At 36.6% G+C, this 72,089-nt stretch overlaps 3 protein-coding genes across 4 annotated transcripts; all 3 read left to right on the top strand.

Moving 5' to 3' along the window:
- Positions 1–5,947: 5,947 nt before the first annotated feature.
- On the top strand, positions 5,948–18,715 carry LOC126718511 (protein BONZAI 3-like). Of its 2 annotated transcripts, XM_050420742.1 has the most exons (16): positions 5,948–6,473; positions 9,326–9,373; positions 10,623–10,771; positions 10,891–10,939; positions 11,967–12,023; positions 13,356–13,535; positions 13,630–13,764; positions 13,880–13,941; positions 14,064–14,160; positions 14,256–14,370; positions 14,504–14,580; positions 15,222–15,359; positions 16,094–16,258; positions 16,447–16,560; positions 17,131–17,227; positions 17,837–18,715. In XM_050420742.1, the coding sequence occupies exons 1-16, from the start codon at positions 6,306–6,308 to the stop codon at positions 17,953–17,955; spliced, it is 1,770 nt and encodes a 589-aa protein (XP_050276699.1). In that variant the 5' UTR covers positions 5,948–6,305; the 3' UTR covers positions 17,956–18,715. The 2 variants fall into 2 exon arrangements, with proteins under 2 accessions (XP_050276699.1, XP_050276700.1); XM_050420743.1 differs by lacking the exon at positions 9,326–9,373.
- A 6,457-nt stretch (positions 18,716–25,172) lies between these two features.
- On the top strand, positions 25,173–27,046 carry LOC126718512 (uncharacterized). The gene is made up of 2 exons (XM_050420745.1): positions 25,173–26,481; positions 26,760–27,046. Exons 1-2 carry the CDS (start codon positions 25,437–25,439, stop codon positions 26,795–26,797), a joined length of 1,083 nt encoding a protein of 360 aa, XP_050276702.1. The 5' UTR covers positions 25,173–25,436; the 3' UTR covers positions 26,798–27,046.
- Positions 27,047–41,592: 14,546 nt separating this feature from the next.
- Positions 41,593–53,940, top strand: LOC126718513 (protein BONZAI 3-like). The gene is made up of 16 exons (XM_050420746.1): positions 41,593–42,043; positions 44,936–44,983; positions 46,147–46,295; positions 46,414–46,462; positions 47,468–47,524; positions 47,850–48,029; positions 48,127–48,261; positions 48,366–48,427; positions 48,554–48,651; positions 48,754–48,867; positions 49,003–49,079; positions 49,722–49,859; positions 50,431–50,595; positions 52,364–52,477; positions 52,626–52,722; positions 53,424–53,940. Exons 1-16 carry the CDS (start codon positions 41,891–41,893, stop codon positions 53,540–53,542), a joined length of 1,755 nt encoding a protein of 584 aa, XP_050276703.1. The 5' UTR covers positions 41,593–41,890; the 3' UTR covers positions 53,543–53,940.
- The last annotated feature ends 18,149 nt before the right edge of the window (positions 53,941–72,089 follow it).

The raw sequence follows: 72,089 nt of genomic DNA, 5'->3' as shown, positions 1-72,089 counted from the left end.
GCTTTGGGGAAAGGTCCGACTATATCAAGGCCCCATTGTGCGAATGGCCATGGACTAGAGAGGGGGTTGAGAACCCCTTCGGGTTAGTGGATATTCGGGCGAATCTTTGGCACTGGTCGCACTTCTTAGCGTATTCTTGGGCCTCTCTCTGCATGTTCGGCCACCAGTACCCTTGGGTGAGTGCCCTGTGCGCCAACGATCTTCCTCCGGTGTGGCTTCCGCAAATCCCCTCGTGTAACTCCTCAAGTAAAGACTCGGACTCTTCTGGATGTACGCAGAGTAGGTACGGCCCAGAGTAAGAGCGTCGATATAGTTTGTGGTCTTCTGATAGCCAGAACCGAGGAGCATTCCTGCGTATCTTTTCGGCTTCCAGTTTTTCCTCCGGTAAGATGTCGCTTTGGAGGAAGCTCTTTATGGGGTCCATCCAGCTAGGACTTTTTCTGATCTGATGGACTTGGGCCGGGTTTCTGCAGATGGGACTTGCCTATGATAGATCTTCAACAAGGATCAGTCGCGGCAGATTATGCGCCGAGGACGTGGCGAGAGTGGCCAGCGAGTCTGCATGGGTGTTCACGCTCCTGGAAATGTGCGTCAGACTGAAGGATTCAAAACTCGTCTGTAGCCGTTTGACTTGTCCCAGATACTCTTGCATCCTAGTATCTCGAGCTTCAAGCTCGCCCATCACTTGTCCGACCACTAATTTGGAGTCCGAGAATGCTTCTATTATTCTTCCACCCAATTTTTGAACCATTGCCATCCCTTGAAGTAAGGCTTCGTACTCGGCTTCGTTGTTCGTAGCCGAGAATCCGAGTCTTAACGATTTTTCAATGGCTGCGCCGTCCGGCGGTATTAGAACTATCCCAACTCCTGATCCTCTCTGGTTGGCCGCGCCATCCACGTAGACCTTCCAATGCATGGTCCCTCCTGCTGAAATTGCTCCAACCAATTTTCCACCCAGGTCTTTCTTCTCGGTCATCGTTTCTATAGAGGGCTCAGCAAACTCCGCTACCAAGTCTGCGAGGACCTGTCCTTTGACGGAGGGTCTGGGCATATATTTAATATCAAAGGCCCCCAAAAGAGCACTCCACATGGCGATCCTTCCTGTGTAGTCAGTGCTTCGAAGAACGGCTCGAAGGGGAAGCTGAGTCAGAACGATGACCGTATGCGCCTGAAAGTAATGAGGAAGCTTCCAGGTTGCATGCACTATCGCCAGAATTGCCTTTTCTAAAGGTAGGTATCGCACCTCGGCCTCATGTAGTGATTTGCTCACATAGTACACCGGCCGCTGCACCCCATTATCATCCCGTATTAGTACTAGGCTTACAGCGTGGGGAGCTACGGCGATGTAGGCAAACAGCACCTCATCTGCCTCAGGACTGGACATGATGGGCAGTCGGGACAGGTAGTCCTTAAGCTGCTGGAAAGCCTGAACGCAATCCTCCGACCATTCGAACTCTTTCCACTTGTTTATCATAAGGTAAAAAGGCCGACATCGATCCGCCGATCGTGATATGAACCGGTTTAATGCCGCAATCATGCTAGTGAGCTTCTGCACCTCCTTCGGGTTCCGAGGAGTCTGTAGGCTGTTAATGGCTTTGATTTGGTCGGGACTTACTTCTATTCCCCTGTGGGTGACCATGTACCCTAGGAATTTCCCAGACCCGACCCCGAATGAACATTTGGAGGCATTCAGCCGCAACCGGTGCTCCCTTAAGATAGCGAAGACTATTCCGAGGTCTTTCACGTGCTCGGACACCCTTTTACTCTTCACAACCATATCGTCTATATAAACCTCAATGATCTTGCCTAGCTGTGGCTCGAACATCCGAGTCATCATCCTTTGGTAGGTTGAGCCCGCGTTCTTTAGTCCGAATGGCATCACCTTATAATGGTAATTTCCGATGGGCGTCATGAAAGCCGTTTTCTCTTGGTCCTCTAGCGCAAGGGGTATCTGATGATAGCCCTGGAAGACGTCCAGGAAACTCATTCGAAGGTGCCCACGGTTGCATCCACCAATCGATCGATTTTGGGTAGGGGGAATGGGTCCTTGGGGCACGCCTTGTTCAGGTCCGTGAAGTCCACGCAGACCCTCCACTTCCCCGTCTTCTTCCTTACCACCACTGTGTTCGCCAACCACTCGGGATAAAAGACTTCTTTGATAGCCCCTGCTCTTTTCAATTTTGTCACTTCGTCTCTTACGGCACTAGCGTGTTCCTTTGAAGGGCGTCGGGGTGGCTGCTTCCTCGGAATGGAAGAGGGGTTGACGTTCAGGTGGTGACAGATGAGGCTAGGATCAACTCCCGGGGCATCGTAGGCGTCCCATGCGAATACGTCGACATTTTCTCTGAGAAATCTGACCAGTTCCTCCTTTTCTTGAGAGGGCAATTCAGAGCCGACCTGAAAGAACTTCTTCGGGTCATCTTTGACAGCAATCTTATCTAAACCTTCACACCTTATCTCCTCGGCCAGCCCATCGTCTTGTCTTGCCGAGGAGGCTGGCTGCTATAAGCTCTCTGGGGCCGAGGACTCGACTAAGGGCCGATGTAAGATGGCGGCCACCATACACTTCCTAGCCACGGCCTGATCTCCTCGGATCTCTTCCACTTGTCCTTTGGATGGGTATTTTACTTTTTGATGAAGTGTGGAGGTCACGGCCCCTAGGGAATGGATCCATGGCCTTGCAACTATCGCGGTGTAGGGTGAATAAGCGTCGACCACGATAAAATTCACCTCCACCACTTCCACCCCAGTCTGTACGGGCAGTCGGATTTGCCCCTTTGGCGTAACAATCCTTCCCTCGAAGCTGAGAAGGGGGGAGTCATAAGCTGTCAAATCTTCCGGCTTCAAGTTCAGCCCCTTGTATAGGTCAGGGTACATTATCTCCACCGCACTTCCCGAGTCTACTAACACCCTTTTCACATCGAAGCCCCCAATCCGCAATGTGACCACCAAGGCATCATCGTGAGGTTGAATAGTTCCTCTCTTATCCTCATCCGAGAATCCCAGTATCAAGGAGCTTCCCTTTTTTGGCCTTTTGGGCTCCCTTTGCCTGCCCTCGGAGGGGAGCCGATCAACAGCTAATACCCTGGGGATGGGTGGCCCTGTTCTTCCTGGTGCAGCGAGGATGACATGTATCGTCCCGGTGGGGGGTCTTAAAGACACGTCCCTTCGAGGTTCTTGTGCTGCTTGGCCGGGATGGCCGCTCGATGGGTGCAGCAGGTGACGTAACTTTCCTTCTCAGACCAATTGGTCTAGGTGATTCCACAGATTCCTGCAGTCCTCAGTAGTATGCCCATGGTCCTGATGATAGTGGCAGTACAGGTTCTGGTTACGTTTGGAAGGGTCTCCAGCCATCTTTCCCGGCCACCTGAAATAGGGTTCATCCCTTACTTTCTCCAGTACCTGTTGTACTGGCTCTCTGAACACGGCGTTCACTGTTTGCGGGTTGCTCTGCCCAGCCTGTCGCGGAAAGTCTCTCCTCGGCTGACCATGATTGTGACGTTCCGACCTGACATCATTTGCTTTGGGGTGGATAACCTTCTCCTTTTCCCCTCCCTTGCAGCTGATCTTCCTCTACTCTTTTGTACTTGTCGATCCTATCCATTAACTGTTGGACGTCAGCAACTGGTTTTCCGGTGAGGGATTTTCTTAAGCCATGCTCGGTGGGGAGACCGCTTTTGAACGTGCTGATAGCAACATTATCATGGTTGTCATCTAAATCATTATACACCTCCCAATACCTATCCGAGTATGCTTTCAGGGTTTCCCCTTCGTGCATGGATAAGGATAGTAGCGAACTGAGAGGTCGAGGGACTCTGGTGTTGGTAATAAAACGGGAGCAAAAAGCTTGAGTGAGCTGCTTGTAGGAGCCTACAGAGTTTGTCTTCAGGCTGTTGAACCACCTCATTGCCATCGATCCCAAGCTGGATGGGAAGATTTTGCACATTAGGGCTTCGTTTTGCGAATAGATCGTCATTTTTTGGTTAAACTGACTCACGTGCTCTACCGGGTCTGTTCTGCCGGTATAGATGGCGAACACCGGTTGGTTGAAGCGTCTTGGCAGCTTAGCCCATTCGATTCTATTCGTGAAGGGTGACCTCGAGACCTGATCCAGCGCCTTCTTCATGGCGTCGTTCCCCGAACCTTTGCTGGATGGGCTCTCATACTTCCGTATTGGGCGTGGTTCCTTTTCGTAAGAAAAGGTTTCACTTGGGGGGGTCCTTGACCTTTGTCTATAACTCACGTCCTCCGCATTAGAAGACTCGCCTGAGTCAGAGGGAGATCATCTTCGCTGTACACGTCGTAACTTCCTTTTTAAGTCATCTATCTCTCGCTGCATGGCCTGGTGACTATTTCGCCTCTGAGACACGTGACTTCCTGTCTGAGTGTGACTCTGGCTCGTCCGGATAGTATGCACACTTCCCTCACGATTCCCCCTACCGCCTGGGTTGGTTGGGTTATTTTGCCTTTGGGACTCGGCGGGTTGTGTTCGTTGGGAGTTAGCTTGGTGAGGATCCTCCTGGTGCGGGCCTAGCTCTGCCATGCTCGACCGTTGTACTAGCTGATGCCTTAGTTCTCCCCACAGACGGCGCCAATTGTAGTTGCACGATTTTCCTGGCCCAACTTCTGTTGATTAGGCCTTAGCCCAAAGCACAACCCACAATAAATATTTGTAGAGGATGGGTCAAAGAACTTAGCCTCAGTAAACCTATCCGGTCTAATGCATGGACAGTATTGTTTGCAAAAAGAAATAAAAACACAAGAATGGATCCTTTTCCTCTGATTCTATTTCCTTAGTTCCTTACACAGTTTTTTTTTTCGTCCCCTTCTTTGAGGGACTCCACTACATTATATAGTTCTCTTCCTCTCATCTCAACCTTACACCTGTTGTTCATCTAAGCATCTACTTGAGCACCTGTCCCATCAGACGCCCTCATCAGTCCCTTTGTGAGTTGCAGAGGGCAAGGCGGTACTGTTCAGGTGTCTTTTCCTCATTAATGCGGCCAAGGGGGTGGTTGGGGCGCAATTAATGTGGTGGTAGCTTTCCATGAGATATTTTGGATTTTATTCATTTTATATGTTGGGAGGATGAACTGAAGTAGCTGGAGAGAGTTCCTCATCTGGGATTCGTGATGTCCGAGGAGGAGTTACTCCTCGGACAGGTTTCCTTGGCGTTATTGGGATTGAGTAGTGCCTCATATGTGGTTTCCCTTCGGACAGGACGCTCCTCGGACGGGCCTGAATTTGGAATAGCCCATTATTTTTGGGCCGGGCCCCACAATTGTGATAACAATAAGTATTGTAACATTTTCTCAAAACATTTATTTTCAATTGTGGTTGGTCACAGTCTGATTTTTTTTTTTTTTTTTAAATTTCGATTTGTAGGAAATTGATACCTCAATTATTGTGAAAATATTGTGAAATTTGTTGTGTCAGTATAACAATATATATGCTAGTTTATATAAATATTTAAAAGAAAAAAAACACAAACTGATTACTGGTAAAAAAAAAAACTTTAAGCACTGTAGAAATTAATGTTAAAATGTTGTGGACTTAACATTTTTTTTATTTGATATATAAGAAACTGAGATCTCAAAAATTGTAAAAATATTATGATAACAATAAGTGTTATAATATTTTTTTTAAATATTTATTTTTGGTTGTGATTGATTACAGTCTCATATTTTATTATTTTATTTCAACTTGTAAGAAATTAATACATCAATAATTTTAAAAATATTATGAAATTTATTGTACCATAATAACAATATAAATATTAGCTTAAATCAATATTTAAAAAAAAAAAAACACAAACCGATTACTAAAAGCGTGAGTGTGACAGCTAAAAGCGTGTTTGGTTGGATCCTGCTTTACAAGTTCTCCTTCTTTCCTCATACTGGAAAAGAAAAAAAAAAAAAAAAAAAAAATTCTCCTCTTCAAGTTCCCCCTGTATTGGGAAACACGCGTGGAATGGAATTGATAAGTTCATGGTTCGGATCTTAAGACCATTTGAATTCAACAGAAAAGAAACTTCGAAGCTTCAATCCATTTTGGCTTTGGCAACGAAACTCCTTGTTGTATTCCCTCCAAAGTTTCTGATCAAAACAAGAGAAAAACACGGTTCTTCCCTATACTCTCTCTCTATATATATCGAGATTGCATAACAATCCACAATTCACAGTCGGGGTCGGAGAAACTTCATCAAATCACGTTTTATCTGTTACGTCTGTTACATCCAAACGCGTAATAAGATTTCTTAATTTCAGTCAGTTTCAGAGAGAGAGAGAGAAAGAAAGTAAGAAAGAATGGGGAACTGCTTTTCCGATGTGGAGGGAGGCAAGCAAGCAGTGGGTGGGGCCCAACAGAGGCCCAACAGTATTGCCACCACCAACAACAACAATGGCGGACACAACGACGCCGTTGAGTTCTTCTTCAGGTCTCGTGGCATTCAGCCTCTCTTCACTCAAATCGAGGTAATATATGTCAGATGCAAAGTACAAAAAAGACAAAGCCAGAAACTTTTTCAATATTTCGTTATGCTTTTATATGTATAACTATATCAAAATTTTCCATTACATAAACACACAAAACCATATTTTGTATGTGTACGGGTTGTGTTACTCTTTATTCTGTACCCCAATTTGGGTCAAAAGTCAGTCCAATTCGGTCAATTCCTATAGTCATTCAAAGTTTTGGGTCTTTTTTTTAGTTTTGTTTTGTATGTAAACTGTGTCAATTTTAATGTTCACTCCGAAAATACTTAGCTGGTCCGGTCTCATCCATGATGAACCTTGATATAAATTTAATGATTGGACCTTATCATAATTGTGAGAGAAAGGAGCATCATTCACCGCTCGAGTATCAAAGAAAAACTCGTGTTTTCCTAATCCCCACATTGGGTCAAACTCCCACAATTTTTATTTTTTTTTAAAGATTTTAGTGTGCCTTATGTTTGTAACTTTGTCGATTTTTATGTTTACTGTATTAGTGCTTGCTGGTACTACTTTTATATATATGAATTTATTGCTTTGTTGATTTGGGCATTATCTATTCCTCTTTTTCAAATACATTTTTTACATATATGGCTTATTATAATTATTTTTTAAGATTCCTTATTGTTCTGTTTGTTTGTTGAGAAAAAGTTCTGGATGTGAAGATTACAATTGTACTTCTTTTTAAGAAAAAGAAACCAATGGGACCAATTATTATAGTATGATGTTATAATTATTTTTTATGGGAATTGCTATTATAGCTTGGACTTTGGATGCTGAAAAAAAAATTACAGGGGTTGAGATTGTTTATAATTTCCTACAAATTGTAGGTGGACTGAAATTTTGATATACTATACAGTCTATACTTTTGATACAATTATCTTTTTTATTTTTTGATAAGTTAATAACTTCATTGAAAAATAAGTGAGGAAATACAATGAATAAAACAAGGCACACAAGTAGAACTTTAGACACAAGTATCTTGAATAATGGTTAATTCCACAGTGAATTGGAGCATGAGACATTGCTTTGGCATGTCCTGAAAGATGCATCCTGGGGATTACTTAGGATGAAAGTCTCATACTTAAAAGAGTGTGACAATTCTTTGGGAGAAACTACATGGGATTCTAGCTCTAGATCTTGGTCTCTGATTTCATGACAAGAGTTATTTGATTGAGGAATTATATATATATATATATATATATGTATATATATATACACACACACGTTACCTGATTATTACAATCGATGTTTCTTTGAAAACAATAGTAGTGAGAACAATAATAACATAAATATGGTTAATCTTTATTTTAAGTAAAATATTTATTGTTCAGGAAAAGTTCACTAGTGATGCTACTTTTGTTGCTATAGTTTTTGCTTAAATAAATCCAAGGATTTAACTTGATCTTAAAAGATTTTTGGAATCTCCGTTGTTGGACTTAAAACAAAATGACAGTTTTTTTTTATTCATTTGACTGTTTTGTGTACAAAGACATATTTGATAAATTAATTATCACTGCATAGTGGAGGAGATTTGTACTATTTCAATGGTGTTAAAAGTTTCATTTCCCTTAGTTCTTTTCAAGCTCTTAGTTTATCTTAATAAGTGGACCATGTAGGACATGCAGGGCAATGTTGACTTTGTATTTTGTTCTTAATATGGTGATCAATATGTAGCGCACTGTTTGGCCAATGAAGAATTTCTCAGAATTTGAGAATTGATTGTGTAGTAGGGCTTCCACCAAGTTCCAATGTTTCACAGCAAGGAACCTTTTCTCTATGAATGTTAGGTTTTTTGAAAATGTAGGTGTTTGCATGCTTTGTATGGTTAGTAACTTGTTGCCACCAAGGTCCACATCAATGAGCCCACCTAACCTCCTCCTAAAAGTTGCACTACAAAATGATCCCCCAAGGGGAACACTAGCAAGATTCCCATTTGTTGGTTCCAATTTAACAATGGAACATTAGACAAAACTATTGATTCAAAATTCTTTTTATGGTGGTGTAGAAAAATGTATATCTATATTCATTTGCTTATATTTAGGACCACTAGATGCTTTTATTTGATTTTTCTTATTGATGTGTACTTTGTTGCAAGTCCTATTGGGGTCAACAGTTTGGAATTTTCCTCGTATATATAATTATCATGTCAAAATTGCTAGCCAATTCATGAAACCTAAAAGCGACTTGTGATGGTCTTTTAATTATCTACTTCAATTAGTTACTAACTTCATAAATTTGATGTTGTGATGCAAATTGCTAATCAAGCTATATATTTATGAAATATTAGTAAACTTGGACACTGAAGAAGCTCTGTGAAGCAACTATTTTGCATTTTAACATACAAGAGTAAAAGTATTAATCTCATTTTAGTCCAATGAGTTTTGGCTCAAATGGCATTTCCTTCTTTCATAAGAATGGGATAGAGGATAAGGTTGTCAGTTTAGGACCAATTGGGTGCGTGTAACTTGTCAATCAAAAGAAATTTTATCTTAATTTAGGTTTATGTAATTGAAGTGCCTCTATTTTCGAAAAGGATGAGTTGTCCTACCTATTTTCATCTCTAACAGATGGGTATTGTGGAGTTCGTTGGTTCACCCTTTCACTATATATGGGTGGCATTTTATAAAGCTCCAAAGCAGTAATACTGTCTTATATAATATAACTCAAGATAGGACATTAGTCTTGTGTACATTACCATTGGAATTGTTATTCAATCTACATTAATGGCTCTTCTGTTTTTCATGACTTTTCATATTATTCTATGTGGTTTGCCCGTTTTTGGTTTCTCATTATGTATTCATGCATTCTTGTGTTTCAATTTTATGCTGCAGTTATCTCTATCTGCATCTAACTTGCTTGACCGTGACATCACCTCAAAGGTATTCCTCTCTATACATATAACCACATTTGATAGTGAGTTTATTAAGGGTATACTATAATTTTCCAATTTGCTAATATTTTGGTAATTTACTATGGCTTTGTTTGTTTTAGCTTAAAATTCTAGCTTATTTTTAAACAGAAATATGCCAATGAAAATATCATCCAAACACTATCCAACCTCCTTTTGTTTTAGTATGAAATTTGAGTTTCTTTGTTTTCATCTTCCCTACAAATTTCTAATATGTGACAGTTTGGGAAGTTATTATCTAAATGAGATTTCTTGTTGGGGTAGATTTGTCAGAATAATAAATTTTGCACTTAGGAAGAAAGTATCTTATCAAGTACTTCATAATAAGTCTCACCACACTCAAGCAAAATACACAATGGAGTTCTCAATGAAAGAGGAGTTTTATTGATAATTAAAATAGTACATATCCTTTGCTACACACACCGCATCACTCTTCACTTCTACTCTTGCTTATTATTTCACTTGCATTTTCATACTCCTGCAATCAATGCCAAGCCTTAGATAGTATACATGAAAGACTAAAATTACACACTACATTCTAAAACAAAACGAGACAAGCAATAATAGCCTATTACCTAAAAGTAAAAGAAAGACACATTACATACTTGTTTCGAGCTAAACTTGTTACACCTTTTGATAGTCAAGGACAACAACTTACCTACTAAAGTGAGAAATTTTCTCTTTCATATTTTTAGTTTACCAATCAAACTAAGCTAGTAAGGATATGCAAGCTTAATAAATAACACATGCAAAATGCTTTAAAACAAATCATCGGCCTATTGCTAGGGTGGGAGTATAGTGTTGGGTACAACTACCTATCACTAAATAACAGATGTAAACTTACTAGCATTCATGGGTTTGAGTCAGGGAATCGACCTCTCCAAAAAAATGGGGATAAGGCTACCTACCAATCACCTCTCTCAAACCCTGTAAAAATGGGTGAGTTGTGCTATAGGTATGACTTGTAGTCCTTGGTTCCTACTTGGGATATGTCAAAATTACACGTGCCATAAGTAGTGTTTATGTCAGACAAGCACTTCTTTGTATACTCTTGGATATGTAACAAGCTGAACTGTTATGTTGGCTGTTTCTGATAATGATTCTCATATATTTGAGGGTCTTGAATTTGTCAATCCACAGTAGTTTGTTTATGTGCATGCATGTCATGATCAGGCTTGTCTTACTATGCTTTTTGCTAAAATATACTTTATTTCATTCAGAGTGATCCAATGGCTGTGGTGTATGCAAAGAAAAGAGATGGAAAACTAGAGGAGTTAGGTCGCACTGAGGTTGTATTGAATAGTTTGAATCCTGCATGGATAGAAAAAGTTACAGTTGCATTCCAGTTCGAGATTGTGCAGCCATTGGTGTAAGCTTTACAAATTTCTTTAACTACTTATCTTTGTGTAGATAAATCCTGTTTTACTATAAGTGATTTTCTAATTTAAGTGGATGGCTTGTGTTTGCCTTTATTTTTCTTGGCGCCAGATTTCATGTATATGATGTGGATTCAAAATATCATAATGTACCTGTGAAGGTATATATCAGTTTTAGCTCTTTTAAGTATTTATTATTTTAATTCATGTTTTGTAGCTTATGTTCAATTATTTGCATTGTTAATAAATTACACACAAAAAAGTGTACATGCTTAGTGTTCTTGTTGCATTTCTGCCAATCTTTAAGTTCTAAATATTGCACTTTGCAAGATAAAACTCTTATCAACATTTGTAATATGTGAAATGTGTATTGATTTGACTAGATCACACTATAAATTGTAGGTATACTAAGCACTAAATTTGTCAATACAAGGTGAAAAACATTGAAGTGGAAACAAAAGTAATTAGTGAACAATTATAAACAAATGTTTGATGCCAATTGTGTGATATGTCTCAGATAATCTCAGGAAAAAATTATTTTGATAGTAGCTATACATGTGACTATGCATGGTGTAATTGTATGGGAAATCACTTGCTGGAAATTATTATGAAACTTTTTTTTTATGTGTTGCATTTAGCTCTTTCAAAAATAATTAAACTGGATTTGTTGCTTCTGTCAATTTGGCCATGATACAGGAAAAAAGTAATATAACAAATAAGAAATGAAAGTAAAGGGCAATTTAGTTTAAAACTCTAAAGCCCTCCATGTAATATTGGTGATGTTTATAATTTTCTTAATAATCTTTTACTCCATGGTTGTAATTTTGGTAACTGTACAAAGCATGGAATGCAAATTTTTTTGACAAAAAACCAAATTTGATTGGTTAACCATATCAATTATGAATTAATTGATACTTTTGAAAGATTGTGACAATTTAAACCATATTCAGATGTGAGCAAAGAAGGTAACTTATAAGGATTATATTTTTTGATTTGTTATCATTTCATCTAGAATAATCTAACAAATTTAGTTGATGAAAGATTGTGACAATTTAAACCATATTCAGATGTGAGCAAAGAAGGTAACTTATAAGGATTATATTTTTGATTTGTTCATCTAGAATAATCTAACAAATTTAGTTGATGATGAAGTCTTTATTTTAAAAGTTTATTTCTGTTGCCTTGCAGACGCTAAAATTGAATGATCAAGAATTTCTTGGTGAGGCTATTTGTGTTCTATCTGAGGTATATCGCCTTGGGTTCAGTTGGGCTCATTGAAATTATATAAAGCATATATATCATGCTGGTGCAATTTGAGTAAAAGTTTGTGTTAATTTTCAGTGTTTTATTCTTAGAAATTTCAAGGGTAGAAAGACAAATGTGAGAGCCACTTCACTATAATGTTATTTTAAGATTTTGTGTATCATAGTTTAGATTACCACTGATGTAGTTAAAAATTAGGGGAAATTACACTTTGCCCAACTATGGTTTGCCTGAAAAACACTTTGCTTACCTGTGGTTTAAAAATTGGCACTTTATCTACCTGAGATTAGCTTCGTTTGTCTCTTGTCACCCACCTCAGTTAAAAACAAGGGTAAATTTTTATTTTTGTTACCCTTTTATTTCTCTCTCTTCTCAAAACATTAAAAAACTAAAAAATCAAGGGAAAATGAGATCTAAAAGCTAGGTTTTGTAAAAATTAAAATCTAAATTTTACATCTGTTTTTCATGTATCAACTTTTAAGTCTTCTATTTTAACAAAAATGTATTGTATTACTTAATTTTACGGAATACTAAAAAAAATGTCTTGGAGAGGGAGAGTGTATTTTATAGTATTAATGGTGATAGAAAATTATAGGACTTTTATTTAATTTATTAAGCTGGGAAAAAAAAGGGGAGTGAAAGATAGAGAAGGCACTCAAGGCAGCAAAGAATGAAACAGTAGCACTTGGTATAAAATTGTTCAATTCAAAGTGCATTAGAGTATTGACCTTTGAGAGATGTAAAATTGGAAGTAGCTCCATAGCTCCACATGTTACCAACTCATAGTCACACTGACAAGGACAAGAAGCTGGTTCTCAGCAGTCATTGGACGAATTTAGACATCAGAAGGAATTGTCCACTCAGTCGAGGCTATTTGGAGGGGATGGTGGTCAGCAATTTTCTGAAGACATTGAGCTCTTGGGCTTTGGGAATGCAGATTCTGAAGAAAGATTAAGTGATATTTTTTATGGTGTCTTTCAATGGGAACAGAAACTGATGGCTCAACATCTAGTGTTGTGGAGTACACTCTTTTCCAAAAATTGTTCAATTCAATTTTTAATGTGTTAAAATAGAAATAGTGGGTAACGGGAACAAACGGAGCTAACTTCAGGTGGGTAAAGTGCCAATTTTTAAACCACAGATAGGCAAAGTGTTTTTCGGGCAAACTACAGGTGGGCAAAGTGTAATTTCCCCTAAAAATTATGTTTCAAATGTAACTAGTGGCTTAAATTCTTTTAGAATGATTTGGTCAACAGGTACTAAACTTTGGTGTTTGTTTTTCATCCATTTTCTCTCTTTCTATTTTCATGGCAGATAGTGGCTAAACAAACTCGGAGTTTAACCCTAAATCTCAATAACAAAAATGGGCATACGAGCTTAAGGAACTTAGGGGCACTCACTATCCATGCAGAGGAAACAGTTTCTTCGAGGAGTTGTGTTGAGATGGTAGTCCATTGTTCCCACTTGGATAACAAGGACCTATTCTCTAAAAGTGTATGTATTCACAAAGCAGATACCTTAAAATTTCATGTTTAAGCATACATATTCTTGATTGTGTTTGTTTCTTATGTTTCTTCATTTATTTTAGGATCCTTTCTTAAGAATATCTAGAATTGTTGAGAGTGGAGGCTCTGTTCCAATATGCAAAACTGAAGTGGTGAAGGACAATTTGAATCCAATTTGGAAACCCCTATGCCTGAGCATACAGCAGTTTGGAAGTAAGGTATGCTTGTCGATTTTTGATTCTTGGTTTCCTATTAGATTATGGTTATAGGATGTTTTGTAATTTTGATAATTAATGAAGACTCACATGGCATATGCAATTTCACTTGCTACAGGATAACCCATTAATTATCGAGTGCTATGATTTCAATAGCAATGGCAATCATGTGCTTATTGGGTAAGCTAAAATTTATTGTTGTTCGGATTAGTTTTAGTTTTTGTTTATTTTCACTTTTCAGTTTTCACGATTTAGTCTCTGGTACTAAAAGAAGGTATTTATTTTAAAATTTACCTCATCAGTAAGCTCCAGAAGTCTATGGTAGACTTGGAAAAACTTCATATAGAAAGAAGTGGTGCAAATCTCACCTTGCCATCTCCTCATCATGGTCATGAGAAGGTACTTATTCATACTTGCATTTATATTTTTTTAAAATACTTCATGTTAATCTTTATGTTTAAATTTTTACATTACTTACTAATTTATCAATATAGGTTTTGAAGGGACAACTGTTTGTGGATCAATTTTGTGAAAAGCAACAGTACAGTTTTCTGGATTACATTTCCAGTGGATTTGAGCTTAACTTTATGGTTGCTGTTGACTTTACAGGTAAAATATATCCCATTCTAGGGGAGTTATATATAGTTTTTTATTTTATTTTTTGGGTTCTCTTTTTCCTAGTTCAAAATGTTTTGGCTGATGACTGATTTATGCTTTGAATGTTCAATATCTCTTTCTTTAGCCTCAAATGGAAATCCTTGGAATCCAGATTCTTTACACTACATTGATCCTTCTGGCCGGTTGAATTCTTATCAACGGGTAAGACTGTGCAGCCTCTAGTGCTCTCAATAGGGTTGTTGCTTTTCTTTGTCTTGTGTGTGTGTTTTTTTTTTCTAAACATTAGATACAACAGATCCTTCCCCCGCACCCCCCCCCCCCCCCCCCCAATACAGTTTTAATCCTATATGGGTTCGTGAGTTATATTTTCCTAACACATGCCAAAAGAAGGAGAAAAGACACAAAATAACCTGTACATTGCTTGTAGAACAAGGAAAAATAGCTTTTACATTGAATTGGTCCAAAAAGAGGTGCACAAAAACAACCTGGGAAAGAAAAAATAACTTTTACATTGAATTTGTTGATAGCAATGTCTATATGATCAAGCAGCTATCTTTTGTCTGTCATGACTCAATATGATCAAGCAACTTGTTTTTCATATCAAGGTTGCAGGTTCTTTTACTCTCAACTAAACGCAGAACATGTTAGAGAAATTAAAAAAAAAAAAAAAAAAAAAAAAAAAAAAAAAAAACCATACATGGAACATGTCTGAGATTGTGGATTGTGTAAAAAAAGTTTCTTTGTTTTGGAATTTTTGTTAGGGTTCTTCTGTTTGCATATACTTAAAATAAATCTTCATTGATTGATGAAGTCATTGTATGCTAAATTAAGAAAACTTGCAGGCTATAATGGAGGTTGGGGAGGTCATTCAGTTTTATGATTCCAATAGGCGCTTTCCTGCTTGGGGCTTTGGAGGAAGAACAATTGATGGTACCACATCACATTGTTTTAACTTGAATGGAAGTACAGGTGCCTTTGAGGTGAGAGGAGCTGACTTTGTAATGCTTTGTTTGCTTAATCTTTGAAGAATCCGACTTGGCTGGCATATTGCCTAACTGTTTTCACACAACTCTCTCTCTTTCTCTGTAATCCTCTTGCAATTTTTATTGGAAACCCCTTAATTTTTATAAAAGTGAAATCTATGCTTATCCATGTCTTCTTATTCTTACTGTTATTATCTCATATTTCCTTTCTTTTTCTCAAATATAATTAATTATTTATTTATAATTCTGTTGAATAGCATCTGAAACCTGGGTTTGTCACCATTGATGTTTTACCTTCTTCTATTACCTCTAAATCACAAACATTTTCAACCAAACACGAAAGGTTCTAAACCCTATTTACAACAAACAAAAATACATTCAAAATCCCCAAATACATTAATTTTATCATCAAAAGGTTTGAGAAAGTCTTAGATGCCCTTAAAAAGAAGTCCATGAGAACGGTGCAAATTAAATAGATTGAGTTATCTCACCTAATAAAATTTGGAACATTATATGGTTTGCATCATAAGATTAAATGTCTGTTGTAAAGGATTACAAGTAAATGGTACCATAGGATTCATATCACTCTTTGTAAGTTAATAACTATTGATTATAAGCTGTTCATATATTTCTAAACACTGCATTTCATACTCTTATGTAACATCCAGTTTCTTTCTTTGTTTCTTTCTTTTTAATAGATGAATTAATCAAATTATTTTATTTATTAATAGGTTGAAGGAGTTGAAGGCATCATGGCTGCTTATGCAAGGGCTCTCCATAATGTTGCCTTGGCAGGACCCACTTTATTTGGCCCAGTGATTAACACAGCTGCACAAATTGCTGGCCAGTCCATCTCATACAACAGCAGCAAATACTTTGTCTTGCTTATTATAACGGTAAAGAGAATGTTGAATCAAATTTATTTTGTTTGTGATAAATTACTATTTTTATTGAAGCAGATGAGACACTTTATGTACACATGATTTATACACAAAGCTCTCCTAAAGAGAATTTTGTCTTTATTTGATGCCTCTTTAAATTAATTCTTCAATTAATCATTCAATAAAAATTGTCATCTTTCTAGGATGGAGTCGTTACAGACCTGCAAGAAACAAAAGATGCTCTGGTCAAGGCATCCGATTTGCCTCTATCTATCCTTATTGTTGGAGTGGGAGGTGCAGATTTTAGAGAAATGGAGGTATAATGTTTTCCTAAGTTGATGTCTTTTATACCCTTTTATGCATTATTTTAATTATCCAGTAAAAATGGTGGAATTTTAGGTTATGTTTGGTAATAGTTTTTGTTTTCTATTTTCAAAAACTTGTTTTTGAGAATATAAAGGAAAAACAATTTTCTTGTATTTTTGAAATCAAAAACATGTTTGGTTAGTTAAAAATTTAAAAAAAAAAATTTTTTTTGAAGAAAAAAAAATAGAAAATGCTAAAATATGTTGTTATTAGGATTTGAAATTTAATACTAACTCATTAAATGAGATAGACTCATTAAATTAAATGCGTATTTTCATTGACTTTTGAAAATTAGAAATTGAAAAAAGTCATTTGCATGTTTTCAATTTCCTTTACAAATTGAGTTTTGAGAACAGTTTTTGTTTTCTATCCATTTTGAGTTGCCAAACAAGTTTTTTAGTTTCAAAAATAGAAATTTGTTTTTGAAAACAGAAAATAAGGGAAAAAATAGTTACCAAACATACTCTTAGCTTTTAGAATTTTCGCTTGAATGACTGTAATGTATCTTAATTTTTGGGCAGGTTCTTGATGCTGACAATGGAAGACGGTTAGAGAGCTCTACGGGTCGTGTGGCTACACGTGACATCGTGCAGTTTGTTCCAATGCGAGATGTGCATAGTGAGTACATAATGGCACTTGTCTGTACAAAATTTTTGTGGTTATATCTAAAAGAATCCACTAACTGTAATTTTATATTCAAAACTATCCCAGTTAGATAATTATTCTAGAAAAAATGGAATGAACATTTGGTTAGTTCTGCCAGTCAGATAACTATTGATCGGTGGGTGATGGAAGGACAAAAGGGTGTGTGTGAACTTTGAAACTGTGTTTAACAAAAACGTTGCACGGATTGCCGTTGCCATTATTGTTTTGATCCACAATTTTTGGCTAGATTGTCTGTACTCATTAGACATGTTATAGTTAGAAAATGAGATCATGGTTTTAATCTAGTGCAAATGTGTGCTTAGCAAGCTGATTTGCTAAGCCTGACCGGACCAAGCTTGACCAAGCCCTACAAATTCTAAAACTGCTTGGCTCCCTTGCAACCTTAAAACCATTTCTATGATCTTCCCTCTTGACTTTTTTATCATCTGTTTGATTCTATTATCTGTTTTATCAATTGGAATTGATTATATCCTTATTTTTTCAACTTCTTGTACTTGTTCTTTATTTGGCCTGAGCTTCTTCATTGTGTTTCATCTAACAAATTAGCTGTGGTTTGTATAGGTGGGCAGATTTCTGTGGTTCAGGCTCTATTGGAAGAGCTACCTGGACAGTTTTTGACATACATGCGGAGTAGAGATATCAAGCCAAGCCCTCTCCATGCAGCCTCAACTTCTACTTGACTAACATTTACCAAGTACACAAGATTTATAAATATGCTGATTTTGCTTACATCAATTGAAAAAATTTAGGTCTGAACCAATCACAAGTTAACTTACCTTAGAGGAGCTCTCTATAAACAAATTTTTTAGGTATGAACCACTAACAAGTTGAATTTCCTGAAAGAATTTCTTTATATCATCCTAAAAGAAAATGTACAGATTTTTTAAACCCCAAAAAAAAATATAAATATATATCTTTATCTTGTATAGGTAGAATTTAAACTTTATTCAAGTTCAACCTATATTTTAAGTAAACAAGGCAATGAAAAAGAAGTTAGTTTTGCAAGGAGAAAGTGTCTTTTGGTCTACATGCTAGTTCCATGGAGTAGGACTCTCACAAGGATTTGTAGCACCCATCCGTAAGGAAGGTGTTGTCACATTGTGGGCTCACGTGTATGTGATCTGGCGATAATTTTTGGTGTAGTAGTTTTTGGCCCTAAATAAGGATCTAGGTTCACTTATCTTTATCGAATGTCACTACATTGTAAGGAGTACAAACATTTTTAGATTAAATCAATATCTAATTGGGAAGTTGTTAACAAAAGGAATAATGTATTTCTGTTGAAGTATTTCACTATTTGTGTTGTGTGAGCGTTGTATAGTGACATTCCTCCAAGAAGCCTTGTTACATTGTATTATTATGTTTTTAGAAATGCTTCAATTTTTATATTACAAAGAATGTAAAGGATTCTTTTTTGAATGATTTCAAATGTCTTGTGAATTCCACAATGTCTACCATGGGATGACTCTCTTGAGTGCTGCTTGATGTGAATACTCTTACACATAAATATGATAATATGTCACTGGATCATGGTTTGGGCAAAGTAGGGATGGCCATACCCATTGGGTAATGGATATCCAACCCTACCCAATCCAATTATTTTGGGTAATACCTAGTTCATAATGGGTAGAAGGTAATTGGGTAGGGTTTGGATATTATCCAAATATTTTGGGTAGGGTTTGAAAATCTGGAATTCTTGAGTGACTTTTGAGCTGGGTGTATGGAGTTTTAGAGCTGTTAAAGTGTTAAATTTTGTGATATATATAGTTGATTATGGATTTTGGTTGGTAATGGATTATGTTAGAACCTTGATGTATATTTTAATTTCTTGTTTGAATCGATATGCTTATATAATAAGAAAATTAGTACAATTAACATTCCATAATATATATCAAATTTTCAGAATCAAGGAAAATTACAAATAAATTGTACGATTCCTTCTAGACAGCTAGTTAAAAGCACCATCCTTTGAGCACCACCCTTTTAACTTATATCCTTTTCATGGTTTCTTCTTCGTTATTCAAAGATGATCCATGCAATAATTTATCTCCTTGCCAATGTTAAAAATTATCTGACTTCTTTGATTACAATCTTAAAAAGATTCGGATAGGCAATTTATGTATATTATTTCTTAAAAATTTCATTTACTGCATCTTGTCTGGTATTTATCTGGGTGCAGAGGTCCTATTTTTGAAGTCCTATAATAATCCTCCTGTTCGTGTAAATGTGTAGCCTGTGCTTTCCATCTCTGTCTAAATATAAATTACATCTTGAAACAACACAGAAGAGGTCCTAATTGCATGAAATTAGGTGATCTTCAGCAAAAATAGGACACTGCTATAAGTAGGAAGAGCTTTTTAACTGATTCTTTCATGTGCTTAGTACAAGTGATTCATGACCATATTATCAAGTTGTTTATGCAAATAAGCAGTACCAAGTTACAAGCCGAGATAACTTTCCTAGAGAAAGATTCTAGATCTGATTATGATTAAAATGCGGTTTATATTTAAGAAGAAAATTGTTGCACCCATAGCTGAAGTCCACTGTTTCACTAGAAACCTGACTATGACTGAAGACCTTTGCAGAATAAGATAAGATAGAGGTTTCAGACTAATCCTAGTGGGGTAAGTGACAAAATCCCAATGTGCAAACAACTGTAATTCACTAGTTCTAGAGCTAGGCGTATTTAGATCCTATGCCTGGGTTTCAGGTATTTTCTTTATTTTAATATAGCATTGTTATCTAAGCTGGCCTGGTGGATTTTGAATAACAAAGATAACCGGTGAACTCAAGTTCTAAAAGCAAAATACAGAGTAAGAGGAAATTGGCTTTGGGCTGAACCTGTGAAAAATGCGTCTTGGTCATGGAAGAGCTTAGGGACTGCTAAAGCTACACTCATAGCTTGAGCTTGCAAGATGATACATTGTTGGGAGAATACCCGGCCCTAATATGGGAGGATGAGTGGGTCCCGGATCTACCAAATTTTAAACCAGTGTCTAAGTCACATGATAACAGAAACTCTTGTCCTGTAGTATCTAAATTACTTAGGCAAGATAAATTTGGTTGGGATGAAGAGAAGCTAAATTCCTTATTTGATGAGCTATCAGCTAAGGCCATCCAAAGGCTTCCAGTAAGACCAAGAGAGCTACTTGGTATTGGGCCAACACTCCAAATGGTAAACATTCAGTCAAAGCAGTGTACTGGAACAGAATTGAGCATATAGGAAGAAATTGGACAAGTGATTCAAAAGCTTCCAAAATACATGACAGGTTCAAGATGATACTATGGAGAGTTGCCGTAAATATATTGCCAACAAAGGATAAAATTCAAAGCTTCAAGCCTGATATTGACATAACATGTCCTCTCTGTGGAGTTGCAAATGAAACTCCATTGTACTTGTTTGTCCAGTGCCAATTTGCAAAAGCCATCTGGTTTAGTAACAACTGAAGCATAAGACCAGATCAGTGGAATTTAAGCTCCACTGCTCATCTATTATCCAAATATTTTACCCATTATTACCCATTTAACTAATTAGATCTAACTCAAACTCAACTCAACCAAATTATTATGGGTAAACCTCAACTCACCCAATTACCCAATAATCAAAATTATCAAATTGCCCCTAAAACTTGAAAGTGACCAAAGTATTCCTAAAATCCTCTAAAATTGCCGAAATGCACTCCAAACCTAAAAAATAATTGAAATACCCTAGAAACTTAAAATTATCAAAATATCCCCAAAACATAAAAATTGACCGAAACACCCCCAAAACCTAAAGACTGACCAAAATACCCCTGAAACCTAAAAAATGACCAAAATACCCCTGAAAATGAAAATTTACCAAAATACCCCCCAAACCTAAAAAATGACAAAAGGCCCCTATAATCTAAAAAAGTACTGAAATACCCTTAGAATCTAAAAAATGATCAAAATAACCCCAAAACCTAAAAAATTACCAAAATTCATTCAAAACCTACAAAATGACTGAAATATTCTTAGAACCTTTCATTTGACGAAAAAACCCTCGAAATATCCAAAATACCCCAAACCTCTATTTTGGTAATTTAAGAGGTCACAGATGTATTTTGGTCATCTTACAAGTTTAGGGGTATTTCGGTCACTTCAAAGGTTTCAAGGGTATTTTGGTCATTTTAGATATTTCTAGGAGGTATTTGGTCGTTTTAGAGGTTTAGAGCTATTTTGGTCAATTTATAGGTTTTGAGATATTTTTGGTAATTTTAGAGGTTTGGGGTTATTTTTGGTCATTTTAAAGGTTTTAGGCATATTTGGTCACTTTAAAAGTTTAGGGCTATTTTGGTCATTTTTTAGGTTTAGGGTGTATTTTCCCATCATATAGGTTTTAGGGGAATTTTTGTCATTTTATAGATTTCGGGAGTATTTTGGTCATTTTATAGGTTTTGGGGGTATTTTGGTCATTTTTCAATTTTACGGGGTATTTTGGTCAATTTTTAGGTTTCTGGGGTATTTTGGTAATTTTTAAGTTTCGGGGGTATTTTAGTAAGTTTTTAGGTTTCAGGAATATTTCGTTCATATTTTAGGTTTAGGGTTATTTCGTTTATTTTTAGGTTTTGGGGGTATTTTGGTAATTTTTAAGTTTCGAGGGGTATTCTAGTTAGTTTTTAGGTTTTGGAGGTATTATTGTCATTTTTTTAGGTTTAGAGGGTATTTTGGTAATTTTATGTTTTATGGAGGGTATTTTAGTCAATTTTTAGGTTTTAGGGGGTATTTCGGTCATTTTTTAGGTTTAAGGGGTATTTTGGTAATTTTTGGATTTTAGGGGTATTTTGGACATTTTTAGGTTTCGTGGGTACTTTAGTCATTTTTTAGGTTTCAAGGGTATTTTGGTCATTTTTTAGGTTTATGGGGGTATTTTGGTATTTTTAAGTGGGTTTTGAGCATATTTGATGATTTTGGGTGTATTTTGGTCAGTTTAGATATTTCTTGGGTATTTTGATCATTTTAGAGATTTTAAGATATTTTGGTCATTTTAGTGGTTTTTGAGCATAATTGGTGATTTTAGAGATATCAAGGGTATTTTGGCAATTTTAGAGGTTTCATGGGTATTTTGCTCATTTTAAAGATTTTGAGGATATTTTGGTCTTTTTAGTGGTTTTTGAGCATATTTGGTGATTTTATAAAAATTGGGTTTGGGTAAGGTATGGATATCCATGGATAAATAAACCGGGTAACAATTGAGTATGGATGCTAATAGGGTAAGGTAATCGGTTATCCATGGATAAATTAATTGGGTGGGTATGCGTATACCCTACTCATACCCTACCTATGGCCATCCCTAGTAAGCAAAGTTGGGAGCTAGTCATCAGTCGTCACTTGAGTTGGGTCTAATAGCCGTTCTTTTGACACCTATGTAGAGGTTAAATCACCAAACTTTAAGTCTTTTGAAGTTAGAATACGAACTTGGGAATGTGTTAAGCAACTATGCACACCTGATTTAAAGGACTAGCCTCCACTTGTACTGCTTAGCCATTTTCTAACAAGGTCCCACTAAGTTGGTTCCCTTCTAAGCATGTAAAATTTTCACACACACACACATATATATGAGATTCAATACATAAACCACAGGCTCAAAGATCAATCACTTAGAGGTGGGTGTCCTAATTTTAGGGCTTCATTTATAAAACCCTAATTGGAGTTCAAAGTTGCTCAGACATCACCTTGACTAGCACCACATGTGAATCACTTTTATTTAAAGAAAACCAATGAAAGAAAGCAGAAATTTGGGGTTTCTTTGAGGCATATGCTTTGGTAGGGACTAGAGCAGTGTACACACGACACAATGCTTCAAGATGCACACACAATGGAGGGCTACGTGCACGCATTTGTAACTCTAATTTCTGTATCTCCACTATCTTGACATGCAATTACTTCTAAACTAGGAACGAAAAGAAAGTAGAGAAATAAAAATAAATTAAACCTAAGATTTCAAAGTGAAGAAAGAAAACAAAGTACATGATTTTTTTAATTAAAAAAGAAAAGAAAAAAGGAACTTATATTAATTGCTTGAAGATCCTCTTGAATCTTGATCATTTAAGCAAAGCCAACTAGCCAAGGCGTAGTATGTACAAAATGCTGTTACATATGAATATTGGATAACAACATTCTTGTTGTTTTGAAAGCTTCACTTTTTGCATTGAGCTCCAACCCTAGTACTTCCAATAGTTGAACTTAGACTTTGACCCTTTTAAGATTTCTTTTATAAATAAAAAGTGCTTTAACTTTTCAGATTGCTATAATACTCATAAAATCATGGATGTAGAACAAAGCCCAAGGGACAAGGGGACCTTAATTAGTTAATTTTATATATATATATATATATATATATCAATTAAAAGCTTAGTTGGCTCTGTCTACTGTTTATATGGCTTGCTTTTAGGTAAACAAAACGAAAAGTAATAAGCATCCCGTGCAAATTACTCATGCCTAACCATGCTATATAGTTTGAATTGATATGAGTATAACCTTTTTGTTGTTGTTGTTTTTTTGGCTGAGTGATTGATACGTGCATTGTTGCTGGTGCCTAAGCTCTCCTGTATACATATGCGGAGAAAAGTCATTGTTTGATTTGCATTGACTATGAATATTTGTAAGCCCACTCAACTCACGACTGACGGCTCAAACCCCAAACTAAAGCTTGGGTAATGTTTATTGAAGATGCACCTAAAATGCCGCCTACAAACTTTATAAAAAAAATGCGGAAACATACTACAAATTTTATTACATATAAAACTATAAATTGATTTGGCACTTAAATTGACTTTTTATAATCGGTAACATATTAGTTTGTAAGTCAATTTAGTAAAATCTATAGTACATTTAGCACTATACTCAATTACATTTAGCACTTTATTGTTGCCATACAAGATGTGATCCAAGTGCATTCTTTTTTTCTTTTCTTTTTTTCCTTTTTTTGAAAATTGTGAATTCACACAATTTCACAATTTCACATTTTAATTCATGTGGCAGTACATGTATGGTGAGTGTGTACTAAGGAGTGTGTGACTATCATTACTCTTTTTTATTTTTATTTTTTTTATTTTATGGATACTGTATGTTTTTCAATTATTTTATGGATACTATATGACTTGAGCTTATGCATTAGTTTTATAATAATTAATATTTATTACCAAGCCAAAATTTTAATATCGTTTTTTAGTGTATTATTTAAGGGTAAAAGAATTTGTCTATATATATATATATATATATTTTTGGATAATTCAATAGTTATAATAGAAAAGGGAAGATTTTGGACCCTAGAGATGTCATGAACATAGATGAGCCAACCAATCGAATTACAAGAATCTTGACAAAAATTCATTAATTGTGTTAGTGTATAGCTTAGACTAGTTTAGCCCATTGGGCTTAGCCCAGTATACTGTACTTGTAGTTTACTCCTTTTACTTGTACTGCACACATATCTAGCCTATATAAGGCTCTCTATTGTACATTATTTCATACACATCAATATACAGACTATTCAGTCTTTCTCACACTTTATATTCTTAACATGGTATCAGAGCCAATCCTCTGACTTCTTGGTTCCTGTGGACATCTCCGGCGTTCTTCCGCTGCCCTCGCTTTCATCCAGTAGCCACTGTCAGAAGCGAGTCACCGCCGTCACGCCCACAGTCCCAGCAAATCTCGGATCTCATTGTTCTGCTCATCCAACTGTCAAAGCAAAGGCATTGAGTGACAGAACAGACAATCCCGAGCAAAACCCAACCAAGAACGGCCAGAAAACACTTCACACGCGCCCCCACACGCCGCCTGAAGTTTCTACCTCACGAGCACGCGCTCCACGCGCCGTCACTCTCACTCACGCGCCCCCACGCGCTAGACCAGCAGTTCTCCACGCGCCACACGCGCTTACACGCGCCCCACGCGCCAGCTCCGTTTCGCGAACTGCCACGTCAGCCCTAGTGTGACGTCACCCTGCTACGTCAGCACACGTCAGCCGTTGACTGGACCAGACTTGACCGTTGACTTTGACCGTTGACCGTTGACCAAGTCAAAATTTTTCAACAGGACCTGTCTTGCTCAGTTTTTCGCGTAGATTCTGATTTTGGACTCCGTTTCTGCATTTGAGGTATCTAAATATCACTTTTTGGTCATTTTCTTCATTATGGCTCAACAAAGTGAACGAGATATCATACGTCCTATCACCATCATGTTGGATGGTCCTACTAGCTATCATGCATGGTCTCAGAATATGACCGTCTTTCTCAAGGGTCGTAAACTGTGGAGATATGTGACTGGTTCAATTCCTAAGCCAGTACCAAACCCTAAGTCCAAAGCCACAGCTGCTGAAGAGTCTTCCAAGACTGCTGTTACAACAGATGATTATGAAGAACGTCTAGAAGAATGGGAGAGTATTCAGAGTAAGATCTTATCTTGGTTTATCAATACCTCTATTCCCTCCATTCATAATCTTCTTCCTCGTCTTGAAACTGCTGAGGCTGCTTGGAAATTTTTGGTCGATCGTTATAACTGCACTAATGATTCAAGCTTGGAGTTTCACATTGAATCAAAGCTTTATCAAATGCGCCAAGAGACAGGTCAGTCTATTTCTGATTTTTATTCTCAGACTTCTACTATGTGGGAACAACTCTCTGCTGCAGATCCTCCACTGGTGTGTTCTAAGGACATTGAGCTCTTTGTCAAATATCGGGATCGCCGTAGATTTATGCACTTCATGATGGGTTTACGTGAGGATTTTGAGCCTACTAGGGCTTCTCTACTTAGCCGGTCTCCTACTCCTTCTCTTGATGCTGCAGTAAAGGAGCTCATTTCTGAGGAGAATCGTCGGCCCACTTATCACATGACATCATCTGATCATGTCTTGGCTACACCCTCACCACAGCCTCCTATTGTTGCATTCACTGCTCCTCCGCGAATAAACTCCGGGCGTCCCACCTCTCAGTCTTCCAAAGGTGCTCACTGCAAGTTTTGCCGTGCCAAAGGCCATGACATCTCTGTTTGTCGTAAGCTACAGAAATTTGTGCAAGAACAGAATAAAGCTTCTCTTCCTCAGGCAGCTGCTGTATGTCCTTCAGATCCATCGGTTCCTACAGGTCCATCTTTGGCTTCCTCACTTACTACGGCTGATATTGAGGCAGTTGTTCAACAGGTTTTATCCCGCACTTCCACTGCCCTTTCTGTCACCTCAGGTAAACAACCTTGGTTTTTTGATACTGCATGTTGTAACCATATGACTCCTGATGAATCCCAATTTTCTGATAAGGCACCCTTAGAACATCCAATCACCATTTACACTGCTGATGGAACTCCTATGCCTGTTAGTCATAAAGGAACAATCTCTTCTCCTTGTTTATCCCTTAGTGACACTTTTCATATTCCAAAGTTAACCCTCAATTTGCTTTCTGTTGGTCAACTTTGCGAATTAGGCGTAGATCTTCTATTTACTAATCATGGTGTGGATGTGCAGGATCCCCGGACGGGTCAAGTGCTTGGGACAGGCCGTAAGGTTGGTCGCATGTTTAAGGTTCATGACTTGAAGATTCCTTCACAAGTTGTTTCTGCAGCTGCTACCACTGCCACCTCCTCACCTGATCTATGGCATGCTCGTCTTGGTCATCCATCCTTATCTCGTCTTCAATTGTTAGCTTCTCAAGGTCATTTAGGTTCAGTTCAGTTTTCAAAATTTGATTGTACTTCCTGTCATTTTGGTAAACAAACTAAATTGCCATTTAATAAAAGTGACTCCTTTTCTTCTGCTCCTTTTGATCTTATACATTTTGATATTTGGGGTCCTGCACCTGTTCCCACTGAGGGGGGATCTAAATATTTTGTCATATTTGTGGATGATTTTTCTCGGTATACTTGGATTTATCTGCTTCACCATAGGTCTGAACTTGTGTCTATTTACCAAACATTTCATAAAATGATTGAAACACAGTTCAATCGCACCGTTAAAGTCTTTCGATCAGATAATGCTCAAGAATATAATGATAAATCTTTCCTATCCTTTTTAGACAGACATGGTACTCTTCCTCAGCGGTCTTGTCCTTATACCTCTCAACAAAATGGTCGTGCAGAACGAAAACATCGTCACATTCTTGATGTTGTCCGCACCCTTCTCATTTCTGCCTCTCTTCCTGAGCGATTTTGGGGTGAGGCCGCACTCACTGCTGTGCACACTATTAATCGTATTCCTTCACCGACTACACACAACAAATCACCATTTGAGCTTCTCTATGGTCAAACTCCTAACTACTCCTCTCTTCGGGTTTTTGGTTGTGCTTGCTTTGTCTCTCTTCCTCCTCATGAACGAACAAAGCTCCAACCTCGTACTCGTCTCTGTTGTTTCCTTGGTTATGGTGTGTCTCAAAAAGGGTTTCGCTGCTATGATCCCATTTCTCATCGCCTTCGTGTCTCCCGTCATGTTGAGTTTTGGGAACATCGTCCTTTCACGAGTCTTCAGCAGTTTCCTACATCTTCTTCCTCAGAGTCTCCCATTTTTACTGATCTTTTCCTCCCTCTCTATCCTGAACTTGTGGAGGATTCTTCAGCATCGACTGCCTCTCCAGACGACTCATCTCCGGTTCTATCTCCGGCATATGACCCGCCTGTCTTGGATCCTGTGGCACCACCCTCTCCTGAGTCTTCTATTGGTCCTGAACTTCGTCGTTCCACTCGGGTAAGCATTCCTCCCCCTTATCTCACTGATTATCATTGCTCTTTTGCTCTTGCCACTCTCTATGAACCTCACACCTATCGTGAGGCTCATACTGACCCTCTTTGGCAGCAAGCTATGAATGAAGAACTAGATGCCCTTCATAAGAATCACACGTGGGATATGGTTGATTTGCCTCCTGGTCAGTCTGTAGTAGGTTGTAGGTGGGTTTACAAGATCAAGACCAAGGCTGATGGATCTGTTGAACGATACAAGGCTCGCCTAGTTGCCAAGGGCTTTACTCAGGAGTATGGTATTGACTATGAGGAAACATTTGCTCCTGTTGCTCGTCTTACATCTGTTAGATGTCTCATTGCTGTGGCTGCTGTTCGCCATTGGCCTCTTTATCAAATGGATGTGAAGAATGCTTTCCTCAATGGAGACCTCCATGAAGAAGTGTACATGTAACCACCCCCTGGCTATCCACACTCAGGCAATCAAGTTTGCCGCCTTCGCCGTGCTCTTTATGGCCTTAAGCAGGCTCCTCGAGCTTGGTTTGAAAAGTTTAGCTCAGTTGTTGCTCAGCAGGGTTTCACTTCGAGTCCTCATGACACTGCTCTCTTTGTTCGAAGATCCTCTACTGGTATCACTCTTATTCTTCTTTATGTTGATGATATGATTATTACTGGAGATGATTCTGCAGGTATCCGTTCTCTTCAGAACTTCCTTAGTCAGCATTTTGAGATGAAAGATTTGGGCACTCTCAGCTATTTTCTTGGGCTTGAGGTTACCTCATCCTCTAATGGATACTATCTTTCCCAGGCTAAATATGCTTCTGATATTCTCTCTAAAGCCGGTGTCACTGATAACAAGACTGTTTCCACTCCTTTGGAATACAATGCAAAGCTCACACCCTTGGACGGTGAACCTATATCCGATGCTACTCGCTATCGTCAGTTGGTTGGCAGTTTGATCTATCTCACTGCTACTCGTCCAGATATTTCACATGCTGTGGGTATGGTTAGTAAGTTCATGGATGCACCTCGTTCTGTCCACTATGCTACTGTTCTTCGGATTCTCCGATATGTCAAAGGCACACTTTATCATGGTCTGCATTACTCCTCTCGATCTTCTCTCGAGCTTCATGCCTATTCAGATGCTGACTGGGCAGGTGATCCGACTGATTGATGCTCTATCACAGGTTTCTGTTTCCTGTTAGGTACTTCTCTGGTCTCGTGGTGCAGCAAGAAGCAGGATGTGGTTTCCCGTTCTAGTACTGAGGCTGAGTATCGTGCCCTTGCCGACACCACTTGTGAGCTTGTTTGGCTTCGCTGGCTCTTGGCTGACATGGATGCTCCACAGCCCACTGCCACTCCTCTTTATTGTGACAATCGTAGTGCTATCTACATTGCTCATAATGATGTCTTCCATGAACGCACTAAGCATATTGAGATCGACTGCCACATCACTCGCCAGCATCTTAAGAAAGGGAATCTCCAGTTATTCTCCATCTCCTCTGCTGACCAGCCTGCTGATATCTTTACCAAAACTCACCCGCCTGGTCGTCTTCAAGATCTTATATCCAAACTCCAGTTGGCTTCCTCCTTGCCACCTTGAGTTTGAGGGGGGATGTTAGTGTATAGCTTAGACTAGTTTAGCCCATTGGGCTTAGCCCAGCATACTGTACTTGTAGTTTACTCCTTTTACTTGTACTGCACACATATCTAGCCTATATAAGGCTCTCTATTGTACATTATTTCATACACATCAATATACAGACTATTCAATCTTTCTCACACTTTATATTCTTAACAAATTGAATGAGTTGGAACCCAATATACTTCAAAAAGAACTTCTTCTTCTTCTTCTTCTTATTATATTATATATGTGGTGACAAAACCAATTGGAAGGAATCGTTTTCCAAAAACGTAATTCTATTATATTTTCAATTCAAAGAAAACCAGAGAAGTGGAGACAAAGCCAACTTCAGAAATTATCTGGCACTTGCAAAATATTAATATAACTCTGACAAAATAGCTGCCTGTATTGGACTTGTATTACAATTATTATTATTTTTTTAAAAAAAATTATATCTTAAGTTGTATTTTTTTAATAGAAAAATTCTCTTTTAAAACTAGTAGATAATAATTTGTTATTTGGGATCGTAGATGTCATCATAAATTCATATTATGTTGTTATATCTTTCATGTCACTTAATAATTATAGACATTTTATAATAAAAAATTATAGATATAAAACCACTTAATTGTAACATCATTTTTTTTTTTTATAACATTATAACATTATAGTTATAATGTTATAATGTTATGACATTATAACTTAATTATAACATTATAGTTACAACTTACAAACATTTGAACATTGCAACATTGTATTTACAGATATATCTCTTTCTTTCTCACATACATACATACATATATATATATATATATATATATAAATTTTGAGAATACAAATCTCAACAAACATGAGATTGAGATTTCTTCATAATTTGTGAAAGAAATATTATGGAAATAGCATTGATATTTTATGTAATTTGATGGTGGATCACTATAAGTGAGCTACGTATAAATTAAACTAATATTTATTAATTTTACATTTATACAATTCTTTATGAAAAAAGTGTCAATCAAGAAACATAGTAGAATCTTATATAAATAATACACATAGATAGAATCTTATAAATTGTCACGTAATGAGTTAAAAAAAGATAGCTTTAAATTAGTTTGAAACCAAACTTTATTCATGCAATAATTGGTCATTTTGCTTATTTTGGTGCTTTTATAGATTCTTTTATCGATAATGATACTTGTTTATTTTGTGGATGATCCTTATATCTAACATATGAGATTAGGACACACTTATAATAATAAAATGATTTTTTTTTAAAGACAATGAGATAATACACCAACTTACTACATGTAATAGGGGTTTAAGTTATAACTAAATAGTATTGGCATTATTATAGTTCCCCCATATATGCGGATCGAACCCTACATATCTTTCCTCCACTTTCTACCTACTATAATGATGATGATAATAATAATAATAATAATTTACTAAAAAGTACACTTCACAACAAAATGAGTAGTTGAAAAATCCATTGCTATCCAAATGCTATTTATTTTTATTCCCTATCTCTCCCCTTTATCTAATTATAAATATTTGTTATCTTTTTTTTTTCTTTTTCTTTTTCCTAGTAAATATTGTTGAACTTCACACAAGCTCCGAGAGATTCATCAATGGAGGAACGTAAACTCACTGAGAGAGAAATAGAGAAATAGAACAATCTGAAACTTGTGTAAAGAATGAATTAATTACTCAGCTTACCATACTCTGTTCTTTATATAGTGAGAACAGAGTATCAACCAACCAGTACAAATTGAACACGTGTAATGATCCTGTAACTAACTTGTAACTAACACTATACACTATAAACGACAACCGTTTCATGACCAATTAAGCTATGCTACTGTTATGCTATTGTAGTTTACTTCTATATACAAAACTACAAGTAACGAGCACTGTACAATATACAATCTATACAACTATTCAATACTCCCCCTCAAGATGAACTATAAATGTTGATTATGTTCATCTTGGATAAAAGGAAGTAAAATTGTTTGTATCCAAGTGCCTTCGTGAAGCAGTCAGCAATCTGGTGTCTAGTAGGAACATGAAATGTCTTGATCAATCCATCTTGAAGCTTACTTCGAATAAAGTGGCAGTCAACCTCTATGTGCTTTGTGCGCTCATGGAATACTGGATTTGCAGCAATGTACAAGGCTGCTTTGCTATCACAGTACAGAGAGGCTGGCTGATTGTGATCTAAACCAAAGGTTTTAAGCAAGGCCAACAACCAAACAACTTCACTTGTGACAGTAGCCATTGCTCGATACTCTGATTCTGCAGATGATCTGGACACCACTTGCTGCTTCTTGCATTTCCAGGATATGAGGGAATCACCTAGGAAGACACAGAAGCCTGAAACTGACCTTCTGGTATCTGGACAAGCTGCCCAGTCAGCATCACAATAAGCTTTTAATCTCAATTCAAAACTGGCTGAGAGAAATAAGCCCTGTCCTAGTGTCTTCTTAAGATACTTCAATACCTTATATGCTGCTTGGAGATGTGGAATCTTAGGAGAACTCATAAACTGACTCAGTTTATGCACTGAGTAGCAGATATCAGGCCTGGTTAGAGTCAAATACAGGAGTTTGCCTATAATTCTTCTATATAAAGATGGATCTGGAACACCTTCTCCCACTGAGCTTCTAAACTTAGCTGATTGATCCATGGGCACATTAGCAGGCTTGCATGCTAGTAGACCTGTATCAGAAAGCAGTTCCAAAACAAATTTCCTTTGACACAAGCTAATGCCCTTTTCAGTCCTTGCAACCTCAAGACCCAAGAAATACTTCAAGGTACCAAGATCTTTGAGCTTGAACTTGTCATCTAGAAAAACCTTGAAAGTATTGACTGCTTCCACATTGTTGCTAGCTATTAGAATGTCATCCACATAGACTAGCAAGATGAGAATTGAACCCTTGCTGACTTTAGTGAAGACAGAATAGTCTGACTTAGATTGGAGAAAACCATGATCAAGGAGAGTGGATGAGAGCTTGGCAAACCACTGCCTACTTGCTTGCTTCAAGCCATAAAGTGACTTGGTGAGTTTGCACACCTCCCCCTTGCTGCCAAATCCAGGAGGAGGAACCATATACACCTCCTCATTCAACTCCCCATGCAAAAAAGCATTATTGACATCTAGCTGAGACAAATGCCAACCATACACAGCAGCCACAGCCAAGAGAGTTCTAACTGTTACAAACTTCACCACAGGAGAGAAGGTTTCATAATAATCAACTCCCTCGGTTTGAGTAAAGCCCTTAGCAACCAGTCTAGCCTTGTACCTCTCTATAGAACCATCAGCTTTAAGCTTAATCTTGTATACCCACTTGCACCCAATAGGCACCTTACCAGGAGGCAGTTTGGTCATGACCCAAGTTTGATTAGCCTGAAGGGCAACAATTTCAGACTTCATGGCAGCTTGCCACAAGGGATCAGGTAAAGCTTCAGCATAGGAAGTGGGTTCTTTGGCAATGGACAAGGCAACAGAGAAGGCTTTATGGGCAGTAGACAATTTAGAATAAGAGAGAGTAGAAGAAAGTGGATAGAGAATACCTGGGCTGTCAATGGAATCATAGGAGGGTAAGAGTGAAGCTGAAACCAAATTGCAATGGTGATCAAGAATGGTAGTGGAGGCTAAGTTGCAGTGATAGTCATGAAGATATGAGGGAGGTTTATGAGACCGAGTGGACCTTCTAACAATAGGTAAATCAAGGGAAGGAGCAGCAAGATTGGAGTGATCAGGTGGAGCAGGAGGAACAGATAGAGAAGTGTCTAAGTCAGGATGAACCAGGTCTGGAAATTCATCAGGAGGTACAGCAGTGTCAATGGGATTGAAAGGAAGAGAAAATTCAGCAGAAACAGAAGGAATGGATTCAGGAAGTGAAGGTTGAGATGGAAACATGTTGTGAGAAATGGAAGAAGAGCTGGGAACAGATTTAGGCAGCCAATGTTTGAAGGGAAAGACAGATTCTTTGAAGATGACATCTCTAGAAAGAAAGACAGTTTTAGTGGACAAATCATACAACTTATACCCTTTGGTTCCAAAAGGATAGCCAAGAAAGATGCAGGCCTTTGCTCTAGGATCAAACTTGGATCTATTCCTAGTTAAAGTAGAGGCATAACATAGACAACCAAAGGATTTAAGATGCTGGTATGATGGAGAATGACCCAAAAGTTTTTGATAAGGAGTAAGATTACCTAGAAGAGGACTAGGAAGTCTGTTGATAAGGTATGTGGCTGTAAGAACACAATCCCCCCAGAATTTTAAAGGTAAATTTGCATGGAATCTTAAGGCCCTAGCAACATTCAACAAATGCTGATGTTTTCTTTCAACAACAGCATTTTGTTGTGGTGTTTCAACACAAGACAGCTGATGTAGGATACCATTGGAAGCATAAAATGAAGAAAGAGCAAACTCAGGACCATTGTCACTCCTAATCACCTTAATGGACACCTTGAATTGGGTAAGGATCATTTGAAAAAAGGTTTGAATCAAGGATGAAGCTTCAGATTTAAGTTTCATTAAATAAACCCAAGTACATCTACTATGATCATCAACCAAAGTAAGAAAATACCTTGAGCCATTCAATGAAGGAAGAGAATAGGGTCCCCAAATATCAGCATGGATCAAATCAAAACAAGATAAAGAAACACTTGTGGACTTAGGAAAAGGCAATTTGTGTTGTTTAGCTAAAGGGCAGACAAAACAATCAAAGGAATTGTTATTATTGCAAGAAATCAAATCAGGTACAGTATGTTTCAACAAAGCTAGTCTTTGTGAAGATGGGTGGCCCAATCTATAATGCCACAATCTAAAAACATCATTTGAAGTATCAACAGATTGAGAAGAGTCAAGATTACATACGTTGACACTTTTATTACAAAGAAAAGAAGGTAATCTGGATAAGATCTTTGAAATAAAATCTGGTAAGGTGAATGAATCAGTGCACTGCAAGGTATATAGTCCTCCATTTCTCTTACCCAACCCAATCATCTTCCAATGCAGTAAGTCCTGAAGAAAACAATAATGAGAAAGGAAAATGCAGCAGCAAGAAGGGTTTTGGGTCAGCTTACTGATAGAAATAAGGTTGAAAGAAAAACTAGGAATACAAAGGACATGTTCTAAAGTTAAAGTGGCTGAAATTTTGACAGTTCCAATATGAGTCACCTTAACCATATCACCATTAGGAAGTCTAACTGAAATCTGAACAGAAGAAGTAATAGAAGTGAAGAGATGAATAGAATGAATCATGTGGTTTGTTGCACCACTATCAAGAATCCAGTCATATGGACTGATATGGGATGTATTGACACTAGAAGAAAAGACTGAATGTTCAAGAGAAGGAGAAAAACAAATACCTGATACGGTTTGGGCTTGAACATCTAAGAAAGGTTGAGTAATGATGGTGGCAGCTTGGTGAGCATTGTCCAAACATGTCTCTGGTGGTGCTTGAGTGCCAAAGTGACATTGAGAATTCAACAATCCAATCAATTGCTGATATTGGACTTTGGTGAGTGTGACAGGTTCACTAGCATGATCTTCATTGGCAATGACATTGTTTGCAAAAGGAGGTTGACTACCCTTGTTCTTGAATTTATAACCAGGTGGATATCCATGCAGCTTGTAACACCTGTCAACTACATGCCCCATGGCTCCACAATGAGTACATTGTGGTCTGCCATTCTTGACCTTAGTAAAATTCTTGGTGTTACCAGATTTGGACCCAAAAGCTGCTAGAGCTGCTGATGTATCAGCCAAGACTTTCTTCCCAGCACCCACTTTTCTCTGCTTCTCATCTTGAAGTAAAAGAGAAAACACGTTGTTCAGGTGAGGCAAAGGTTCCATAAGGAGAATTTGGCCTCTAACAGCTGCATATGTCTCATTCAGCCCCATCAGAAAAGACATAGTACAGACCTCAGCTTGATGACCACATGTACATGTCCTATAATTTGAGAATTCATCCCAAAGTCCCTTGAATTTTGCATAGTATGCATTGATGGTTAAGTCTTCTTGTGTCAAAGAACTCATCTCTTTTCTTAAGTCAAAAATTGTAGGTCCATTTCCTTGGCCAAACCTATATTGTAAGTCTAGCCATACATCTCTGGCAGTCTTGAAATAGACTATACTTGATTGCAAATCTTTGGAAACAGAATTAAACAACCAGGCTAGGACAGTACTATTGCATTTACACCAAGCTCTGTAGTATGGGTGATCAACAGATTGAGGTTTAGGGATAGAACCATCAATGAAACCCAACTTGGTTTTAGCATCCAAAGAGATGAGAATGGCCCTACTCCAAGTGTTATAGTTTTCTTCAGTGAGGGGTTGAATCACCAAAGAAACACCTGGATTATCTCCAGTAGATAAAAAATAGGGACTGGATGTGTTTTCCCAAGGCTGGACAGTGGAGGCAGTAGCACTAGAGGTACTCTCAGTCATACTTAGCACAGTATTATCAAAGAAAATGATGAAGATACAAAGTCCCAATCAAAAGAAAATCAAGGATTAATTTTCTCTAGAATCCTTCAAGAAACAAGACACGGATTCTATGGGATGAAGGTAAAACAAGTCAAGATGTAATTCACAATCTTGATGAAATTACAACAGAAAGTTGTAAATTTGGAATGAAAACAATCCTAGAATCGGAAAGAGAAGAAAAAAAAATTGAAACCCTAAGATTGGAGATTTCAATTTCAATTATGAATCAAGATCAAGATCAAGAAATCAAGACCTAGAAAATGACGATCTTAATTTCAAGAATCAACAGAAACACAATGAGGAATTGAACTAGGAAGAATCAGAGAATACCAGAATACAATGATCTCTGAACTAGTTCATGCTCTGATACCATGTTGAACTTCACACAAGCTCCGAGAGATTCATCAATGGAGGAACGTAAACTCACTGAGAGAGAAATAGAGAAATAGAACAATTTGAAACTTGTGTAAAGAATGAATTAATTACTCAGCTTACCATACTCTGTTCTTTATATAGTGAGAACAGAGTATCAACCAACCAGTACAAATTGAACACGTGTAATGATCCTGTAACTAACTTGTAACTAACACTATACACTATAAACGACAACCGTTTCATGACCAATTAAGCTATGCTACTGTTATGCTATTGTAGTTTACTTCTATATACAAAACTACAAGTAACGAGCACTGTACAATATACAATCTATACAACTATTCAATAAATATATGATATTTTATTTTTGAAGGGGACAGTAATTTTTGCTTCACCTTCACATACCTCCCTGAACGCGTTCCACAATTCTTTCTCTGTATTTATTTAAGTGCTAATGTCTTAGTTGCCTCGATCAACAAAATTAGTCACAACTTTCTTTGCCGTCGCCTCTACTTCTACGTTGCTCTCTGAAATTCCTTGCTAAATAGCCATGCATTTCTTATGAATTTAACAAAGCCTGCATCATAGCAAGTTTTTTTTATACCTCACACATACGTAAGCTTCATGGCTATGCCAAATTTTTTCATAAAAATTTTTTGTTCTAACTTTACACGATGAAACCCTCAAATTAAACCCAACTATAAGAAGAATTGACACTTTTCTCTCCTTGCTTCTTCTCAGCTATTAGAATTTATGAACGATGATCAATAAACTTAGCAATCAACCTCAGATTTTAAAACTTAATTATAACGTTGGTTGTTATTTTTTTAGGGAAATGCTAACAAGTGCCCTTAGGGCACTGATTAAGAATCCAATTAAAGAAAATTTTTATGGGAAAAAAAAAACAATTAATGTTTTGACAGCTTTTTTTATTTCCCATAAAAGTGATGTCAAAATTTTCCTGAAATGGATTGTTAACAAGTGCCTTAAGGACAATCGTTAACAGGACCTTTTTTTTTTTTTTTTTTTTTTTTTTAAGGCTTTGGAATGTGTAATATAACACACTATTATATTGAAATATGGATCTCGACTCCTCGTACGTAGTTGCTGGAGTAAATGATATAGAATGACTTCAGAGAAGAGAAAAGGGAAAAATATGTTAACTTTAATTGTTGTATTACTTGTCCACTCAACTGACTTGGCTTAAACCTTCTCGAAAAAAAAAAAAAAAAAAAGAAAAAAAAGTAAAAATGAAAAAGAAAAAAGACTTGGCTTAAAAAAAAAAACAAAAAAAACAAAAAAAAGAAGAAGAAGAAGGCTGACTTAGCTCTGTTTCCCTTAAAAAAAATTTAAAAAAAAAACAAAGAAAAGAATAAAAAGACCTGGCCTTTCTGGTCCAAATTCCTCTAATGCTATCTTGCTAAGACTTTTCTTTTGGAATAATTAAATAGTTATAAGATCACTGGGAGAAATTCAAATCAGGGTACTTCTAATAAAAGAGACCATGTTATATTGTTAAATTATAAGACTTTTGACACTAAAATATGACTATTAAATTTATTAGAAAATGAATAATAAGAAAATATTTTTGAAAACTTTTATTTGAAGCATCAAACAAAATTAAAATTATTGATTCCAAAATGCATTAGAAAATATATATAATTTTAATAATTAAAAAAGAAAAAGAAAAAGAATTGGGGTGGCATCCATCCGCCTACACTTGGGTCCTGGCACCTTCCCTATCTCCATTATCATCCCTATACTGCTATACTAGACAGCCCTTTACTTATCCAAAAAAAAAAAGAAAAAAAAATAAATAGTATGGGACATTAACAGTACAATAAATACATTTTAAATAAACAAATTTTTTATAGTATCTTAACATTAATTTTTTTCTTAGAAAAATAAAATGTTCCATTAATGGGTATCCTTAGAGCATTCACATTGTCTTTCCAAAATTTTAGCTAAACTAACCCCAAAAGCTCTACTTTTACTATTTTAATAAATAGACACATACATCAGCCTCAATATTTATTTTTCTACTTCTTTTTTATACCCACCAACAACACATCAAATCAAGGGAGTCAATCTCGTACTTGAAACTGTATCGGTTTGACCAGTGGAGTGGTATATTTTAGTACCGGTCAATACCGGTGTACCATTTCAATTTTATCGTTATTTTTTATATTTATAAATATATAAATATATATATATATATATTATAATAAATATAAAAGTTTACCGTTTTAGAACAAATTATTCATAGTTTTAGACTTTAGCAACAATTAAAAGAAAAAAAATATAAAAAATAGAAAGTTTAATTGTTCATTACATACTAAGAAAACAAATAATACTAATAAGTTACAATATTTACCATAAGCAAAAAGTGAAGGAATGAAAAAAAAAAAGAAAAAAAAAAGAAAAAGAAAGAAAGATGAACATGTGATGACCAAGGTTGTCAATTCCGTACCGTACCATACCGGTGGGTATGGTCAGAATTTTTCATACTAGAACCATCATCGGTACAGAAATTGCTGTGATTCGTACCGCCTCAGATACCGGGTCGTACTAGTCTGTTCCGGTCATTTCGGGATATTCCGGGCATTTCAGCCAGTAAACAGGTTTCGGATCAGTATAAACAACAAGAAAAACGAAAAAGAAAAGGAAGAAGAAGATGAGAAAAATGGGTCTGTGACTCACTAACTTAGTGCTTAATGACTGAGATCTATGCTCCAAATATTTCTAATTTTTTTCCTTCTATACCCTTTTCTAATCTAGATCCCATTCCTCTCCATTGTAGCTGCCACTACAATTTCTTTATTCTCCTCCTCCTCCTCCTCCTCCTTCTTTTTTCCTGTGTCTTTGGTTTATTCATTGCTAATGCACTACAACTATGTGCTTTCAAATTTGTGTCTTTCAAATTTTCTTATCTAACTATTTAGTCAATGATGTCAAATGGTTAGGTGGAAGTGGTGTGGCAATTTAATGCACTTACCATATATCTTTAGCTATTTTAGAGTAAGGAAGTCAATACCGTATAAGAGGTTGCACTGGTTTGGTCAGCAGTACGATATATTTCGAGTATCGATCAATACCGGTGTACCATTTTGGGTTTACTACTATTTTATATATTTAATATATATATATATATATATATAGACACACACACACACAAAATCTCTATTTACCATAAAATATTACTTCAAAATTCTTTGTTTACTATAAAACATTATTTCAATTGTTCATTACATACAAAAAAAAAAAAGGACTTTGTTAAAAGGTGTCGGCCAGCACTTGTTAATGAACCACCTGTGATTCATTTATGATCTATCACAAATCCCATTGAATATAAAATTGGTAAAATTTTACTTTTCAATTGTGGTTTATCACAAAATAGTTTAACTTTTTCCATCTAAATTGACACACATTTAATATATATTTAGTTTTTTCCACATCCCTTAAAAAAAGGTGAAAATTTTATTTTAAATTTTATCGCATTAGAAAAAAAAATACAATATAAAAACAGAAAACTTAATTATTTAATGCATACAAATAAAACTAAAAAGTTGCTACTTAAAAAAAAAAAAAAAAAAAAAAACTAAAAGGTTTTATTGATGTGATGCAATTAATGCATCACATAACGTGGGCTCAAAACTGAAAAAGAAGTAAAGGCTGAGCCATTCAGCCCATCTTTTATTAAAAAAACGTAAGTTTCCAACTTTTCCAAGGCTAGTTACGTGTAAAAGGGCTTAGGAAATTTCAAATAAGATAGTACAAAACAAAGAAAGAGAAACCACATAGCAGTGGAGAAGAAATCAGCGAAAAAGAGAAGAAATCAGAGCAGTGGAGAAGAACAACAGACGAGAAGAAGAAAAAAAAAAAAAAGGAAGAAGAAGATCTAATCGGCAATGTCAATGTGGTGGCAACTTGCTGCACTGGGGTTTGTTCAAATCATGCATTTCTTCTATTTTTCCTTTTAGTTTTTGTACCGGCCGAATTTCTCTTTTCCGGCCGAAACGTCCGGTATACTCCGGTACGGCCGGTATTGTCCGATATAGGCCGGTATCTTAAGCGGTACATGGGTCAAAGCCAACTCCAAGCTTGCACCTCTGAGCACCACCCACCCAGTCATAGGCGAAACTGTGAAACCCACCTTCAAGCACCAAACCTAGAAATCACCAGCCACAGTTGAAACCCATCCACCACCGTTAATGAACAAATCATATCAAACCCAAGCTACGACAAACCAACATGGTACCCCATCTTCGTCAATTTGTGCATGGGAGAGAGATAAGAGAGAAGGAAATAGAACAAAACCCAACAACTACTTCCCAACATCCACCCTACAAAGACCCAAAACCTCATGCAACCACCCATCAACGTTGATGAAAACCCAGCCAACCACCACATCCACCATAACCAACCACCGATTGATGTTGATCAATTCATGAGAGAGAGAATAAATGGTAGTTTGTTGAAACTGATGCGTGGGTTTTTTGTGGGGGGTTTTAGTATATTTTTAATCATAGACTAGTTTGTTGAGACTGATGCAAATGCTTTTCAAAACAATTATTAACAAATTATTTTTAAAAAATTTTAATACCACTTTATGTGAAATATAAAAAACCATCAACACACTTAATTATATTTAACAAAATATTTCCCAAACCAATTCTGTCATCATACTACAAAGTAAAAAAAGGGTATTCAAACTTATATTCCGTTCACGATTGAAACTGCTCAATATTTTTACCAATCAAAATGGTGCAAGAGGTGAGTGTGATGAGATTGAATACTTTAATGGATTTTACCAAAGTTCTTTCTTAGCAATTTCTCTTCATTTTCTATTCCTTTTATATTTAAAAAAAAAAAAAAAAAAATTCTTCTCCCTTCCATTTATATTAGTATTTATATCTCTCGCCTTTCTCGTGAATTCTTGTTTTTTGTTGAGAAAAAGTATTTCGCAATTTCAAATTCCAACAGCATACGCTTCTCCCATAAATAGAAATCAAGGATGAAGAGTCAACTTCATAATTTCTATTTTAAAAACACGCGTTGTTGATTTCAGCGTGCGAAATAAGACCCTGTGAATAAATTGAATACTCTACAACTATTACTAGTATATATTCAACTAAAGACTACTACTACACAAACCAAAACTCCTTTTCCTGGAATTCCCTTTAAATTTCCAAATTTCCAATCAAACAGTAAATTTCCAACCAAATTTCCATAACAAGCAGAAATCAGAATCCGTATCCTCCAAACGCGTGAAATATTTCACCTATTTATTGTGACACACAGGGGCTGCGTGACATGAAATTGCTCTTGAATTTTTATAGACTCAGAGTCTCAGAGAGAGAAAAAAGAAAAAGAAAAAGAGAATTAGAATAGTTTAAGTTTTTACTTTTTAGGGTTTCACAGAAGAGAGAGAGAGAGAATGGGAAATTGCTTTTCAGATTTGGAGGGAGGAAAGCAGGCCGTGGGTGGGGCCCAACAGAGGCCCACTAGTGCCAACGATGGTGGTCACAACGACGCCGTTGACTTCTTCTACAGGTCCCGTGGCCTTCAACCTCTATTCACTCAAATTGAGGTATTATATCAATATTTGATGTGTATGTGTACCAATTGTGTTATTCTTTATTCTGTATCCCACACTGTGTCAGAGTCAGTCTAATTTAGTTAATTCCCTGAATTATTTATTTTACTTGCTCTTTTTTTATTTTTTTATTTTAAATGTTAGTTAGATTTACTAGTGCTTATTGTGTTTGTAATAACTGTGTCAATTTTAATGTTTAGTGTACTGCTTAGTAGAACACACTTTGCCACATGGACTGTAATCGTGTTTTTGATTTTAACCTGGGTTAAAATCATGAAAAAATGTGTACCAAGTGTGCAATAGCGATAGCGAGTGTGTAATAAGATTTTCAGATAAAAAGAAGAACAGTTTTTAATGTGTATTTTGGTCTAGCTTGCTTTTAAGGGGAAAAAAACCTAAAAGAGAAGGTACACTTTTTTATTTAGATAGGATTAGGATCATGCTTTTTTTTTTTTTTTAAGCAAAATAAACCAATAGAACAAGTTAGTATAGTATGTTATTAGATTATTATCTATGGTAATTGCTATTAGAATTTCGATACTGAAGGGACAAGATTTACAGGGCTTGAGATTGTTTTCAATTTCCTACAAATTATAGGTGGACTGAAATTTTAATATACAATACTTTTGACTCGAATATCTTGAATGATGGTTTATTTAATTCCACAGTGAATTAGAACATGAGACACTGCTTTGACATGTAGTGGAGGTTGCATCCTGGGGATTTCTTTGGCTGAGAGTTTCATACTTAGGAGGATGACAAATCTTTGGGAGAGAACTACACTGTATTCTTGTTGGAGAACTCAGTCTCTGATTTTGTCATGAGAATTTTTTGACTCATGAATTATATACATGTTACCTGATTTTTAACGAGAACAATATGATTCACGAATTAGATACATGTTACCTGATTATTAATTTATTACATTGGATGTTGCTTTGAAAACAATAGTATTGAGAAAAAGAATAACATAAATATGGTTATTCTTATAAGTGAAATATTTCTTGTTCTGGAAAAGTTCTCTAATGATACTAATTTATTGCTATCATTGTCACTCAAATAAATGCGTGGCATGTAACTCAGTCATAAAATATTTTTGGAATGTTCACTATTGGACCTAACAAAGAAATAATAATAATAATATCATTTGTGTGTTTTGTGTTGTACAAAGACAAATCTAATTAATTATCATCGCATAGTGGAGGGAATTTTTCTTATTTCAATGGTGTTTTACCTTAGGACACGTTTGGTACACTGTAATAGATTCTGTAATAGAATAGCTATTCATTAGGAATAATCATTCAATTGCTTGGGTGTGTTTTTATTACAAGGAATAGTTATTCATTTGGAATGACTATTCTTTAAAACAAAGAATAATTATTCCTTACCAAAATAAGTGTAATTGCTATTCCTTAACCTACTTAATAATTATGAAATATAAATTTCCCAAAAAGCTCCAAGTCACTGTGCTCTTCCTCACTAATAGCCATGTTTCCTTTCCCCATTTCCTCTTTCTCTCTACCATTGTTTTGCATGGTTTCCTTCTTGAGTCTTGATCGATAAGCATTTTTCCCCCCTTTTCCCATTGTTCTACCAAAATCGCACTTCATGAGGTTTTATTGTTTTCAATTTCTTGAAAATTCATTGTTTTAAATTTCTTTTAATTCTCCATTTCAACTAGGAAGAATGCTAGCACCAATCAACTATTCCCAAAAAAGCAACACACTCTCCCCCTCTTTCTTTGGTGCGAACATGTGACATGGAGATATTATCTTCTTCTTTTTTGTTTGTTTAATTTTATATTTATAAAAATATTAAGTTTGACAATAAACAATAATATTAATTCTATATTCTTTTTACAGTCATAGATAATAGAATGTTGAGCAAGATTCAGAAATTACTAAAAAAAAAAAAAAAAAAAAAAGAAGGAAAGCAAGATTCACAAAAAGTGTAAATATATAATTCATTTTAAAAAGGGTACTTTAGGAAAATTTTCTAATATGATGCCATCCCACAGTTCTATTCCTATGTTATCACCAAACTGATGAATATGAATAATCATTACATTTCATCTACTTTTATTCCTTGTAATGGTTATTCCTATTACAATGTAATCACTGTTATAGTATACCAAACGTGTGTTCTTGTCAAGCTTGGAGTTTATGTATTGCACTATGGCTAGGGCATGCAAGCCAGAGAAATGCTATTAACATGGTGATCCATTATGTACTGCACTTTGGCATATCATCTATGAACAATTTCTAATAATTTGAGAATAGATAGTGTAGTTAGGTTTCCATTGTGTTCTGTTGCTTCACAGCAACAGATCTTTTTCATGCATGTTAATTTTTTTGAAGATGTTGGTGTCTGCAAGTTCTTTATATGGTTGAGTTACTATGTTTCTACCTTAGGTCCACATCAATGAGCCTACCTGAATTCTTTTTAAAGTTGCACTACAAAATGCTCCCCCAAGGGGAACATTAGCAAGATTCGCATTTTGTGGTGCCAGTTCAAAGATGGAGCATCAGAAAAAAGCATTGATTCCAAAAGTTTGTTGTGTGTAATATTGTATATCTATATTCATTTGCTTGTATTGAAGTACCTTTATTCTATCTCCAACTAATGGACATCACATAGTGTGTTGGTTCACCCCTTCACCATATATGAGTGACATTTTATAATGCTCCTAATCAATCATGCATCTTGTTATAATTTAACTCAAGATAGGATCATTAGTATTGTGTATTTTGACATTGGAATTGATATTCAATTTATGTCAATGGCTCTTTTGTTTTGTCTTTTCTTTTCATATTATTCTATATGTTAGCCCTTTGTGATTTCTCATTATGTATTTATGCATTTTTGTGTTTCAATTCTATGCTGCAGTTATCTCTATCAGCATCTAACTTGCTTGATCGTGATATCACTTCAAAGGTATTCATCTCTATAGATAACATTATTTGATAGTAAGATAATTATAGGGTTATGTGATAATTTCCCAATGTGCTAAATATTTTGGTAATTTACTAGGGCCTTTTTGTTTTTACTTTATAATGCCAGCATATTATTACCATCAGTTTATGTACAACCTTTTAAAACTTCACTCTTTTTTGTATTCAATTGTAATTTTACATAACCTATTTATTTATTTTTTTTTAAATTTGTCAACCAAAATAAGCTCATCCAAACATTGTGCACCCTCCTCTTGTTTTAGTGTGATGTTTGAGTCAATTTGTCTTCATTTGCCCTTCATATTTCCTATACTCGACTAGGTTTGAGAAGTAATGATTTGAATCACACTTTGTTGAGATTTTTCATAGTGGAAGTTTTTTAGAATAATAAATTTTGCAATTAGGAATAATGTATCTTATCAAATACTATGTAATAAGTCTTCATTTGCTACATGCACCATACCACTGTTCACTTCCTCTTTTGTTTCTTATTTCACTTGCATTTTTGTACCCTTGCAAATGATGGGAGTCCTTATATAGAATGAAATACCAACCAATACTAGTATTCAAAACTAAGGAAACAAGAAATAGAAACCTATCACCTATAAGTAAAAGAAAGACACATTACATACACCTTTCAAGCCAACTTGTTTCATCTTTTGATAATCAAAGACAACAACTCACCTACCAAAGCGAGAAATGGTTTTATCTTATTTGTAGTCTACCATTCAACCTAAGCTAGTAAGGATATGCCATACTAAATAACACATGCAAAATGCTTTAAAACAAATGGCTATTGCTAGATTGGGAGTTTTTAGCAGTGGGTACAGTTCCTATTACTAAATAACACATGGAAGTTAACTATAATTTGTGGGCTCAAGTTTGGAATTTGGCCTCTCCAAAAAAAAAAAAAAAAACAAAAACAAAAAAAAATTTGGCTGCCTAGCAATCACCTCTCTCAAATGACATTTTCTTATGGGGATGATCCCATACTTAAGGAGGTTTGCTGTTTCTAATAAATGTTCTCATATATCTAAAGGTCTTAAGTTTGACAATCCTTAGTAGTTTTTTTATGTGCTCGTATGACATGCATGCATGCCATGGTCTTACTATGGTTTTTGCTAATATATACTTTATTTCATTCAGAGTGATCCCATGGCTGTGGTGTATGCAAAGAAAATAGATGGTAAACTAGAGGAGTTAGGTCGCACTGAGGTTGTACTGAATAGTTTGAATCCTGCATGGATAGAAAAAGTTACAGTTGCATTCCAATTCGAGATCGTGCAACCATTGGTGTAAGCTTTACAAATTGCTTTAAGTACTTATCTTTGTTTAGTTATATCTTGATTTGCTATAGGTGATGTTTTAAATTGACTAGTTGGCTCATGTTTGCCTTTTTTTTTTTGGCTCCAGATTTCATGTGTATGATGTGGATACAAAATATCATAATATACCTGTGAAGGTATATATATCAATTTCTGCACTTTAATATCCATTACTGTAATTCATGTTATTTAGGTTGTGTTTGTTCAATTATTTTTCTTTGTTAATAAATTACATACATAAAAGTGTACATGCTAAGTTTTCTTGCAGCATCTCTGCCAATCTTCAAGCTCTGAATAATGCAATTTGCAAGATAAAACTTTTAACCACATTTTTGAGTTTTAATGTAAGAAATGTGTATTCACAAGATCACACTATATTTTTGCGGGTATGCTAAACACTAAATTGTCAATCCATGTTAAAAAACATTGAAGTGGAAACAAAAGTTATTAGTGAACAATTATAAACGAATATTTGATACCAAATGTGTTATATATCTTAGACAATCTCAGCGAAAGTCAATTTGACAATAGGCATAGATGCGACTGTGCATGGTATAATTGTATGGGAAAGCACTTGCTCAAAATTATTATGAAATGATTTTTGTGTGTGTGTGTGTGTTGCATTTACTACTTTCAAAATAATTAAATTGGATTTGTTGTTGGTGCCAATTTGTCTTTGATACAGTAAAGAGGTTATATAACAAATAAGAAATGAAAGTAATTCATCAAAAAAAAAAAAAAAAATGAAAGTAGGGGACAATTTAGTTGAAACTCAATTTGAAGCCCTCCAAGTAATATTTGTGATGTTTATATTTTTTTTAATAGTTGTTAAATCCATGGTTGTAATTATGGTAATTTGTACCAAGCATGGAATGCATATTTTATCGCGCTAGAAATGCTATTTACTAGGAGCAATTACACAAAAAAAGTCAAATTTGGTTGGTTAACCATATCCATTATGAATTGATAGATACTTTTAAAGATTGTTACAATTTAATCATATACAGATATGAGAAAATAAGGCAACAACTTAAAAAGGATTATATAAATTTTAATTTGTTATCACCTCATCCAAAATAATCTAACAAATTTAGTTGATGATGAAGTTTTTTGTTTGAAAATTTATTTTTGTTGCCTTGCAGATGCTAAAATTGAAGGATCAAGAATTTCTTGGAGAGGCCACTTGTATTCTATCAGAGGTATATCCCTTTGTCTTCAATTGGGCTCATTGAAATTATATAATGTACATGCCTCAAGCTGGTGAAATTTGAGTATAAAGTTGTTTTAATTTTCAGTATATTCTTAAAAATTTCAAAGGCAGAATGAAAATTCGGAGAGCTACTTCACTATGTTAATGTTATTTTAAGATTTTGAGCATCGTATTTTAGACCACCACTAATGCAGTTAAAAAATACATTTCAAATGTAATTAGTGGCTTAATTCTTTTAGAGTAATTTGGTTTCCATATACTAAAACTTTGGTATTTGTTTTTCCTCCTATTCTTTATGTCTATTCTCATGGCAGGTAGTGACTAACCAAACTCGGAGTTTAACCCTAAATCTCCATATCAAAAATGGGCATACGGGCTTGAGTAACTTTGGGGCACTCACTATCCATGCAGAGGAAACAGTTGCTTCGAGGAGTTGTGTTGAGATGATAGTCCATTGTTCCCACTTGGATAACAAGGACCTATTCTCTAAAAGTGTATGTATTTGCAAAGCAGATACCTTAATGTTTAATGTTACTTAAGCATACATATTCTTAATTGTGTTTATTTTATAAATTTCTTCATTTATTTTAGGATCCTTTTTTAAGAATATCTAGAATCGTTGAGACTGGAGGTTTTGTTCCAATATTCAAGACTGAAGTGGTGAACAACAATTTGAATCCAATTTGGAAACCCCTATGCCTGAGTGTACAACAGTTTGGAAATAAGGTAAGCTTGTCGATTTATAATTCTTGGTTTATAATTATAGGATGTTTTGTTATTTTGATAATTATTGAAGATTCACTTGGCATATGCAATTTGACTTGCTACAGGATAACCCATTAATTATTGAGTGCTTTGATTTCAATAGCAGTGGCAATCATGTGCTTATTGGGTAAGTTAAATTTATCGATGTCCATATTTGTTATGTATTATTTTCACTTTTCACATTTTGTTTGTTTTCAGTTTTCACGATTTAGTCTCTGTTACTAAAAGATGATATTGATCTTAAAATAATCAGTAAGCTCCAAAAGTCAGTGGCAGACCTGGAAAAACTTCATAAAGAAAGAAGTGGTGCAAATCTCACCTTACCATCTTCTCATCGTGGTCATGATAAGGTACTTATTCATACTTGTAATTATTATTATTATTATTTTTAAATAAAATATTTTTAGTCTTTGTGTTTAAATTTGGATTTTCTTTCTAATTGATCAATATAACTTTTGAAGGGACAGCTGTTTGTGGATCAATTTTGTGAAAAGCAACAGTATAGCTTTCTGGATTACATTTCTAGTGGATTTGAGCTTAACTTTATGGTTGCTGTTGACTTTACAGGTAAAATATTTAACATTCTAGAGGAGTTATATAGTTTTATTTTATATGTGTGGATTTTTTTGGTTTTCTTTTCCTCAGTTTAAATGTTTTGGCTAATGACTTATTTATACTTTGAATATTCATTATATTTTTTAGCCTCAAATGGAAATCCTCAAAATCCAGATTCTTTACACTACATTGATCCATCTGGTCGGTTGAATTCTTATCAACGGGTAAGGATGTGTCCTTTGGTGCTCCCAAGAGGGTGGTTGCTTTTCTCTGGCACTTGTATGTTTGTATTTTTCTAAACATTAGGTGCAAGAGATCCTTGGACTGAATGGCATCTCTTTCCCTATGCAGTTTTAATCTTGTATGGGTTCTTGAGGCACAAAACAACTTGGAAAATTGCTTTTAGAATAAGAAAACTTAGCTTTTAAATTGAATTGGTCAATGCAAATGTTTGTAAATTGTTGTCTTTTATGTCTGCCATGACTTAATATGATCAAGCTAATTGTTTTACATATCAAACTTCGCTTGCTGGTGCGTTTACTCCTAACTAAAGCAGAACATAAGCATTTAGGTAATTGCTTAGTGGTAATGGCTCCCTTTATGGTGCTTCATATCTATGGTTCAAAGCTCACCCTCATCCTCACCCTCTCACTATCTATTTTTCCAAAAAAAAAAAAAAAAAAATCCTTAATGCAGAACATGTAAGAGCTATATAATAGAGAAAAAACCATATGTGGAACATGTCTTAGAAAGTGACATTTGTATAAAGTAAGTTTTGTATTTCTGAAATTTTTGTTAGGGGGTCTTCTGTTAGCATATACTTCAAAGAAATCGTCATTGATTGATGAAGCAAATTAAACTTGCAGGCTATATTGGAGGTTGGGGAGGTCATTCAGTTTTATGATTCTGATAGGCATTTTCCTGCTTGGGGCTTTGGAGGAAGAACATGTGATGGGACCACATCGCATTGTTTTAACTTGAATGGAAGTGCAGGTGCCTTTGAGGTGAGAGGAACTGACTTTATAATGCTTTGGTTTGCTTAATCTTTGAAGAATCTGGCTGTCATATTGTTTGAAAATATTTATCTTCTTTATACTGCACACACGCCTCTCTCTCTCTCTCTCTCTCTCCTTTTACTACTTTTAATAGATTGTTTGCTTAGGATTTCCCGTTTTCTACATCACCATCGTTTTCAACCAATCCTTTTTTTTATTTATTTTTTTATTTTTTTTAAGTTCAAAACCCCACTTACAACTAACAACACATTCAAAAACCCCAAATACTGAGTTTTGTCCTCAAAAGATTTGAGGAAGTTCAGAGGCCCGTGATGTAAATTAAATGGATTGAGTTATCACCTAATACACTTTTGAACATCATATGTTTTGCATCATAACCAGAGGATTAGATATCTTAGAAAATGATTGATGGTACCATAAGATGCATCTCTCATGTGTTGTAAGTAAACGACTATCGAGTAAAAGTTGATAAGATTCTGAACACTACATTAAATTCTTTAAGTAACCGCAAGTTTTTTTTTTTGGGATGAATTATTTAATTTCTTTTATTTATCAATAGGTTGAAGGAGTTGAGGGAATTATGGCTGCTTATTCAAGTGCTCTACATAATGTTGCTCTGGCAGGACCCACTTTATTTGGCCAAGTGATCAACAAAGCTGCACAAATTGCTGGCCAGTCCATCTCCTACAACAGCAACAAGTACTTTGTTTTGCTCATTATTACGGTAAAGAGAACGTCTACTTTTTTTTTTTTTTTTTCCAAAGGAAATGATAGTAGACTTTATTTATTGAAATTCACATTGTATAATGGGAAAGAGAAAAATGGGCATGTTCTAACCAAATAGAGGCCGACTCATTCTCTTTTGCAACACTAGCAAGAGATAGAGCAGCACAATTACATTCTAGAGGAACACTAACAAAAAAGATGTAGTACGAAAGTTTTAATAAATAATGGAAATAACCTCTAAAATCCAAGCAATTCTAGAGGACAACTTAGCCTAAGAAGTTTCATGGAGGGTAGTAAGGTTGAAGAACAGCCTTAATAGTGGAAATTTGAGCTTTTCTATTACATACCTTCACAAATCTCTTTTTTGAAGTCACTGGATCATCTTTGTCAATACCAATTTGAGTTTGGAACGTTATCAACAACATACATCTCACAATTTTCATCTTCTATATTAGTTACTTTTGATGAGGCAATCCAATTCCCATCAGCTAGTTCCAAATTTTGTAAAGTTATGGACCGACCCCAATCCACTACAAAAGTCTTATCATTATCTCTACCCGTATCACAACTCTCTTGTAAAGTTAACTTATCCAAAAATTCCCATCTTATCTTTATCGATACACTTCTCTGAGTCAGTTACAAGGTTTGAATTTGAATTAGGTGGTCTTACTTTCAAATCAGATGAGCTGTATCCCCATGAGTGTAGGGATCAACCTCCGAAGCCATTGTACCCTTGTCATCCTGAAAAAACTGGTGGACCATTACCTGTGCTGTTGGGACCATAGCTTTGTGTGTATCCAGCAGGTTCAACTTAGTCATTGGCAAAACCAGTTCCAAATCATCCCCAGAAAAAATTGCATCTTTGTCCACCTCCCGATTGTTTGGCATTGTGGTTTCACATCGGGAATGAAGATTATGTCGTGCAAAGCCTTGGATTTTTTGCCTCAGTGCTATTGCTTGCAGCCAATATCTGGTTTGAATATTAAAAACACGAATTTAAAACTAAGCATTGTGGAATTTCACATCACTGGGATGTATCAGGATGTAGAAGAAGATGTCATAGTTTCTGGAACCTTTTCAGAAAGGATGAGACGTTTATTAAAAGACTAGGGGCCTTTAGCTATAATCTCCTCCATGTCATTCTCCTTCTCAAAAATGGCCACAAACGTCTGACAGTAGCTTTAAAAGCTTCCTTAGTGTAATCCTTATTGATCTGAAGTTTTGCTAGCAAATCAAATTGAGCTTGCTTCTAGGAGTAAACCACTTCCTTTGATCTAACCACCACTTCACCCCCCCTCCTGTTGCAATAACGGAACATCTTCCACATTTCCTCCAATTCTGATTCCATCAAATAACACCAGAAGAAAACTATCCACAAGAATAAAATACCCCAGACGCAGAGAAGGACTCGAAAAAAAAAAAAAAAAAAAAAAAAAAAAAACCCATACCATAGTGACTGACCAAACCCGGAAAGGTTAGAATCTCGTAGGCAAACAACAAGCTTGAGGCTTCTACGTGCTCTAGGCTATAGAGAGACCCAAAGGGAACAAGAAGTTTTAATAACATGGTTAATAAAAGGAAAAGAAAAATTAGAGAATGTCTACTTTAGTTGATTTTATTTATTATAAATTACAACTTTCATTGAAAAGGAGAGGTTTTATGTACAAGGATGTATACACGAAGCTCTCGAATAAAAATGTTACTTTATTTAATCTCTCTTTCCATCAATTTTCATTTTTTAATTAAATAAAATGTCATTTTTGTAGGATGGAGTCCTTACAGACCTACAAGAAACAAAAGACGCTTTGGTCAGGGCATCTGATCTTCCACTATCAATTCTCATAGTAGGAGTGGGAGGTGCTGATTTTACGCAAATGGAGGTATACTCTTGTTTTCCTAATATAATGGCCTTTTAGCTGTTAGACTCTTTTGATTGCTTTATTTCAATTATTTTGTGCAATGAATGGTGGATATTTAGCTTTTAGAATTTCCACTTAAATGACTGTAATATTTCTTAATTTTTGGCAGGTGCTTGATGCTGACAATGGAAGACGATTAGAGAGCTCTACAAGTCGTGTGGCAACACGTGACATTGTACAATTTGTTCCAATGCGAGAAGTACATAGTGAGTACACAATGACACTTGTTTGTCTCAACAAAACTTTTGTTATTACATCTAAAAGCATCCACTAACGGTAATTGTGCATTCACAAGTTTCTCCCTGTTGGTAATATGTCCTAAAAGCATGCTAAATTTGTGGGTCAAAGTTTTAGAAGATTTGTTGTAGCCAATAAATTTTGGACCAAATGACACTTTCTCCCTCCGTATGCTTGGGATAGTGGGCAAGTATGGGTTTGAATTCCCCTAGCAAAAAAGCTTTAGATGACTGCTTACTCATATGTGAACTTTGAAAATGTATTAAACAAAGACGTTCCATGGATTGTCGTTGTCACTGCTGTCTTGATCCTGTATTTGTCTATATTGTTGTTAACAGTCTAATACACTTTGCAACCACCTTTTTCCAGTACCCATTGGACATGTTATAGGTAGAAAATGGGGTCATGGTTTCAATCTAGTGTGAATGCATACTCAGCAAGCTGATTTCTATGTATCTTACTTCTTGATGTTTTTTATCATCCATTTGAGCCTCTTATCTGTTTTATCAATTGGAATTTGATGATTTCCTTATTTGTTCTATTATCTGTTTTATCAATTGGAATTGTTGATTTCCTTATTTGTTCATTTTGTTGTACTTCTTGTATTTTATTTTTATTTTTTAAATGAGCTACTCTGTTTCATCTAATAAATTAGTTATGGTCTATACAGTTGGACAGATTTCTGTGGTTCAGGCTCTATTGGAAGAGCTACCTGGACAGTTTTTGACATACATGCGGGGTAGAGATATCAAGCCACGGCCTCTCCATGTAGCTCCAACATCTGCTTGAGAACATTTTCCAGGTCCACAAGATGTACAAACATGCTGATTTTGCTCACAACAACTAAAAGTTTTAAAAGGTCTGAACCACTAATAGGTCTACTTACCTGAAAGGAGATTGTTATTTTTTTTTTAGGATTGAAGATTGAACCACTAACGGGTTTACTTGCTCGTAAAGATCTCTTTATTTCATCCTAATAGAAAAAAGTACAGTTGTTTTTTTCTTAGAACTTTATCTTGTCTAAGGATAATTATACTTTTATTTAGCCTTTTATTTTTAAGTAAAATAAACCATTGAAACAAATTTATAACAAAAAATTTAGTCTTGTAAAGGTGAAAGTATCCCCTAGGTTGTAACTCGTTTCATAGAGTAGGTCTCACACAAGGATGTGGGGTCTGTACTTGTAAAGTTCACATATCTGTGATTGTGAGATGCCTATTTTATTTGGAGATACTTTTGGTCTTGCAAGGGGTGTAAATGGGGATTTGGGTTCACTCATCCTTAAGGAAGGTGTCAATGCCATGATGTGGACCTTCATGTTTGTGAGAGGCCCACTATTAAGAGTTAAGTTTTAGTGTGAGAGAGCCTAAATAGGGATTTGGGTTTCACTATTCTTATGGAAGGGGTTATTTCATTATGGAGGTACAAACATAAAACATTAAATTGATATATGGTTGGGTTGTTGTTGGCAGAAGAGAAAGTGTGTTGTAGATAAACAAGGAAAAGAGAAAGTGTGTTTGTACCTCCATAATGAAATAACACCTTCCATAAGAATAGCCAAACCCAAATCCCTATTTAGGCTCTCTCACACTAAAACTTAAAACATTAAATTGATATATGGTTGGGTTGTTGTTGGTAGAAGGGAAAGTGTGTTGTAGATAAACAAGGAAAAGAGAAAGTAGTGCTCGTGACCCTCGTCGGGGGGGGGGGGGGGGGGGGGGTGGGAATGCGAAGACTAATCGTTTAAGTAACAAGATTGGGTAAAAACTTGGGATAATGTTAGGCATCTAATCCCACCTAATATGATGGGTTGGCCTCTACTTGTACTACTTAGCCATTTTTTAATATGAGTCTCATTGGTTTTCTCTTAAGCATGTTTAATTAAAATTTGAAATTTGAAATTAAATACATACAACATGGCTTAAAGAGTTGTTATTTACAGGGTGAATGTCCTAATTTTATTTCTGAATCTTAGGTCCTACATATAAAGTTATCAAACTCAAGATCTCCTATTTTGATACCATTGGTTGTTTATCATAGTTTCAGAGTAAGAGGTATTTGTTTTTCACTCCTTAGATATGAGTTAGAGATCCTACCATATGTTTTTCACTCCTTAAAGATAAGCAAGGATGAGTACAAAATGCATTAATTTGTCTATGAAATTACAAGATTCACTAGTAAAAATTCACATGATTTCTTGGACTGCATAAAAGTGATTATCCAAAAACAGTAGTACATAAAAGAAGACATTTTACATAATGTTATGATGGATAATAAAACAAGATCGATTCATGCATTAATGCCTTAGTGACAACGAGAATGCGACTACGAATATCACAAGGGATAAGAGAAGGATCCCACAAGGTGGACCTTTGCAATAAGCTGCCAGCTTTGCCGTACAACAGCAAAAGTAAAATGTTACTTGTGGGGACACTAATGTTCCCAGTCATATCAATCTTCATTTATAGTCCATCTACGAAAAATATCTTCTTCTATTTTTATCTTTTTCATATTGTCCATCAACTATGCTATAGTTTCTTCTCAAAAAAAAAAAAAAAAAAAAAAAAAAAAAAAAAAAAACTATGCTATAGTTTGTAAATTTGACCTACCAAGTACATAATCAATCGTGAAGATTTTTGTAAATCTATTGATATATTTCCATATTATAAGTACTTGGTGTTCAAGGTGGAAGGGTTCAAGTTGTAATTAAGAGTTAACACGTTTCCTCAAAACAAGATATTCAAATCAATTAAAAATATAATGTCTGCTGCTTCATCTCAAATAAACTGAATACTGGGAAATAGATAGAAACTTTTGTCAAGGGTACATACAACTAGTAAAATTCCAAAATACAAATTTCAAAGTCATATAAAAATATCATTGTTCACAGTAAACAAATTTCGTAAGTTTGGAAACAAGAATTAAGTTCATTTCAAACTAATAAATACATGGATGAAAGTAATTACCAATCATATAATAATTTTTTCATTGGACCTTGAAAATAATACCAATGTTTTAAAAAATTTCATATGCTAAAAAGTTAGGACTATAGTCATATTATATCCCTATGACTAAGTTCGAATCACATATAGGCTAGAGATCTCTGAAGGAACTTGTTCTATACCAATGTATATCTCCATTAGCGGGGGTCCAAAGCAGTGGTGGAGCTAGGATTTTAGTTTAGGGGGGGGGGGGGGGGGGGAAAGAACAGCAATAGTTACATACTATGTGTACAAAACACATAACTGAAATCGTGTTCATGATTTTGAATTATAATTGAAAAAATGTCAAAATGAACCTTGGCTATAGATGACTTTGGTTAGAACTAACAAAAGTTATAAATCACCTTTGGAAATGATGCGACTTTAAGCACATCTTAAAAACTAGTAAGAATTCCTCTAGACACTTCAAATTCAAAACTTCAGAGAGCTAAGGGAGCTAGCGTGAAACTCCCCTGTTTCATGACTTTAAAACAAAGTGTATTTCCCAACTTTTGAAACTTTGTAGCAATAGCAACTTGTTGACCCGTAAACCCATGGATTAGCTAACCGAGATTCCCTCAAAAATACTGATTTTAAATTATTGTAAAACACCAAAACTGCCGTACGACTTCTAATAATTATTAGGAAAAAAAACTATCGTGAGTCCATAATTAATTTATCAGTTTGCTTTTTTTTTTTTTTTTTTTTTTTTTCAAATAATATGCAAACTTATCTTTTCTTAGCAAAATAAATTGTAACACTTATCTCTTGACTCTTGGTTAAAAAAAGCAAACTAATCAAAAAATCTGGCAAGGGGGGCCAAAATAAGCGTTAGACTAAAGGAGTTTGAGGGAAGATCATCAGGGGGGGCGTTTACCACAAAACGGTGCTAACAACCAACAATGAAATGAGGAGCAAGAGCGGAGTAAATAACAACTCAAAAACCATAAAAAGGAAGATTATACCCGAAACCCATCTTCCATTTCTGTCTCTGTGGTATTTACACTTCCATTCTTGTACACAAAACACACACCATCACAGAGAGTCGCAGCACATACATTCTATTTCTAATCTGTGCCATAGATTGCTCCTTTGTCATGTCTATACTAGTTTTGCATGCCTAAATGACCTCTCTGTTACAAGCTCACAAACACAAAGCACACAAAGCATAAAAGACCAAGTGGCTTACCCTCTGTTAAACGCATGTTCATCCACCGCTACGGCTTTGTCCCCGCTTTCACAGGTCCTTCCTAGGCACTAGATCGTAGAGTGGCAGAGATGGGAGTTCTTTTGTTTTGCTTTTGAGAGTGGAGATGAGACCGATTCAGTCTTGGGAGTAAGGACTGAGGTGGTGGATAGTGGTGATTGTTGTGCGGAGTGTAAACATCTCATTTTATACCCTTTACAACTTGAGCTCTTGTTCTCCCATGACGACATTGCTTGTAAGCCCAAGGTTGATTTAAAATATCTCGCCTTATGTAATAATTGAATGTAAAATGCATTATGAATCCTTAATTTTTTTTTTTTTTTAAATTTACTAAATTTAAAACACTTTCAAATAACAAATATGGATAGTTGTGATAGGCCTTTTTTTGTGTCTTGAGTTGAATTGGTCCTGCCGTACTACGGCCCTATAATTCTAGGGTAGGAAAGTTGGGACTGACCTAACTGAAACACATCTTAGGCCAACTTGTGCGCAAGTTAGAGCCTCGGTAGGAATCTTGAGTGTGTCATGTGCCCACGACAGGAAATACTATTACAAAACGTTATAGCAGGAAAAACATAATACAACAAGATAACTAAAACACTTCAACTAAAATATTTTCTACTAACAACGTTAATGCTTGAACAATTCCACAAAGGAGAAATATGATAACGTGATTACAGCAGGAATAGATTAATAGCAGAAAAAAGTTACGTTAGTCCTTGACCAACCATGGCAAAAGAAAAGAAGATTAGTCTACTAAAAGAATGGAATTGACTCTTTGGCAGATTCAAGTCCAAGAAGGGAACCAATCTCCAATGTGGGTAACCTCAGAAGGGAATCCTACTATAGAAGTTAATCACTTTGGAAAATGGACCTAAGTGGTTTGATCTCAGATTCTTAACTTGTTAGAGAGTGGGCTATTGAGAGGGAGAGAAGTGGGTAGCCTATTGGTGCATGCTTTTACTCCTATCACTCATATTTTTCTTCCTCACTCTTGGTTTCCTTGTTTTTTTTTTTCTTTTCCGTTGTAGTTCCCTTTCCCTCCCTGTTTCTCGTTGTTCTTTAAAGTGCACATCCATGGCTTTTTATACTGCCTGTCGTGATAAGATTTACCATTTTTACCCCTTAACTACTTTTGGCCTGTTGTAGGTGTCCTTTCAGGACTATCCACTAGTTTGCCAACTGCTCAACCACCACCACTACACTGTGTTGGCCATGCCATGCCTCATTCCAGACAAAAGTGGTTTTGTTTTGTTTTTTTACTTCCTTTGGCACTCCCATCTGGATAAGGGTTAGGCTTTTCTCTTACCAACCGCTATAGCATGCACCTAGTGATTTTAGCTCATGTTTGCCTCTTTTGGTTAGGATGTCATCTCAGTAGGACATTTACCCCAAAAGAGCTTAAGTAGGAACCCCAAAATAGGCTCCCCCTTCTCCCCACTATTAGACCACACCCTCTCTTACCTCTAACCCGTGACTCACCTCCCCTGTATTGGCTGGGTACAAGTAGGTGGTGTCTGAGCCTTGTGTGCATGCTCCACTTCCAAATGAGTCCATTGCTTTTCTGGTGTTCATGTGTTTGCCATTGCTTACAGGTTTGTCTAACTCTGCTGCATGCTTTGGTGCTTGTTTAATTCTTGTGGCATGGATGAGTTCTTGGGTCTTCATTCTTTGCATCTCATTTCTTCTTTGGGTCGAGCATTGCATAAGTGTGGGCTTTCTCTTCTTTAATTCGGCCTATGTCTCCTTTCATCCTTTGTCCGTGGGTTGGCTGGTGCTCCTGCATTGACACAAATTGCGAATGTGAGTATAAGATAATGTCAAAGGTAGAGTGAGAGTGAGAATGAGAGTGATTATAGTGAGAGACGAGAAAAAAGAGTAAGAGAAGAAGAGGAGTCATGGAGTTGAGTTTTTTCTAGTACATTCTTAGTGTTGGCGAGTTTGTTGGGTTATAGTACGTGGATATTTATAGGAAAATTGTATAAGAATACTAGAGCTATAAAGAAATCAAGCAGTACATAAAAGTGACTACCAAAAAACAGTAGTACATAAAGAAGATATTTTACGTAATGTTATGATGATGCGCGACTTTAATTTTTTTTGTTCAGGAAGTTTTTTTTTTTTTTTTTTTTTTTTTTTTTTTTTTTTTTTTTTTTTTTTTTTTTTTTTCAGAAAAAGGTAATCAAAATTTTATTTTAAAAAAACACCAAAAACAAAGCAAAACAAAAAACAAAACTCAAGGAAGATCCGACTGGAAAACAGCATCCACATCCTCGGGTAAATCTTCTACCCAAACCTTAAGATTTGTAGACAAAACTACTTTTTTAGCTAAACTATGAGCTAATATATTCCTATCCCGCCTAACATGTTGGAACATACAGCATCTTAAAACGATTCCAAGCCTTTTAGTCTCACCAATAATATGGCCAAATAACAAAGGACAAGGACCATTACGCTTCAAGGTTTGAATAACAGAAAGACAGTTGCCTTCTACAATAATATTGAATAAACTCATCTCCCTTGCAAAGACCACAGCCCTACGAGCCGCCAAAGCTTCAGCCATCTCAGCTAACTACACCTTACCTAGATTTTGACATACTGCCGCAATAGCTTGCCCAGCATGATCTCAACAAGCCACACCAATACCTACTAAACCCAATTCCTCACAAAAAGCGGCATCAAAATTTACTTTGAAGCAATCATCAGGCGGAGGAGACCAAAGGACCATAGGTCGAGGAATAGACACACCATGCTCCTGAGGATTCACATTCTAGAATTCATCAGCCAACCTTCGAGCATGATCACCCAGTTCATGAAGCTGCCAAGAAGGCTGATGCTCCCACATCCGGTTACAACACTGCCATAAACACCATGCCACAATAGCGAACATAGCTACCCTCCTATTCGACCCAACACTGAAAACTTCCTCCAATATATAATTCATAGAAGGTTTAGCACTTCTTCTGAACCAATGAACGAAAATCCAAGAGCGACATCCATACCGACCTCGCCTGATCACAGAGCCGTAAACAACGAATAAGCGACTCCATGTGCTCTCCACAACCATCACATTCCTTGCCAACAAGGATATGCCGAGCTTTTAAGTTCTGTTTCGTGGGCAAAGCATCCTTAGCAGTGCGCCAAATAAAGTGCCGAATCTTATTAGGCACCCTCATTTTCCAAATTTTCTTCCAAATCAACCCATTGCTACCCAAAACAGATGAGCATGGCAGAAGACTAGAATCAGCAGAGACAAGCATACAGTAAGCACTCTTAACATTGTAATCCCCATCACTGGTCAAAGGCCAGATTAGAGTGTCTTCTCCCCCATCTCCACATAATTGAATCCTCCTTACCAAGTCTGCCTCCCATGGAATCAAACAACTTTCAAGACGACCTGAATCCCAAACTCGTGTATCAGGGGAGTACAAATCACAAACCCGATGAACTGAAGAATCAGCTCTTGGAGAGATAATCTTGCTGTGATTAAGGTCAGGTAGCCACCTATGTCGCCACACATCAATCGAATTTCCATCACCAACCCTCCAAATAGCCCCTTTCTCAATGACTCCTCATGCTTGAAGAATACTTTGCCATGCATAAGAACATTTAGGGTGAACAGCCACCTCAAGTATATTACCATGCGGAAAATACTTAGCACTAAAAACTTTAAAAAGTAGGGAGTCTCTATTATGAAAAGCCACACCTGTTTGGCTAACAAAGCATTATTAAACTTTTGGAAATCCCGAAACCCCATGCCACCAATTGATTTTGAAGAACAAAGAGAACTCCATTTAACCCAAAGAATTTTCTTCGCACCACCATGACCCCACCAAAATTTTCAAACCATGGCTTCAATATCTTTACAAAGACAAACTAAAAGCTTGAACACACTCATCGAATAAATAGCGATAGATTGGACTTAATCATAATCTCCCGGCCAACTTGGGATAACATCTTTTCCCTCCACCCTTGCATACGACCCCATATTCTTTCCCTGATTTGAATAAAGCACGCCGTCCTATTCCTTCCAACAAACGAAGGCAAACCTAAATACTTCTCATAAACATCTAGGGCCACTTTGATGGCTTCTTGAGTTGCTTCATCTGTATTCCTGCTAAAATAAAGAGTGGTCTTCTCCTTATTAATCACTTGGCCTAACGCAATCTCATAATAAGCTAAAAGCTCTTGAATTTAATTGCACTCATCTAAAGTAGACCTGTAAAAGATTAAGCAATCATCTGCAAAAAATAGATGAGTTAGTTTAGGCCCATTTCTGCAAAGTGAGAAACCCTGTATTTCGCCATTCATAGTAGCACCTCGTAAGAGGGCATTCAACCCTTAAGCATAGAAAAGGAACAATTAAGAGGAAAGATGATCTCCTTGTCTTAACCCCCGAGATGGAACTATCATACCCTTTGGCTCCCCATTCACAAGGATAGAATATGAGACAGTGGTAATACATTCCATAATCAAAGCTACCCAAGTACACAGAAAGCCCATCTTAAGAAGAATTTTTTCCAGAAAAACCCATTCCATCCTGTCATATGCCTTGCTCATATCTAATTTCATAGCCATAAAACCTTTCTTTCCTGTACAACTAGTCTTCATATGATGCAAAGATTCAAAGGCAATTAAAATATTATTAGTGATCAATCTATCAGCAATAAGCGCTCTGGGTCTCAGATATAATGGAATTAAGAATGGGCTTAAGGCGATTAACAATTTTCTTACTGATAATCTTGTAAATCACATTGCACAAACTTATAGGCCAAAAATCTAAGATCCTCTCAGGATTAGAAACTTTTGGAATCAAAGTAATAAAGGTATGGTTAATAGATTCAAGGATAGACCTTGAATTTAAACAAGATAAAACAGCCTGAGCAACATCCATACTGATATCAGTCCAATTAGTCTGGTAAAATAGAGGCGGCATACCATCTGGGCTAAAGGCTTTTAGCAGGGCCATTTTCTTGATTGCTACTCCCACCTCCTCACTGTTAAATGGCCTCACCAGATCTGCTCTCATAGGCTCAGTGACCACAGCATCGACCCCATCCAAAACCCTATCAAGCTCCTGTGGATTTGAGGAAGTAAACAGATGAGTATAAAAATCAGTAATGGTAGCCAAAAAAACCTCCTCATCCTCCTGCCAAGCTCCATTCCCATCGCGTAACCCTTTAATAAAATTATTCCTCTTCTTTGGAGTAGCAGTCCCATGAAAAAACTTGGTGTTTTGATCACCGTTCTTCAACCACTGAACCCTGGACCCTTGTTGCCACATCTTCTCCTCTTTATCATAAAGTGCATTCAAATCCTTCTTAATCTTAATAGCCTCCTCATGCTCCCTAGTCCTAACCGAAACCTCTTCAGTATGCCACAATTGATCCTTTGCTTACTTTATCTATTGCTTCACATTGCCAAAATGGACTCAACTCCAGGTCTTAACCTTTTCTTACACTGTTTAAGTTTAGTGGCTACCACGAACATGGGAGTACCAGTAGGAGCACAATCCTAAGCCCTTGCCACCACCTCCTTGCACTCAGGATCTGAAATCCACATTGCTTCAAACTGGAAAGGCTTTCTGCGCCACTTTTCTTGGCTAGGTTCGGAGTGATTGCTTGTAACCACGAGCCAAATTGTTGATCACTACCCTGCCATGAACCCTTCCTTGACAACCATATCGAGCAGTCCTTATCTTGGTGAGTAAGACGACCACACCAATAACAGAGGTTTGGCAACCACTCATACTTGAAACTTACCCAACCTTCCACTTCGCTACTCAGCTCGATCTTTCTACCTCTACCTAATAGCTTTGTGATATCAATCCGCACTCAAACTCTCACAAAGTGACTGCTTTCATAGTCTTCCTTCGCTGCCCCCATGTTTACGACTTCCCCTGCTACCAAAACAATGTCTTGTGCCACTCACAACTTCAAGCTTCTGATAGAGAGATCATGTACCTGAATCCAAAAACATGCACTATCAAAACTCAGTCCCTTTTGTTAGGACATATATGATTTGATGTTAGGAACATATGTCAATATTTTATGTAATTGGCTAATTCTTTAACAAAACGCACTTTACTTGTAATTTGTAGATCTAGGATGTGTTTAATGCTTCAAGAAATAAGGTTTCAAGTTCAAGTGTTAAAGCCATGCAAGTCTATCCAAGAATCAAGTGAAAAAGTACAGGATTTTAAAGCTCGACAGCTAGCATCTATCAAGTTTTAAAAAGCTGTGAAGCCCAAAACTCGACAGCTAGCTCGATAGATACCTTATCTGTTGAGGTTTATGAAGTTCAATTTTTCAAGCTATTTTTCATCCAATCCATGAGTACGTGTTTAGACTTTCTTTTCTCACAATTCTAAACATATATAAGGATTGTTTTAAGGGCCGTCACAGCTGATGCAACTAAATGCAAAAGTTTTTCACAAGCATATTGTGAACCAGAGACATATGCCCTAGTTCATTTTTTTTCTTGAAGAAACTGTTGTGTTTGTACACCGTAGGGTTTTGTGACCAAGGATATTCTTGATCTTCATCATGCGATGAATTGAAGAACTTTGCAGCCAACATCTTTCTCAAGTTGGTAATTAAGTCACGTATTGAGATCCGTGCAATTAGTTAGTCACGTACTGGGAGCCATGTATTGAAAATGAGAGATTGTCACTACAAAACAAGTCCAATTGGGTATTGGGGTAAAGGTTCAACTGTAGGTTGGTATAAGATACTGAAATTCCTTTACTTATAATCGCTTGTTTTGATAATAGTGGTTCTCGAGAGTGGTGACCTTAAAATCACCCGGTGGGGTTTTTGCTGTGTAGGTTTTCCCCATTCGTAAACAAATCACTGTGTCAATTTAATCTCCGCTGCATAGTTTAATTGGTGATTTGTTTGTGCTGCCGCATACATTGTATGTTAATTTGATTAATTGATAAACTTGGCTAATTAATCAATTAATTAATCACAATGGGTCAATACATTTTTGGCCTATCACCTTCAGCTCTATTTGATGTTCAATTCTCTTCAAAGCAACCAAATTCTTGTCAAATGACCACGGCTCTCCCGCAAGCACTCTGTCAACATTGCTTTGCTCCGAGAAGATAAACAACACACGATGATCACCCATATCGTGTGCTTCGAAGCCCTTCTTAGTGTGCCACAATATTTTGAACGTGCGAGCGATGGCCTCAATATTCAACACTCTACTTGTAAAAAACCTTGCTGCCAGGAGAAACTTCCCTTCAAAAATAGTGTTGGAGTTAGGAATAGTTCGGAGAGCAAGTTTATTTATTTATTTTATTTAATGAAGTAGAAATTTTTACAGTAATGCTATTGATGCAGCATTTTCATAATAAAATCTAAGTGGCGAGTTGTTAAAAGAATGTAAAAAAGTGACATCAGTTGTAAGTCTAGATAAAAACCAATTACAGCATATCACTTAACTTTTATTGTAAAATTATTATGAAAATGTTGTAAGAGTAGCATTAAGATAATTATATTTAAGCTTATTTCAGCTGGGTTCAAACAAAATTTTGGTGTAGGGTGTTCAAATTTTTTATTTAGAAGTCAAAAAAAATTATATATATTTATTATTATTAGAATCTAAATTTAAATTAGAATACAAATATAAAAAGAATAGAATAAATAAACAAATAAACAAATGTTCCACTTTATAACTATATTTTTTTTCCCTTTTTGGCCATATTCAAATCACCTGGCTTTAGCACTGCCCATTTGATGATCAATAATAAAGCAAGATCGATTCATGCACTATTGCCTAGCGGTGACAACAAGACAGACAGTGATTAAGAATATCACATGGGGATAAGAGAAGGTGGGCCTTTGCAAAAAGCTATGTTCTCTTATTGTCGATCAAAACACTACGTAAAATATCTTCTTTTCTTTTTATCTTTTCTTATTGTTCACAGTAAACAAATTTCGTAAGTTAATTTGGAAACAATAATTAAGTTCATTTCAAACTAATAATAAATACATTTTTTTTTTTTTTTTTTGAGAATGAACGTAGGGATTTTATTGAACTTGATTTGCCAAAGTGGTCAAATCATCTTGAGCTACAGAAAATAAAGAATGAGGAACTTCCTCCATCCATGCAACATAGTTAGAAACATTAATCGAATATCTAGCTAGATTATGTGCTAACTTATTGCCGTCTCTTCTACCGTGAGAGTATAGAAATTTTGTGTAAGCATTTGAAAAAATAATAGCATCCTAGACAAGCGGTTGCACCGAAGCTATTGTACCACCCCCTGACTTTAAAGAATTCATGATCAGCTCTGAGTCTCCTTCCAGTATAGCTTCAACTGAACCTGTTTCCAGTCCAAATTCCAATCCCTGTACTATAGCAACAACTTCAATTTCCACTGGTGTGAGTGTTGGGGAGAAGCTCTGAGCCAGGGATGCTAGGATAGCACCTGTGTGGTCTCGTACTACAACACCGATCCCGCTTTTGTTTTCAGTCTTGAATATTGCTTTGTCAAAGTTTATTTTGACCAACCTTCCGTCTGGAGGCTTCCATACTGCTTGTGGTTTCGGTTCTACTGCAGGTACGGGTGGTAACACAGCCAAAAATTCATCCAGCCTTTCTTTTGCCTGCGGTACAAGCTAGTCTGAAGTGCAGCAAGGTTGATGGTTGCGAACTTGATTTCGTTGATTCCAAATCCCCCAAGTTATCATCCCAAATAGCTCCGAGTTGCTTTGATTGTTGAGGATCTATGACAGCAACTCCTTGAAATTTGTAACACCTGAAATTTTCCTTGAACTCCATTGTGAAAGAGACCATATCGAGCTGAGTTCGCTGCATGACCACAACGCAAGTAAGGCAGTTTCATCTTCTTTCCAGCACCGTTCACACAGTGAGTCAATTAGTATGTGTCTCCGCTTCAGGTTTGATTTTGTCGGAATGGCATCATGACAGACACACCACAGAAAGTTCTTTACTTTGTTTGGAACCCGCAAACCCCAGATGCTTCTCCACAGATTCTTTTCACCATTCTGTGCTACCTCAGGCCTAACCTCTTCTTCTTCCATCTTCAAAAACTGGTATCCAGACTTGCAAGATTAATGGCCATTTTGGGTCCACGGCAAGTACAACTTATCCTCTGTTGGGTGTTTTGAGAGAGGAATTCTCTTTATGAGCTCAGCTTCTTTAGGTACAAATAAACCAGCTATAACTTCATCATTCCAGGTCCGGTTCTCTTCATTTATGAGGACATCTACTGTGGTATCCTCCCAACCCTCTAGGACAAGTGATAGGGCATGGATAGGAGGTTTAGATGGCAGCCAAGTGTGTTGCCAGATTTGAACTTTCTGCCCTGTACCAATTCTCCAACAAGCACCACGTTTGATAACATCACGGCCATATAATATGCTCCTCCAAGCATATGAACCACGACTAGATTCCTCCGCCTCCATGATAGAGCAATTAGGAAAAAAACATGGTATAAAGACCTTGTAAAATAATGAGGATTGATCTTGCAATAAACGCCATGCTTGCTTGGCCAAGAGAGAGTCATTGTGTAGAGCTAAGTCACGAAAGCCCATGCTGCCCTCACTTTTGGACTTGGTCATCTCACTCCATTTTAACCAATGAATCTTTCTTTTGTCTCCCCTTTGTCCCCACCAAAACTTTCTTGTCATCACCTCAATTTCATTACACAGTCCTATGGGTAATTTAAAACAACCCATAGCATATGTTGGAATGGCTTGGATCACCGCTTTGATGAGAACCTCTCTACCAGCTTGGGAAATGAGTTTTCCTTCCCATCCTTGCAATTTCCTCCACACTCTCTCTTTGATATAATTAAAACTTGCCTTTTTTCCTTTTCCCGTCAAAGATGGCAACCCCAAATATTTTTCATAATGTTGAATCTCACAAACCCCAAGGACCCTTTTTATGATCTGTCTATCAGCTTCAGTTACTGATTTGCTGAAGAAAAAAGTTGTTTTGTCTCCATTTATTTTTTGCTTAAGACATCTTCGCACACAGATAACAAGTCCATCACCTTGCTGCATTTTGTGGAGTTTGCCCTACAAAACAAAAGGCTATCATTTGCAAAAAAAACAAATGGGTTAGCTTGGGTCCATTTCTACACAAACTAAACCCGTTGATATCGCCTTTGCTAGCTGCATTTTTAATAAGGCCATGTAGACCCTTAGTGCACAAGAGGAAAAGGAAAGGAGATAAGGGATCCCCTTGCCTAAGACCCCTTGAAGGATGAATCAAGCCTTTCGGTTCTCCATTCACTAATATAGAATAAGTGACTGTTTTCACACACACCATGATTAGGCCTATCCATTGTTCACAAAACCCCATTTTTCTCATCAAAATTTCCAAGTACACCCATTCAACCCTATCATAAGCTTCACTCATGTCAAGCTTCAAAGCCATGAACCCATTTGTGCTAGAATTATAATTTTTCATACAGTGCAATGTTTCAAAGGCAATAAGGATATTATCAGTAATGAGGTGCCCTTTGGCAAAAGCTGATTGGTGCTCAGTAATGACAGAATTGAGAAGTTTTTTAGCCTATTTGCAAGAACTTTAGAAAATATCTTGTAAAGAACATTGCATAAACTTATGGGTCGGTATTCTGACAAAAAAGAAGGGTGTTTCTTTTTTGGAATAAGGGTGATGAAGGTATGATTTACTGGGTGTGGAAGTGTACCTGAATTCAACAAATATAACACTGAGTGTGTGACATCCCCTTCAATCATAGACTAGAGAAATGTTGGAAGAACAAAGGGGGCATCCCATTAGGACCGGGAGTCTTCATAGGTGCCATCTGTTTCAAAGCTTGAACTACTTCCCACTCCTCAAATTTGCACACCAGCTCCTTGTTCATCTCCTCTGAAATTACATGTGGAATTTGGTCTAGGACAGCATCATGTAGGGTCAAATTAGAGGAGGTGAAAAGCTGCCGGTCAAAATTGATGAGAACCTCCCCAATATCATTTGGCTCCACCTTCCAATCACCAAGTGGATCATTAATTCCCAAGATTACATTTTTCCTAAATCGGTGTGATGCCCGGGTATGGAAAAATTTTGTGTTACCATCTCCATTTTTCAACCAAAGAATACGAGAGCGTTGATTCCACATTCTAGCTTCTCTATCCATCAATACATTAATCTCTTCCTTCAATTGTTTTATTTGGATATTGCTGCCCATTCTCACAGCCATGGCTTCCTCCTCAATAAGCTGTTCCCTTTTCCTTCTCAATTCCCTACGGACATTACCAAACACATTATAGTTCCACCATGCTAAGTCAATGCCGCACTTGTCAATTTTTCCGAGAATTCCTCTATTTGGATCCCTTGTAACACAAGACCTCCAAGATGCTTCAACTACTTCTCCGCAACGATTATCTGATAGCCATATCTCTTCGAACCGAAAAGGTTTCTTGTAGGAAGGAATTTCAATACCTGTCGGATTGATTAGCAAGGGGCAATGATCCGAGGAAAGGCAAGGAAGATGATGTACCTGAGTGCCAGGAAACTTCATGAACCACTGATTAGTAGCTAGTCCATGGTCAAGTCTCTCCCATATTGAGTGCCCATCTTTATAATGCTTGCTCTATGTGAAATTCGGCCCAATGAAACCCAAATCCATAAATCCGCATTCATCAATAACATCCTGGAAAGCTTGCATTTGACTATGTGCACGAATAGCTCCGCCCACCTTTTCTTCTTGTCTAGTAATTTCGTTGAAATCCCCCACACACAGCCATGGGATGTGTGGCTTATCATTGAGTGTTCGAAGCTTTGCCCAAGCCTCATGTCTTCTAGCTGTAACCGGTTCACCATAGAAGCCTGTGAATCGCCATTCCTATGGGGTGTTTTTTTCAACTAGCACATCAATGCAGTACTTCGATGAGTCTTCCACTGTGATTCTAATCTCTTCCTTCCACAACAAAACTAAACCCCTTCCTCTATTTCCATTTGCCATTGACCATTTATTTTTGAAATCAAAATTACGCAATACTTGATCTAGTCTTGCATCATCTGTCCATGTCTCGGCTAAAAACACGATAGTAGGATCTTGTGCCTGGATGCAATCTCCAAGTTCCCTCATTGTACGTGGGTTCCCAAGCCTACGACAGTTCCAAACTAAGAGACTCATTGTGATGGCGGGGCTGTTCATCAGCCACCGCTAGTATTGAAGGATTAATCTCAACAGAAACCACACGTTTTTTGCTTGGTAAACCATTGGGATATGAGAGCTGTTCATGACTCCTTTTTGTTGGTAGCACTAGTTCTTCTTTGCTTGTAGTACACTTGGTGCTTCGTGTTACAACAAGGTTGGTCATACGTTTCCATGTTCCTTGATTCTGCACTTGTTTTTTTTCCTGCTGCCCCGTAGCTTCTTCACTGTTTGGTGCATGATTTTTGGACCCCTGTCCTTGAGAAACCCTAGCCGTTTCCTTGACTTCCTCATTAATTATGTGGCTTGAATGCTCTTTCCTTGTACCCTCATAATTAGGAGCAGACACAACACTTAATTTTGATAAACCCTCATCAATCTCAGCAAGCTTAGAAAGGAAAGACTCTTGATGCATCGAATTAATAGGGGTATTAATGGGATAGGTTTCCTTTTGGGTGGGAATTAAATTCGGGTTGAAAAAGGAAAGGTTATCATTCCGTGCCTCATTAAATTCTTTGTTTTTTCCCTTATCAACAATTCCAGTCTCCAATGGCTCAACATAATCATATAGTTACTGAAAATCAGGTGAGCATTTATTCTGTCCCTCTATAACCGACTCCATTGATTGCACCATTGGTGAGTCCGTTTGAATTTTTTCCACGGCAGACGGTGCCTCATGATGTTGCTGAACCACCGTGCTGTGTACCTGAGCTTTCCTGGTAGGTATCGAACTCTTAGGAATGGAAGAAGCACCTTTCGTCTTCTTGTAAAAACCTGGTACAATGACTACTGTTTTTTGTGCTCGACTAACTGGGGCTGCCCTTAACCAAGGCCTAAACTGCTTGTTTTCATCTTTGAGGGAACCTTCACTCTCTACCCAAGCTTCGCAGTCCCTATCGTCGTGGTTGAGACAGCCACACCAGTAGCAGATGTTTGGTAGGCACTTGTATTTAAACGACACCCATAGTTCCTTCCCTTGCCCCATTGACACCTTTCTTCCACGACTTAATGGAATAGTAATGTCCAGCCTAACCCAAACTCTCATGAAATTGCCACCCTCCCCCTCTGTTTCAGACTTCTTGATGATCGTTCCAACGTTACTACAAATTCCTTCCGCCACCTTTTGATTCATGAACCTCACAGGAATGTCATGTACTTGCACCGAGAAAGTAGTGCGATTGAACTGTAATTCTTCAATTGGCGTGTCCTTGTCATAGTGTTGCAACACCATGAGGTGTTTATCAAAACTCCAAGGCTCATTGTCAAGAATAGTATCAACTTCAAGTTTACTATCAAAAATAAAAAGGACAATGTGGTTGCCCATATTCTTAACTTTGAATCCATTTTTTGATCTCCACAAAGGCTTAAAGGTTGAAGCTATAGCTTCCATATTCAGCACTAGTCTTGTGAAGAATTTGGCTGCAATGATGAATTCTGGCGTCGCCATATCATCCTCAAGATCAAAGGTTGGCCCTTCTCTATTCGAGAGTAATAAACCATTGCAATGGTTTGTTAGTTCATCCATGGCTATTGTGTTTCCCTAACCCCCGAAAAAATGTACCACAAACCTTAAGGATAAACTTGTTATCCTAAGGGACAAAAGCACCTAACAGAAGGGACAAAAATTCTACAACCTAGGGGAAGCTCTGAGAGAGACTTTCACTATCGACAGAGAAACCGTTATTTACATCAAAACTTAATTTAATATTAAATACATGGTTGAAAGTAATTGACAATCATATAATAATTTTTTCACAAGACCTTGGAAATAATACCAATGTTTTAAAAAATTAGCGGGGTCCAAAGTATAGTCAAACTGTAATCATTTATATTCAAAACAAATTAATTTTCATTGTAGCTATATTCAAAATCATATTTGATACTTTAGTTCAAAAATTAAAACAATCTTAATTATTTTTGTGGGGCCCAATAAATTATGGGCCAGGCCCACTTATTCATGGGGAGTCCTAAGGCCCAAGCCAAAGAAGGCTATAGTCCAAACTCAATAATGTAAAGCACAAAATGGCCTGGAGAAGCAGCCGAGGACAGTCCAGTCCTCGGCTGATCCAAAGTTCCACCGAGAAGAGGGGCAAAAACCGTATAGGAACAAACTTGAAAGAAAATCTAAAATATCTAGGAAAAGCTGCCCTTACTACCCTTCCCATACAATGCTCTGCACCTAACAGAGCCGTATTCTTCAGCTTTATCAACCATTCCCAACGACTTTGGGTTTGGACTAACGGGACAAGTATCAGTCTTGGAAAGGTCGACCCTATACATGGACGAAGGAAAGCAAACGCAAGCTAGTATAAAAGAAAAAGTAGATAATCTGGATAGGAGGCTGGGAAAAATGGCCAAAAGGAAAGGCCTCCCAACCCACCTCTAGGAGAAAGACTCCAGGGGTGAAAACACCTTAAACATGTATGACCACCACAAAAAAACCCATCGCCGGGTAACCAAGGCCTAGCCTTTCAAACCCACTCTCTACAAATGATATTGTCTGGGTCTTTTTACGTGCGAACCCAACACTGTTGTGGTTCGTTGCGAATCGTGTCCCTACAATTGGCGCCGTTTGTGGGAAGGCTTGTGTGTTGGAATAGGCAGTGGGTCGAGAGAGTTCCTTTGCCATTTCTAACTGTTGATTATGGAGTTCTTGTGTAAAGCTCCGCTAGGGGCTATGGTTCTTGGCTAGGGGCTACGTTTACTAGCGTTAGTCACCTAGATAGCTCTAGGGGCTTGGCCGAGGATCTAGTTCCCCTAAAGCCAAGCTCCCATGCCAAAAACTAGGTTTTGGATAGAACCAAGGTTTTGCGAGGTCCTCGGACTCAAGCCTATAGGGAAACCAACTACTTGGACGACAAAACTAGGTTTTGGACAGAACCAAGGCTTTGCGAGGTCCTCGGACTCAAGCCTATGGGGAAACCAACTACTTGGACGACAAAACTAGGTTTTGGACAGAACCAAGGCTTTACGAGGTCCTCGGAC

The sequence above is a fragment of the Quercus robur genome, chromosome 3, assembly GCF_932294415.1.
Source record: "Quercus robur chromosome 3, dhQueRobu3.1, whole genome shotgun sequence".
Lineage (NCBI taxonomy): Eukaryota > Viridiplantae > Streptophyta > Magnoliopsida > Fagales > Fagaceae > Quercus > Quercus robur.
Note: the sequence above shows the minus strand (reverse complement) of the source record. Positions and strands in the feature narration are given on the sequence as shown.

Coding starts and splice junctions, on each gene's coding strand:
- LOC126718511 (XM_050420742.1), top strand. CDS start 6,306: ATGGGGAACTGCTTTTCCGATGTGGAGGGAGGCAAGCAAGCAGTGGGT. Junction 10,940..11,966: donor ATCATAATGTACCTGTGAAG/GTATATATCAGT, acceptor GTTGCCTTGCAG/ACGCTAAAATTGAATGATCA. Junction 13,942..14,063: donor GGCAATCATGTGCTTATTGG/GTAAGCTAAAAT, acceptor TTACCTCATCAG/TAAGCTCCAGAAGTCTATGG.
- LOC126718512 (XM_050420745.1), top strand. CDS start 25,437: ATGGCTCAACAAAGTGAACGAGATATCATACGTCCTATCACCATCATG. Junction 26,482..26,759: donor TGCCCTTTCTGTCACCTCAG/GTAAACAACCTT, acceptor GTGGATGTGCAG/GATCCCCGGACGGGTCAAGT.
- LOC126718513 (XM_050420746.1), top strand. CDS start 41,891: ATGGGAAATTGCTTTTCAGATTTGGAGGGAGGAAAGCAGGCCGTGGGT. Junction 48,262..48,365: donor TACAACAGTTTGGAAATAAG/GTAAGCTTGTCG, acceptor GACTTGCTACAG/GATAACCCATTAATTATTGA. Junction 52,723..53,423: donor TCCAATGCGAGAAGTACATA/GTGAGTACACAA, acceptor TGGTCTATACAG/TTGGACAGATTTCTGTGGTT.